Source organism: Hyperolius riggenbachi, chromosome 7, assembly GCF_040937935.1.
Source record: "Hyperolius riggenbachi isolate aHypRig1 chromosome 7, aHypRig1.pri, whole genome shotgun sequence".
In the NCBI taxonomy this organism is placed as follows: domain Eukaryota; kingdom Metazoa; phylum Chordata; class Amphibia; order Anura; family Hyperoliidae; genus Hyperolius; species Hyperolius riggenbachi.
In genome coordinates, this window is record NC_090652.1 from 192,678,848 (window position 1) to 192,750,936 (window position 72,089).

General features: G+C 46.5%; 1 protein-coding gene across 1 annotated transcript; it reads left to right on the forward strand.

Moving 5' to 3' along the window:
- The first annotated feature begins 24,165 nt into the window (after window positions 1-24,165).
- Window positions 24,166-56,138, forward strand: LOC137524743 (gamma-crystallin-3-like). Its single transcript, XM_068244957.1, has 3 exons — window positions 24,166-24,212; window positions 24,505-24,747; window positions 55,809-56,138. Exons 1-3 carry the CDS (start codon window positions 24,204-24,206, stop codon window positions 56,082-56,084), a joined length of 528 nt encoding a protein of 175 aa, XP_068101058.1. The 5' UTR covers window positions 24,166-24,203; the 3' UTR covers window positions 56,085-56,138.
- The last annotated feature ends 15,951 nt before the right edge of the window (window positions 56,139-72,089 follow it).

Here is a 72,089-nt window from a genome sequence, read left to right on the forward strand (position 1 = left end):
ACTATTGGGTATCGAAGCTAGACACCTGGCACAAACTGGCAATGTACGCAATAGAGGTGCTGGCTTGCCCGGCAGCCAGCGTTATGTCGGAACGCTGTTTCAGTGCTGCCGGAGGCATCGTCACAGATCAGCGTATCCGCCTCTCCACAGAAAATGCAGACCGTCTGACTCAAATTAAAATGAATCAATCCTGGATTGGAAATGACTACGCAACACTCCCGGACCCCAACCAAGTAACATGAACAATGAACATCTGTGATGGGTTAGCGTTTCCGGTCCCTGTTTATTGAACCTCTCATCTGTATTACATTTATGACTGCATGGCGACAAAATGCAAATTGCTATCCGCACGCTTCTTGTCCTCATGCAAGGCCTGGGTTGTTGTGTCTCAAGGCGTGGCCTTCTCCTCCTGTGCCACCCTCCTCCTGTTCCATCACGTGTGCTGCTGCTGGGTTAGCGTTACCGGTCCCTTTTCCTGGAACCTCTTATATGTATTACATTTATGACTGCATGCCGACAATAAGCATGTTACCTGTGCAAAGAAAACAGACATTTCCCGCATTTAAAAGACAGTTTTCCCTTTGAAACTTTAAAATCGATTTTCTCAAAAACTATAAGCTCTTTTTGCTAAAAAAATTTTCCTCTTGTACCCACTCCCAATGTGCACATACCCTGTAAATTTGGGGTATGTAGCATGTAAGGAGGCTTTACAAAGCACGAAAGTTCGGGTCCCCATTGACTTCCATTATGTTCGGAGTTCGGCTCGAACACCCGAACATCGCGGCCATGTTCTGCCCGAACCCGAACATCTAGATGTTCGCCCAACACTACACGTGACCCGTTCGGCCAATCACAGCGCTAGCCAAACGTTCGGGTAACGTTCGGCCATGCGCTCTTAGTTAGGCCATATGGTCGAACAGTTTGGCCGAACACCATCAGGTGTTCGGCCGAACTCGAACATCACCCGAACAGGGTGATGTTCTGCAGAACCCGAACAGTGGCGAACACTGTTCGCCCAACACTAGTGGTAGCCTGATGAAAATGAAAGATCCATGCCCATAGAATGACAAAATGCCCTCCAGAACTTAGATACGAATTGGACTCCCCTGTCTGACACTACATTTTCCGGAATGCCATGCAGCCGGAAAAAGTGCAGGATGAAGAGGTTAGCCAGCTCTTGAGCGGAGGGGAGTCCCTTTAGAGGGATAAAATGGGCCATCTTGCTGAATCTGTCTACCACCACCCAGATGACAGTCATGCCTTCAGATCTGGGGAGTTCACCCACAAAATCCATGGACAGATGAGTCCACAGTTCACTTGGAACCGGCAGAGGCTGCAAGGTTCCCACCGGAGCCTGTCGGGAAGGTTTGCTCCTAGCACACACAGCACACTCTCTCACAAACTCCTTACAGTCTGTGGCCAACGATGGCCACCACACACACCTGGCAAGGAGATCCTGTGTCCTAGTGGCCCCTGGATGACCAGCATTCTTATGGGAGTGAAACAGCTGTAAGAGCTGTAAGCGGAAGGGCAGGGGCACAAACAACACTCCCTGGGGCTTTCCTTCTGGGATATCCTGCTGATATGGGGCCAGGGTGGCAGCCCAATCCCTCCAGGTTTCTGTGGCTGCCAAAACCACCTTCTGAGGCAGAATAGTCTCGGGTGCCGAAGGCTGTGCCGTCTCTGGTTCAAAACACCTGGACAAGGCATCAGCCTTAACGTTTTCACTTCCCGGAGTATACGTAATTACAAAAGTGAATCTGGAAAAGAACAGTGACCACTGGGCCTGTCGGGGACTGAGTCTCTTAGCGTTCTCAATGTACTCCAAGTTTTTATGATCTGTGTAAACCGTAATAACATGTTCTGCTCCCTCTAACCAATGTCGCCATTCCTCAAAGGCTAACTTGATGGCCAGGAGTTCTCGGTTGCCTATATCGTAGTTTCTCTCTGCTGGGGAGAACCTACGGGAGAAGTAGGCGCATGGATGAAGCTTACTCTGCAAACCAGAACACTGAGACAGCACAGCCCCCACCCCTACTTCAGAGGCATCAACCTCTACTATGAACGTGAAGGTGACATCGACATGTCTCAGAATAGGAGCAGAACAGAACAGTTTCTTTAGGGTATCAAAAGCCGTGAGAGCTTCCTCGGACCAGTGGTGAGTATCAGCCCCTTTCCTAGTAAGACTGGTGAGGGGCGCAACCACTGTAGAGTACCCTTTAATAAATATCCTGTAGTAATTTGCAAAACCTAGAAATCTCTGGAGGGCCTTCAGACCTACAGGCTGTGGCCAGTCCAGTACCGCAGAGACTTTCCCAGGGTCCATAGAGAGGCCCGAGGTAGATATTACATACCCCACAAACGCACCAGAGGTCACCTCAAGAATGCACTTTTCCAGTTTGGCATATAATTGATTCTGTCTTAGTCTTTCCAGCACATACTTGACATGTCTCCGATGTTCGGCAAGAGTGGCTGAAAAGACTAGTATATCATCAAGATATACTAATGCAAATTTACCCAAAATTGGTCTGAAAACCTCGTTAATCAGCTCCTGGAAGACGGCCGGGGCGTTGCACAACCCAAAGGGCATCACTAAGTACTCGTAATGCCCATCGGGTGTATTAAAGGCCGTCTTCCACTCGTCACCGTCCCTAATACGCACCAGGTTGTATGCACCCCTTAAGTCCAATTTCGAGAAAATTTTAGCATTGATGATCTGGGAGAATAAATCGTCAATCAGAGGTAGTGGGTAACGATTTTTCACAGTGATCTTATTTAGACCCCGATAGTCTATGCAGGGACGGAGGCCTCCATCTTTTTTTTTAACAAAAAAGAACCCAGCGCCCGCAGGTGACCAGGAGGGGCGGATAAAACCCTTAGCTAAATTTTCTTTGATGTACTCCTGCATTGCCAACTTCTCTGGCCCGGACAGGTTATAAAGGTGACCCCTAGGAGGCATACAACCAGATCTTAATTCAATCGGACAATCAAAGGGATGGTGAGGGGGTAGTCTGTCTGCTGATTTAGGACAAAAGACATCAGCAAAATCTTTATACTGCTCTGGCAATCCTTCCACCTGGATTCTGGTGTTACCCATGGTTACCTTCGCCAAACAGTGATGATAACAGCGGGTAGACCAGCTCGTTAGCTGACCAGAGGCCCAATCAATCTGAGGGGCGTGAAGTCGCAACCATGGCAAACCAAGGATGATGGTGGAAGTTGCCATTTGTAACACAAAAAACTGCAGACTCACTCTATGTAAAACCCCTATGGTGACCCCCAACTCCGGAGTCTGAGACAGAGGGTATTTACTCTGCAGAGGAGAGTCATCCACCGCAGTAACTAACACTTTATGACTCAATGGGACAATAGGAATTCCCAGTTTATTAGCAAAATCATAGTCAATAAAATTGGCGGCCGAGCCAGAGTCGAGAAAGGCCTCAGTAGAAACTGTCTGGTCCTCACATGAAATGGTGCATGGGAGGAGCAGTCGATCGTCTTTGAGAGGTAAACTCTGTGCGCTTAGGGTGTTACCTCTGACCACTCCTAAGTGACAGCGTTTCCCGACTTTTGGAACAGTTCTGCGCTTTATGACCCTCCTCTGCACAGTACAAGGAGAGTTGTTCAGTTTTTCTACGAGTCTGCTCGACCCGGGACAATTTTGAACGTCCAATCTGCATGGGTTCAGGGGGAGGTGACGTAGGTGGCGAGGAAGCGTAGGAAACATATCTCACACTACTCCTGCCCCGACTTTGTCTCTGATACCATAGGCGACGGTCCACTCTGATCGCTAGTGAAATGGCTTCATCAATGGTTTTAGGTTCAGGATATCCTAACATCAGATTAGAGACTGCATCTGATAATCCTGATAAGAAACAATCCAATAACGCAAATGAGAACCATCTAGCTGACACTGCCCACTTCCTGAACTTCGCTGCATAAGTCTCTACCGAATCCTTGCCTTGCCGCAACATTTTGAGCTTCCACTCAGCGGTCGAGGCAGAGTCCGGATCATCGTAAATTATAGCCATAGCTTTGAAAAATTCCTCCACAGAGGTCAGAGCCCCATCACCTGGCGAAAGGCCATATGCCCAGGTCTGGGAATCCCCAGTCAACAGTGTCTTAATGAAGATAATTCTCTGGGCCACAGTACCTGAAGCATTAGGTCTCAACTCAAAGTTAGATAAAACTCGATTTTTAAAGTTTCGAAAGTCAGATCTATGACCAGAAAACTTCTCTGGCACAGGGATACGTAAGTCTGTAACAAGAGGGGATCGCACTGAGTTAACAGTCGTCTGAAGGGCTTGTATAGACCCAGATAAGGCATTAATCTGGGTCTGATGACTATCCAGCACGCTGATGCAATTCTCCACCGAGGTGGTGAGTGCAAGCAGACGACTGTCAAGTGCGTCCATATTGTTATGGTCTGCCGTTCTGTAACGATGGGTGTCAACACAGAGAGAATCTGATTATTGGTGATCTGCAGATTCACCAGTAATGCAGATATACACCAGATTATGAATGATCTGCAGAATCACTAATAATCCAGGTATGTCTAACCTCTGGACACCTGAGATATGAGTGTACAGTGTAACAGTAGTACTTTGAGAGAGAACCGCCAGCGGAACTGGAGGTAGGAAGAAGAAGGGAGTTCACCCCAAACTGTGGGTGAATCCCTTAGGCTCAGAAGGAAAGTTCTTTAGCTCTTATGTAGATGTGTTATATTTTGCAGAAAACAAAGATGTACATCCAGGATAACAGTATTCTCTTTTCTTTATAGTCTTTCTGCTTGAATGTCGTCAGTAAAGTTAAAGATAATTTTTCAATTATCTTATTTTGAACCGATAAGAATGTATTTATAACCACTTCGATGCTTCTTTTTTTTCAGCAACAAAGAACTCATAACTGAGGTAAGGATCTTCTTAACCACTTCCCGACCGCCGTATTGACAAATGGCGGCCGGGAAGTGCACCCCGCAAGGACCGCCGTATAGACAAATGGCGGCGGTCCTTGTAGGGGCATGGGCAGAGCGATCGCATCATCAGTGACGCGATCCTCCGCCTCCGCCTGGCGCCGCTCACCCGCCGCAACATCCCGCCGGCGCTTCCGTATGGCCGTATGTTAACCCGACGATCGCTGCATACAAAGTGTATAATACACTTTGTAATGTTTACAAAGTGTATTATACAGGCTGCCTCCTGCCCTGGTGGTCCCAGTGTCCGAGGGACCACCAGGGCAGGCTGCAGCCACCCTAGTCTGCACCAAGCACACTGATTCCCCCCCCCTGCCCCAGATTGCCCACAGCACCCATCAGACCCCCCCTGCCCACCCCCAGACCCCTGTTTGCACCTAATCACCCCCCTAATCACCCATCAATCACTCCCTGTTACTATCTGTCAACGCTATTTTTTTTTATCCCCCCCCTGCCCCCTGCTCCCTCCTGATCACCCCCCCACCCCTCAGATTCTCCCCAGACCCCCCCCCCCCATGTACTGTATGCATCTATCCCCCCTGATCACCTGTCAATCACCTGTCAATCACCCATCAATCACCCATCAATCACCCCCTGCCACTGCCACCCATCAATCAGCCCCTAACCTGCCCCTTGCGGGCAAACTGATCACCCACCCACACCAATAGATCGCCCGCAGATCCGACATCAGATCACCACCCAAGCGCAGTGTTTACATCTATTCTCTCCTCTAAACACCCACTAATTACCCATCAATCACCCATCAATCACCCCCTATCACCACCTGTCACTGTTACCCATCAGATCAGACCCTAATCTGCCCCTTGCGGGCACCCAATCACCCGCCTAAACGCTCAGATTGCCCTCAGACCCCCCCTTATCAATTCGCCAGGGCATTATTTACATCTGTCCTTCCCTGTAATAACCCACTGATCACCTGTCAATCACCTGTCAATCACCCATCAATCACCCCCTGTCACTGCCACCCATCAATCAGCCCCTAACCTGCCCCTTGCGGGCAAACTGATCACCCACCCACACCAATAGATCGCCCGCAGATCCGACATCAGATCACCTCCCAAGCGCAGTGTTTACATCTATTCTCTACCCTAAACACCCACTAATTACCCATCAATCACCCCCTATCACCACCTGTCACTGTTACCCATCAGATCAGACCCTAATCTGCCCCTTGCGGGCACCCAATCACCCGCCTACACGCTCAGATTGCCCTCAGACCCCCCCTTATCAATTCAAAATAAGATCAAATGTTACCCTCACAGATGGTGGTCAGAATGTATATTATTTAACCTACCACTCTACTCCTGACAATCACATGATAATGCAACATATCACCCTTAAGAATATCACTAATATACAAGTAGAGGCCAGGGTTCACGATATATTGAGTCAGATAGTAGAAAATTTATTGTCAAAAACACAAATGACACAGACTAGCTTGACTGCATGCAAAAATCAGCTTCACTAAAACACCAGTAAAAACTCGCTGAAAATCCAAGAGTCATGAATTCAAGCTCATTGCCTAAGTCCTATAGCTATCTGACCTAAGCCGGCATCATTCGTCCACCCACGCATACACACAATGGCGCCCATGCATTCAAAAGCGCTGCCTTGTTCTTCTGTGTAGCGTGATAACTGAGGGTACACTCCCCATAGGGGGTAATGAGTCCACCTGCACAGCAGCGATGTAAGTGCTGGATTATCACCTCAGGAATAGATATATATTCTCAGCACAGGAGAGTCACTCTTACCACCTCCGCTGTGACATCTTGAGTGGGTACCCACTATAGAGCCTTGGCCCGATGGAATCCTGATATGGGGAGGAACAGTCCAGCTTCCGGAAATAAACTTGGGTTGCGCTCACCAGATCTTATCCAACTCACTATGGCGGCAGGGTAGACTGCACCACGCCGGATCAGCGTCTCAGCACTGCGCATAACACCCGCTTCCTGCTGGCCTCATAAGCAGACCACACAGCCGGTAATGGCGACACAACGCCGGAACAGCAGCGCTTGTACTGCAGGGCTAATTCATCGGTTGGCGCGGGTGTGACGTAACCATGACACTTGGACTCCGCCCATCCCCCTTATCAATTCGCCAGTGCAATATTTACATCTGTTCTCCCCTGTAATAACCCACTGATTACCTGTCAATCGCCTGTCAATCACCTATCAATCACCCATCAATCACCCCCTGTCACTGCCACCCATCAATCACCCGCTGTCACTGCCACCCATCAATCAGCCCCTAACCTGCCCCTTGCGGGCAATCTGATCACCCACCCACACCAATAGATCGCCCGCAGATCCAACGTCCGATCACCTCCCAAGTGCAGTGTTTACATCTGTTCTCTACCCTAAACACCCACTAATTTCCCATCAATCACCCCCTGTCACTGCTACCTATCAGATTAGACCCCTATCTGCCCTTAGGGCACTCAATCACCCGCCCACACCCTCAGAATGCCCTCAGACCCCAGCCCTGATCACCTCGCCAGTGCATTGCTTGCATCTATTCCCCCCTCTAATCACACCTTGAGAAACCCATCAATCACCTCCTGTCACCCCCTAGCACACCTACCCATCAGATCAGGCCCTAATTTGCCCCGTGTGGGCTCCTGATCACTCGGCCAAACCCTCAGATCCCCCTCAGACCCCCTTCCGATCACCTCCCCAGTGCATTGATTGCATCTTTTTTCCCCTCTAACCACCCCCTGAGACACCCATCAATCACCTCCTGTCACCCCCCTAGCACTCCTATCCATCAGATCAGGCCCAATACAACCTGTCATCTAAAAGGCCACCCTGCTTATGACCGGTTCCACAAAATTCGCCCCCTCATAGACCACCTGTCATCAAAATTTGCAGATGCTTATACCCCTGAACAGTCATTTTGAGACATTTGGTTTCCAGTCTACTCACGGTTTTGGGCCCGTAAAATGCCAGGGCGGTATAGGAACCCCACAAGTGACCCCATTTTAGAAAAAAAGACACCCCAAGGTATTCCGTTAGGTGTACGACAAGTTCATAGAAGATTTTATTTTTTGTCAAAAGTTAGCGGAAATTGATTTTTATTGTTTTTTTTTCACAAAGTGTCATTTTTCACTAACTTGTGACAAAAAATAAAATCTTCTATGAGCTCGCCATACACCTAACGGAATACCTTGGGGTGTCTTCTTTCTAAAATGGGGTCACTTGTGGGGTTCCTATACTGCCCTGGCATTTTAGGGGCCCTAAAACCGCGAGGAGTAGTCTAGAAAACAAATGCCTCAAAATGACCTGTGAATAGGACGTTGGGCCCCTTAGAGCACCTAGGCTGCAAAAAAGTGTCACACATGTGGTACCGCCGTACTCAGGAAAAGTAGTATAATGTGTTTTGGGGTGTATTTTTACACATACCCATGCTGGGTGGGAGAAATTTCTATGTAAATGGACAATTGTGTGTAAAAAAAAATCAAACAATTGTCATTTACAGAGATATTTCTCCCACTTAGCATGGGTATGTGTAAAAATACACCCCAAAATGCATTATACTACTTCTCCTGAGTACGGCGGTACCACATGTGTGGCACTTTTTTACACCCTAAGTACGCTAAGGGGCCCAAAGTCCAATGAGTACCTTTAGGATTTCACAGGTCATTTTGAGAAATTTTGTTTCAAGACTACTCCTCACGGTTTAGGGCCCCTAAAATGCCAGGACAGTATAGGAACCCCACAAATGACTCCATTTTAGAAAGAAGACACCCCAAGCTAATCTGTTAGTAGTATGGTGAGTTCATAGAAGATTTTATTTTTTGTCACAAGTTAGCGGAAATTGATTTTTATTTGTTTTTTTCACAAAGTGTCATTTTCCGCTAACTTGTGACAAAAAATAAAATCTTCTATGAACTCACCGTACTACTAACTGAATACCTTGGGGTGTCTTCTTTCTAAAATGGGGTCATTTGTGGGGTTCCTATACTGTTCTGGCATTTTAGGGGCCCTAAACCGTGAGGAGTAGTCTTGAAACGAAATTTCTCAAAATGACCTGTGAAATCTTAAAGGTACTCATTGGACTTTGGGCCCCTTAGCGCAGTTAGGGTGCAAAAAAGTGCCACACATGTGGTATCGCCGTACTCAGGAGAAGTAGTATAATGTGTTTTGGGGTGTATTTGTACACATACCCATGCTGAGTGGGAGAAAGATCTCTGTAAATGTACAATTGTGTGTAAAAAATTTTTAAAAATTGTCATTTACAGAGATATTTCTCCCACCCAGCATCGGTATGTGTAAAAGTACACCCCAAAACACATTATACTACTTCTCCTGAGTACGGCAATACCACATGTGTGGCACTTTTTTGCAGCCTAACCGCACTAAGGGGCCCAAAGTCCAATAAGCACCTTTAAGGTGGCCACACACGATACAATAAAATGATCCGATTTTACGGCAATTCGATAAAAACGATCGGATCTCCCGAAAAAATTGAAAGCTTTTTTTTCATTCGACTGAAAAATCTGATCGGATTTCCCGTTTTCTTCGATTTTTATCGATCCGGAATGCCAGATATTTTTCTTCAATCTTTCTAAAGATTGTATGGTGTGTGTTAGATTTTCAGTTTATTGATATACACCCCCTAGCAATTTTGTCATAGTTTCCAATCATTTTTATCACAATTGGGGAAAAATTTAACATACATGTGTGGTACATTGGTCAGATTTTTTTAAATGTTACAATCAGTCAGAAAAATGTATTGCAATTCTTAAATTGAACAGATATTTAAAAAATTGTATGGTGTGTGGCCACCTTTAGGCTTTACAGGGGTGCTTACAAATTAGCACCCCCAAAATGCGAGGACAGTAAACACACCCCACAAATGACCCCATTTTGGAAAGTAGACACTTCAAGGTATTCAGAGAGGGGCATGGTGAGTCCGTGGCAGATTTCATTTTTTTTTGTCGCAAGTTAGAAGAAATGGAAACTTTTTTTTTTTTTGTCACAAAGTGTCATTTTCCGCTTACTTGTGACAAAAATTAATATCTTCTATGAACTCACTATGCCTTTCAGTGAATACTTTGGGATGTCTTCTTTCCAAAATGGGGTCATTTGGGGGGTATTTATACTATCCTGGAATTCTAGCCCCTCATGAAACATGACAGGGGGTCAGAAAAGTTATAGATGCTTGAAAATGGGAAAATTCACTTTTTGCACCATAGTTTGTAAACGCTATAACTTTTACCCAAACCAATAAATATACACTGAATGGTTTTTTTTATCCAAAACATGTTTGTCCACATTTTTCGCGCTGCATGTATACAGAAATTTTACTTTATTTGAAAAATGTCAGCACAGAAATAAAAAAAAAATCATTTTTTTGCCAAAATTCATGTCTTTTTTGATGAATATAATAAAAAGTAAAAATCGCAGGAGCAATCAAATAGCACCAAAAGAAAGCTTTATTAATGGCAAGAAAAGGAGCCAAAATTCATTTAGGTGGTAGGTTGTATGAGCGAGCAATAAACTGTGAAAGCTGCAGTGGTCTGAATGGAAAAAAAGTGGCCGGTCCTTAAAGAGACTCCGTAACAAAAATTGCATCCTGTTTTTTATCATCCTACAAGTTCCAAAAGCTATTCTAATGTGTTCTGGCTTACTGCAGCACGTTCTACTATCACCATCTCTGTAATAAATCAACTTATCTCTCTCTTGTCAGACTTGTCAGCCTGTGTCTGGAAGGCTGCCAAGTTCTTCAGTGTTGTGGTTCTGTGATGCATCTCCCCCCTCCAGGCCCCTCTCTGCACACTGCTGTGTGTTATTTAGTTTAGTGCAGCTTCTCTCTGCTCTATTATCTTTTACAAGCTGGATAAATCCTCCTCTGAGCTGGCTGGGCTTTCACATACTGAGGAATTACATACAGGCACAGCTGTCTGCACTCTGCAGGAAGAAACAGCCTGACACTTCAGTGGAAGATAGCTGCAGGGGGAAAGAAACACACAAATGATCTCTTGAGATTCAAAAGGAAGGGTGTATACAGCCTGCTTGTGTATGGATGTATTTTCTATGTGTGGACATGCTGTACATCAACCTACTTCCTGTTTTGGTGGCCATTTTGTTTGTTTATAAACAAACTTTTTAAAACTGTTTTTAACCACTTTTAATGCGGCGAGGAGTGGCGAAATTGTGACAGAGGGTAATAGGAGATGTCCCCTAACGCACTGGTATGTTTACTTTTGTGCGATTTTAACAATACAGATTCTCTTTAAGGGGTAGAAAGCCCTAGGTCCTCAAGTGGTTAACTTTTCTATTTAATCAGTCCAGAACAACTACAAGAGAATACACACATATCTGCTAGGCACTATATGAATCTTTGAGGCACAGGGGACATAGGAAAAGGACACTTGATAGGAATAACACAGCTGACTTTACTTGTTGGAGGTATTTGCAGCTGACAATAGTCCAAAATTAATGGTATAGTTTTCAGTATTAAAGTTTTGGTTAGCAGATATAGTGATATTCTCTAGCATAGATATGTTTATACTTCACTTTACATCTTAGGCAGTAGAAAATAAACACCAATCATAGGGCAGAATCATGCATCACAGCGACTCCACATCTCAGATTTGACAGGAATTTTGTTCAGCAGCTTTCAAACAGTTTCAGTCTTATCTGGACACTATTCTTTAAATAACACATTTGCTGACTGTAGTTTCGCTTATGTTATGTTATCTCATCATCTCACTTTTTCCTGTTTGCTTCTTTTCCATATACTGACTGTAACGATCGGCAGTGGTGCTCAGCAGAGCTCGAATATTCGAGTAGCTCGAATATTCGAGCTCTTTTTCAGCTATTCGAGCTCGAATACCGAGCTCGTATAGCTACAGCTATTCGAATGGGCTATTCGAGTGAACTCGAATAGCCCACTCACTATTCGAGCTATTCGAGCAAACAGCGCTATTCAAGCTCGAATACCGAGCTCGAATAGCGTCATAGCCCAGATTGACGTCCTTAGAGCCAATCAGAGGGCTCCCAGGCCCTCTGACGGCAGCCAATCACAGAGGGGGACCCTGGCCAGCCCCTACCCTATAAATAGCGGCCGCCATGTTCGGTTTTTCCGTCCTTGCCTGACTTTGTATAGAGAGAGATCTGCTCCTTTGTGCTTTGGCTTAGCAAGTGCTCTATAGTGGTCAACTACCTAGCGTTTTTGCTCACATACACCTGCTCTATACACCTATATTGTTGTTAGCTAGATAGAGATTGTATTTTAGTTAGTAGCTTGTGTGTTACATAGAGACACAGCTGCTGCTGCAGGCAAGCTTACACAGCTTTAGGCCTCAGGGCCTTGCCTGTGTGGGCAGCTGTCCTCCTGTCCTCTGTTACTTTATTTCTCATCTATACCAGTGTTTCTGCTGTTTATTCTACCCTGTCTTGTCCTTTACTTACTGATTGATTATTGTATTTTGTATACTGTACTAGGGACACTCACTGTTACTGTTCATAGCTCCTGCGTTTGTGTGTGCGTGCACTGTCTGTACAGTACACAGTATTCCCTTCTACTGAATCATCTGATTACTACTGAATCTGATTATTGTATTTTCTAGTTCTTACTGTACTAGGGAGGGACACTCAGTCACTGTTCATAGGCTAGCTCCTGCGTGTGTGTGTGTGCGTGCACTGTCTAGTGTACACACACTCTATTTCCTTCTACTGAATCTGATTACTACTGATTATTGTATTTTCTAGTTAGTGTACTAGGGGACACACTCACTGTTCACTGTTCACACTTACTGATTCCTAATTATTGTATTTTGTATTTGTACTGTACTAGTAATCACTTAGCGATCTAATCACTTAGTGATTAGTGTCACCTCACCCACCAACCCACTCCATTAAAGTACCCCACTTTTTCACCCGCCCTTTTAAAAAACTTTTTTGTTTACGCCCAAAACATCTAAGATGTCTGGAAGTGGCAGCCAGCGAGGTTTGGGCAAGGGGAAGGGCAGCAAGGGAATCAGGAGGAGAGGGAGCAGCATTGTGGCAAGCCGCAACCGCGCCATCATGCACAGTTCCGCAGCAGCAGCAGCTGCGTCAGTGGCTAACATTCCGCCTATAGCCACTGGCCGTGGACGCCTTGGGCGCCGCCCAGCAGGAGCAACTCACGCTGCAGAGACACAGCAGCAGCAGCGTGTAGTACCTGCTCCTATTTTCCTCCAGCCGGGTCGGAAACGTCCCATTGAGGAAAAGGATGCAGCCACTGTGGTGCAACTGATGACGGAGGATGAGCAGCCCGCCATCAGCTCTGCATCCGAGGCCTCCACCCTCACCACCACCACCACCCCTGTTCATAGCAGCCGCCCAGCAGGCCAGTTCACCGTCAGTTGGCGATCTGTCATTCAGCAGTCTTTTGACCCCAGGCATCATGAGTCAATTGTCTGCTGTTGTTGGCGATTTGGAGGAGGAGATGCTGATGGGCACTTTGGGGGATGAGGGATTGGACAGCAAGACTGTGGCGACAGTCAAGCAGCCCATCCATGCATCAGGAGAGGAGTTTGGGGGGTCATCATCCCAGCAGGACATGTTTCAGGAGGGGGAGGATGATGATGATGATGATGATGACGTGGTGACAGACAAAGACTGGGTGCCGCCACCACCAGCACCTGGGGATGTCATCATCAGCAGCTCTGAGGAGGAGGAGGAGGATGCGCTTGTGGGCCTTGCAAGGAGGCGCATCATTGCAAGCATTGGCAGCAGTAGGCAGGTCCCACAGCCTGCTGGTTTCTCAGGCTCAGCAGCAGCAGCAGCATCTGCCAGTACCACCACCAGCCGCACCCAAGCCCCCCCCCCCCCCCCCCAACCACCACAGGGAGACAGGCAGCAGCGGCTCCAGGCCGTAGGGGGGTTTTCTTGTCACCAATCTGGCAATTTTTCACCATGCCCACAGTTGACAGCAAGTACGCCACTTGCAACCACTGTCAGCGGAAGTTGAGCAGAGGTGCAGACCCCTTAAAGTTCAGCACCAGCTCTCTGATCAACCATCTTGCTGCTAAACATTACCACCAGCATGAGGAGTTCCAGAGGCTGAAGGCATCTGGTGCTGGCAGTGGCACCACACCCATCACTGCACAGCCTTCAGCAGCAGCAGCAGCAACAGCAGCCACCCGCCCTCCTGCTCCTCCAGCAGCACCAGCAGGAGTGAGGAAACGCACTGCTCCTCCCCCCTCTGCAACTCCTGCCGCCGACACTGAGGCCTGTTCTGGCAGCCAGTCCTTAGTGGCCTCCTCTGCTGTCTCCGCTGGTTCCCGTGCTAGCAAAAGGCAACGCCAGAGCCTTTTGAGCGAGTCCTTCCAGGGGGTGGTTAGGGCTCTGCCTCCCAGCAGCCGTCAGCTGAACGGCTTGCTGGCACGGGCCATGTGCTCCCAACTCCTGCTCGTGCAGCGCTTGTGCAGGAGGGGAGCGACTTGCGTGCGCTGCTTGCTTGTGCAGCCCCAGACTGGCAGCTCCCCAGCAGACACTTCTTCGCCCGCCAGGTCATGCCTGCACTGCACCGCTTTGTCATGGCCAATGTGGAGCGAGGGCTGGAGCACGCGGTTGGTGAAAGGGTCCACGTCACCATGGACTCCTGGAGCAGCCGCTTCGGGACAGGCCGCTACCTGTCCTTCACTGTCCACTGGGTCAGCTTAGTGGAAGGGGGTGAGGATGGGAGAGCAGCAGCGGGCACAGCAGCAGCAGCAACACAGTGGGTGGTGCCACCCCGCAGGGTCAGGGGAACTGCAGCAGGTTCCTCCGATCCTCTGCCATCCTCCGGCACACCTGGCCAAACCCCCCGCCTCAGCAGCAGTGTGAAGCCACGCCACTGCCAAGCGCTGCTGCAGTTGGTCAGCCTTGGGAAGACCAAACTGACGGCAACCCATGTGTTGGCCAAACTCCAGGAGCAGGAGAGGATTTGGCTGACCCCCAGAGGCCTCAGAGTCGGAGAAGTGGTGGCCGACAATGGGGCCAATCTGGTTGCCGCGATCGACAGGGGAAACCTGACCCACATCCCCTGTCTTGCCCACGTGCTGAACCTGGTGGTGCAGAAGTTCTTGCGCACCTACCAGGGGATGGGCGAACTGCTGGAAACGGCAAGGAATGTTGTGCGTCACTTCCGGCGCTCGCCTGCAGCCTCTGCGAGCCTGGAAGACGTGCAAAAGGAGCTGGAGCTGCCACGCCATCGGCTGATCCTTGACGTTCCAACTCGCTGGAACTCCACCCTGGCGATGTTGGAGCGTCTGGTTGAACAGAAGCACGCTGTCAACCAGTACCTTGCCCTGGCCACTGTGTCCGCCGCTCAGAAAAGGGACAACACCAGCAACATCCCGTCCATCATCCCCGATGACGACTGGGGGCACATGCAGCAGGTGTGCTTAGTGCTGGCTCCCTTTCTGCAGGCCACCAACATGGTGAGCAGGGACCATGCTATGGTGTGCGAGTGGGTGCCCCTGGTTTGTTCTGCTGAACAGGGCCCTCGATGCTTTGCTGGAACAGGGAGTGGCAGCCTTGGCCCAGCAGGAGCGGCATGCAGCTGCACAGTCCACCTCTGAGGGGGAGGAGGACTTGGTGGAGGTCCCTGACCTTGCTGCTGATGAGGGGGATCATCACAGTGCAGCTGAGTTGGTGCGGGGGTGGAGAGAGGATGAGGCGGCAGAGGAGGAGGATGAGGACAGCACTGCCGTCGATGTGCCAGCACACGTGGCCCGCCTCTTCCCAATGGCAGCGCACATGCTGACGTGCCTGCGCAAGGACCCCAGGGTGATCCAGATGAAGCAGATGGAGTACATCTGGATCAGCATGATGTTGGACCAGCGCCTCAAGGGGAAGTTGAGCCAGTTCCTGCCTCCAGCAGGAGGAGACCCAGCGCAACAAATAAGGAGCTTGCAGCAGGCCCTTGTTGAGCGCTTGGAGGAAGCCTTCCCCCAGCCTTCCACCCCCACTGTCCAGCCAGCACAGAGGCAGCAGCAGGTGCCTGCATCCAGCAGCAAGCGCCCCACAGACCTGCTGTCTCTCAGCAACGAGCTCTACAGGACTGTAGAGGCTCCAGCAGTGACTAGAGAGGAGGTGCATGCAGCAGCATCCTCCTCCGGTCACAGCCAGCGCCTGACCCGCATGGTGGCTGACTACATGGGGTCCTACAGCGGGCTTGACAGCGATGCCCCTGTTGATCCCATGGAGTATTGGGTCAAGCGCCTGGAGATCTGGAGCGAGCTGGCGCAGTACGCCCTGGAAGTGCTGTCCTGTCCCCCTTCCAGCGTGCTGTCCGAGCTCTGCTTCAGTGCAGCTGGTGGCGTGGTCACCGAGAAACGCTCACGTCTGTCTCACAAGTCTGTGGACAGACTGACGTTTCTCAAGATGAACCAGGCGTGGGTGGAAGGCGAGTTCCTGGCCCCTGTTGTCGGCGAGAGGGGGACATGAACTGGCTGCCGGAACCATTGTTAATATGCCTTACCACCCTTTACCACCTCCTGGCTCCTGCTCACTACTAAGCCAGCCTGGTTCAGTTTGACTATTACGTCGCCTGTAGCCACACATTTTACACCTACAGTGGGCTGCTGTGTACTGCCATTCTGCTGTCTGTCTGTGTTTCCCACTGGCAGGGTACACAGATTTTACCTTCTGCTGCCACTCTGCCACCAGCTATTACGTCCAACAATAGCTATATGTGCCCGGGTTGAAAACTGTGTTGTCCCAGTTGTGTATTGGACACGATGTGGGCTGCACGACCGCTGTCTGGGACCTCCTGTTGTGTTTATTTACAGCCCTGGTATCACCGCTAGGTACCAGGGCTATTATGTCACGCTGCCTACCTACCTGCTGCCACACTCACACTACTCCTCCATTCCTCCTGCTGCTGCTGCTGTCTGTCTGTCTGTGTTTCCCACTGCCAGGGTACACAGATTTTACCTTCTGCTGCCACTCTGCCACCAGCTATTACGTCCAACAATAGCTATTTGTTAAATTTGCTGTAAAAAAAAAAAAAAAAAAGTAAACCATTAAAAAAAAAAAAAGGTTTAATTTTTCTGAGGTGCCCGGGTTGAAAACTGTGTTGTCCCAGTTGTGTATTGGACACGATGTGGGCTGCACGACCGCTGTCTGGGACCTCCTGTTGTGTTTATTTACAGCCCTGGTATCACCGCTGGGTACCAGGGCTATTATGTCACGCTGCCTACCTACCTGCTGCCACACTCACACTACTCCTTAATTCCTCCTGCTGCTGCTGCTGTCTGTCTGTCTGTGTTTCCCACTGCCAGGGTACACAGATGTTACCTTCTGCTGCCACTCTGCCACCAGCTATTACGTCCAACAATAGCTATATGTGTAATTTGCTGTAAAAAAAAAAAAGTAAACCATTAAAAAAAAAAAAAAAGGTTTACTTTTTCTGAGGTGCCCGGGTTGAAAACTGTGTTGTCCCAGTTGTGTATTGGACACGATGTGGGCTGCACGACCGCTGTCTGGGACCTCCTGTTGTGTTTATTTACAGCCCTGGTATCACCGGTAGGAAGCCAGGGCTATTATGTCACGCTGCCTACCTACCTGCTGCCACACTCACACTACTCCTCAATTCCTCCTGCTGCTGTCTGTCTGCGTTTCCCACTGCCAGGGTACACAGATTTTACCTTCTGCTGCCACTCTGCCACCAGCTATTACGTCCAACAATAGCTATATGTGTAATTTGCTGTAAAAAAAAAAAATAAACCATTAAAAAATAAAAAAGGTTTAATTTTTCTGAGGTGTCTGGGTTGAAAACTGTGTTGCCCCAGTTGTGTATTGGACACGATGTGGGCTTCACGACCGCTGTCTGGAACCTCATGCTGTGTATTTACGGCCTGGTACCACCGCTAGGTACCACAGCCTATTATGTCTCGCTGCCTGCCTCATTGACTGCCTGCTGACACACAATCATCCTCCCCCTGCTGCTGCTCTTGCTGAATTTACCTTCTGCTGTCTGTGTGTTTCCACTGCCAGGGAGCACATACAATGGCGCTTTCACCATGCGCCACCAGCTATTACGCTCAAAAATAGCTGCATTTCTTTAAAAAAAAAAAAATGTACTTTTTAATACTTTGTGATATTATTTTTAGAGGTGTCCGGGTTGAAAACTGTGATGTCCCAGTTGTGTATTGGACACGATGTGGGCTTCACGACCGCTGTCTGGAACCTCATGCTGTGTATTTACGGCCTGGTACCACCGCTAGTTACCACAGCCTATTATGTCTCGCTGCCTGCCTCATTGACTGCCTGCTGCCACACAATCATCCTCCCCCTGCTGCTGCTCTTGCTGAATTTACCTTCTGCTGTCTGTGTGTTTTCACTGCCAGGGAGCACATACAATGGCGCTTTCACCATGCGCCACCAGCTATTACGCTCAAAAATAGCTGCATTTCTTTAAAAAAAATATATGTACTTCTTAATACTTTGTGATATTATTTTTAGAGGTGTCCGGGTTGAAAACTGTGATGTCCCAGTTGTGTATTGGACACGGTGTGGGCTTCACGACCGCTGTCTGGAACCTCATGCTGTGTATTTACGGCCTGGTAGATGAAGAAGAAGATGAAGAAGAAGAAGAAGAAGATGAAGAAGAAGAAGATGAAGAAGAAGAAGAAGATGATGATGAAGAAGAAGAAGAAGATGAAGAAGAAGAAGAAGATGAAGAAGAAGAAGTAGATGAAGAAGAAGAAGAAGAAGAAGATATAGAAGAAGAAGAAGAAGAAGAAGAAGAAGAAGAAGAAGAAGAAGAAGAAGATATAGAAGAAGAAGATATAGAAGAAGAAGAAGAAGAAGAAGAAGATATAGAAGAAGAAGACATAGAAGAAGAAGAAGAAGATATAGAAGAAGAAGATATAGAAGAAGAAGAAGACGATATAGAAGAAGAAGAAGAAGAAGAAGAAGAAGAAGAAGAAGAAGAAGAAGAAGAAGAAGAAGAAGAAGAAGAAGAAGAAGAAGAAGAAGAAGAAGAAGAAGAAGAAGATATAGAAGAAGAAGAAGACGATATAGAAGAAGAAGAAGAAGAAGAAGAAGAAGAAGAAGATATAGAAGAAGAAGAAGACGATATAGAAGAAGAAGAAGAAGAAGAAGAAGAAGAAGAAGAAGAAGAAGAAGAAGAAGAAGAAGAAGAAGAAGAAGAAGAAGAAGAAGAAGAAGAAGAAGAAGAAGAAGAAGATATTGAAGAAGAAGAAGAAGAAGAAGAAGAAGAAGATATAGAAGAAGAAGATATAGAAGAAGAAGAAGAAGAAGATATAGAAGAAGAAGAAGAAGAAGATATAGAAGAAGATATAGAAAAAGAAGATATAGAAGAAGAAGAGGAAGAGGAAGAAGATATAGAAGAAGAAGAAGACGATATAGAAGAAAAAGAAGAAGAAGAAGATATAGAAGAAGAAGAAGAAGAAGAAGAAGAAGAAAAAGAAGAAGAAAAAGAAGGAGAAGAAGAAGAAGCTATAAAAGATACAGAAGAAGAAGAAGAAGTATATACACTACTGAACAGAATTTTGGACACAACTTCTCTTTCCACCTTTTTTTTTTTTTTAAAGGAACATCCCCACATAATCACTTGCTGTTGTTACTTGGAAAAAAAGATGTTTCTTGCATCATTCACCCCCAAAACAAGTGTTGGAAGCTATTTAAGGCCAATTCGAATAGTCAGCTCGAATAATGAGCTCGAATACCGACTCGAATAGTGAGCTCGAATTTCGAGGTCGAATCGAATAGTAAAAAATATTCGACTCGAATATTCGACCGACCTCAAATAATTTACTATTCGAATTCGACCAAACTCGAATAATAAAAAGGTGTGTCCGAGCATCCCTCGGTGTAACACAGAGAGAATCTGATTATTGGCGATCTGCAGTATCACCAAAAATGCAGATATATACCCGATTATTGATGATCTGCAGTATCACCGATAATCAGATATATCACTAACCTCTGGATACCTGAGTAATATGAGTGTTTGGTGCAACAGTAATACTTTGAGGAGAATACCTGGGGAACAGTTATCAGGGCAGTAGGCAATACTATCCTGGAGAGCAAGTACCTTCCAGTAACCTGGGACTCTCCCGCAGGGAGGAGCCAGGCTAGGAAGGACCAGAGCAGGAGTGACACCAAAGGCAGGATGTCACTGACTGATCTGTGAACTATCTCTTAAAGGGGAACGTCAGCCTAAACAAACATACTGTCATTAAGTTACATTAGTTATGTTAATTAGAATAGATAGGTAATATAATCTCTTACCCACCCCGTTTTAAAAGAACAGGCAAATGTTTGTGATTCATAGGGGCTGCCATCTTTGTCATGGGGGCAGCCATCTTTTTGGTGGAAAGGAAGTGACAAGGAGCAGGAGACACAGTTCCAAAATTCCTGTGTCCTGATTACCCCTCCCAGCTGCACACGCTAGGCTTCAAATGTCAAATTCAAAATGTAAAAAAAAAAAAATTGCACCAAAACAGCCGAACGAGAACAAAATCAGAAATCCCATCATGCTTTGCACAGCATCAGGGGAAAAAAGCCCGGGCAGTTTTCTTCTGTGCAGCTAAAAATGAGACTTGTATAAGACAAACAAAGTTCTGATGCTGTGAAACTGTTAAAGAAACACCAAGCCTCTTCAGTGCTGCTGAGTCGATTTTTAGTCCGGAGGTTCACTTTAACTGAGAAGATAGTTCTCGAGGTCGGGCAAGCCAGGTCGGTAACACACGGACAGACAAAGTACAAAGACAGGAGACTGATTTGGTAATCCTAAGGCACACAGGGTTTGGCAACAGAGTATCAGATATAGTGAGGTGCCGAATCAGTGATCAGAAGAGTGGTCAGGAAAGCAGAAAGTCATAACAGATAATAAACAATGCCTAGTCTTGAGTGTGAGCTCCGTGATCATCAACACCCTGGAACTAGTCTGATATATAACAGAATGGTAACACAAGTCCCTAGTCTTGGGTGTGAGGTCCTTGATCATCAACACCCTGGAACTAGTCTGAAGTATAACAGAATGGTAATACAGATCCCTAGTCTTGGGTGTGAGGTCCTTGATCATCAACACCCTGGAACTAGTCTGAAGTATAACAGAATGGTAATACAGATTCCTAGTCTTGGGTGTGAGGTCCTTGATCATCAACACCCTGGAACTAGTCTGAAGTATAACAGAATGGTAATACAAGTCCCTAGGCTTGGGTGTGAGGTCCGTGATCATCAACACCCTGGAACTAGTCTAAAGTATAACAGAATAACAACACAGATTCTGACAAAAGGTCTGAGTGCTTCCACGTAGTGATCGCAACGGCAGACAACCAGTGAATGACCAGCACCCAGTATATATAGTACAGCGCTATCCAGCGCCTCCCCTAAGTGCTGGACCAATGGGAACTGGTTGCAACGTCAGCTGACCGGCTTGGTCAGCTGACTCCCTTCTGGCTGTCATAAAAGTTCTGCCTCTCAGCGCGCGCGCGCGTCCTTCTGAACCTGTGTGGACTATCAGTCCAAGCCACACCAGACATGTGTTGTGAACCACCCGCCGCGCTGGACGCGGAACCAGCCGCACCGCTATTAAAGCATGCGGCGGTTTCTCCGCGTTTAGCCATACTATCAGATGTAGGCCCACGCTTGCAAACTGCTGCGTTGGACGCGGAATCAGCCGCCTTGTACTGAGCACACGCGGCGGCTTTTCCGCGTTTTCTCACACTGACTTAAATGTTTCTCTTTCTCTCTTTGTGTGCTCTGATTTCTCCTTTTAAATGTGTATCTGAGCTACCTTTTACCACATCACTCACTGGATTACTCAGTCTGTACAAGCTCTGACTGAATGCTCTCTGGTTTCCCCGGCAATGAAGTCACTTATCTTCACAGTCTCTCTCACACCTCTCATTTGTGTCTCTCTCTGTTATATTGCCCTTCTTGCCTCTATTCGGTCCTGTCAGCTCTCCATGTCCCCCAAAGTATATCACGATTGCCTCCGGGCAAAAATCTCTACCCCATCTTTCCTCTCCACTCTCCGGGCTCACTGACAGGAAACCAGTAATTACTGGTTTATATCTAACCACTCCCCCACCTGCACACAAGAGAAATTTCTAGAAAAGCTTTGTGGCTCACTGTCGGTTGAGAGGGGCGTGCACATTTCACACGTGCAGCACCTACCTGTCTAGAGAGCAGAGTGGCCATATTAACTACTGGCCATTCACTCTATTTGCTAGCAGTCTAAAGCCAGCACTGCCCTTAGCAGCAGCACTGGCCTGGCCAATATAAATAAAATGAAAAAAAACGTTTTATTTTTGTAGCTGGCTACACACCCACCTACCTACGTGAGCGCACGAAAGACCAAGACCCGTGTAGGGACAGCTACCTTACGAAGGCACATGATTACAAAGCACAAACTGCAATGGGATGACCACCTGAGGAAAAGCAGCACACAAAAGCAAAGCCACACACCACAGTGGAAGATACCAGGCCGCAATTATTTCTCAAAAAAGGTGATACCTAAACTGTACCGTGATGTTGAAAGGCAAGTGGTGACATCTCTGGCACACAGCATTGGGTCAAGGGTCCATCTGACCATGGATGCCTGGTCTGCAAAGCACGCTCAGGCCTGCCAGAAGACTAAGTCAGTACCCACACACAGTATCTCTGCCTGAACGTCACGTGACTGCCTGCCCCAAGACTAAGTCGGTCCCTACACAGCATCTCTGCCTGCAGGCCACTTGACTGCCTTCTCCACCACCACCGACAGGGTCCAGAACTCCAGGCGCATTCTTGAATTTTTAAGGCCGCTGCTAGCAGCGGCCACTACATTAAGTTTTCTGGTGCGTGTACATGCCTGCCTAATTCTTTGGGCTGCACTGCAGCTGCAACAACAAAACAAAAGGCATGTACATGTGCCAATTCCCCTTCGTGATCGTTACTTTGCTGCAGTAAACGGGCTTGCGTATCACAATGAAACAATGACCACCGGCTATATGAGTGTCTCGGGGAGGGGGGGGGGGGGGGCAGTCACTGTTGTTTCATCATTGAGCTACCACAGCCCGGCGACCATATGGGCTTGAAAACTGCCACGGCCTGCACTCTCGCCATGGTGCGCACCAGTGCAGCACGGCCGTCACTACACAAACAGCTGTTTGCGGTGCGTTACACAATGAGTTTGGTGTGTCAGTGTGAAGCAGTACTCTAATTACACTCCCTGATTGATGTATACACATGCAAGATGTTTTAAAGCACTTTAGGCCTCCAATTTAGCATGCAATGTGATTTCTGCCCTTAAAACGCCGCTTTGCGTCAAATCCAGATTTTTCCCCGGGACTTTTGGTGTCTATCCCACTCATCCATTCAAAAACTCAGATGTTAGACCCCTTGAAACATCTTTTCCATCACTTTTGTGGCCAGCATAAATGTTTCTAGTTTTCAAAGTTCACTTCCCAATTGAAGTCTATTGCGGTTCCCAAAAGTTCGCAAACATTTGCGGAGGTTCGCGAACCCGGTTTGCGAACCTAAAATCGGAGGTTCGGGCCATCTCTAAGCACCAGGTGTCAAATTCCCTAAGTATGCCACTGAGGAACCTGAAAGTACTAAGTGACTTAGCACACATTTTAATGGAGGAACAATTCAGCAGACTTTATACAGGGCTTCCAAAGGAATCACACACTGGCAGAATCTGTGCTTGTCCCTATTATAGCCTCCTTAAACTTGTAAATAGGGGAGGGGTACTCCTACAACACAGCAGGATTATTTTCTGCTAACATTTGGAAGATTATTATATATATATCATACAAATATATATATATATATATATATATATATATATATATATATATATATATATATATATATATATATATATATATATATATATATATATATATATATTTATTTATATATATATCATACAAATATATATTATAACATATCATTATATAAAGGAAAAAAAAGTTAGCTTGCAATACAATAAGGGGTCTTATAACTACAAAAAAAAAGTTTTGTTTCTTTGAAAGAATTCTTTTCACCTATGACTTTTGGATTAGTTGCACATATACAACAGAATCAGGAGTGAATGAAAGTGAGTTGTTTGCATAAAAGCAACAAATGACCCATACATATCCTATAGTTAACAAAAAAGGACTGGATCACCAGCTCTCTGCAGCCATCAGCACAAACACATATATAAAAGGACTTTTATTCCAGTCCTGAAACAGTTTACAGGCCACAGCTTCTCAATCACATCTCTAGTGAAAATGGTTAAGGTATGTTACATATGTATTTGCAACATAAATATTGTGGATATGTTTTGATACCTAACATCAGTAGAAATAAATACCATACTATATTTATGTGAATTTATAAAGTACATTTTTATACATCAAAAAGACATCCTGTTGTGCATTTTAGATAAAAAAAAAAGCAGTTAGTAATGATAATGCATGTGCTAAGTTTTGTGCTGTATTTAGAAAACAAACATTTGAAACATGAGGCACATCAAGTCTAGTATATTGTTCCAAATCGTTTAAAAAAAAAAATGTTATTGTATGTCCACAGATTGTCTTCTACGAAGATAAGAATTTCCAGGGGCGCTCCTATGAGTGTAATTCTGATTCCTCTGATTTATCTTCATACTTCAGTCGTTGTAACTCCATTAGAGTGGAGAATGGAAATTGGGTTCTGTACGAGCTCCCCAATTACAGAGGACATCAGTACTTCTTGAGAAAAGGAGAATATCCCGATTTTCAGCAATGGATGGGATATAATGATTCTATCAGATCCTGTCGCTTGACTCCTCAGGTACATCTTAATAAACAAAATTAGCTTTCATACTAAAACATTAGCCAAACCTTGCCAAATTAATTGTTATGCATGGGCTTTTTTATTCCAGTTATCAAGGCTGCACAATTTAAAGCAGAGATCTATGAGTTTCACATTAAGGGCTCTTTCACACCAAGACGTTGCGTTAGATGCGACGTTAAGGTCGCATAACATGCCCCCAACGCAACGCATGTTAGCTTTGAAGTTGGACGTTACATTGATTTGCGTTATGCGTCTCTTGTGGCGTACGTGATACGTACTTTTTGACGCACGCAGATCGAACGAAAACGGCGCATGCGGCACATTTAAAAAAAAAACAACAACAAACATTACTGAGCATGTGCAAACATCCGAATGCAGCTACATACGCATATAACGCACAGCACGCTGCACTTTCGTTTACCATGCTGCGTTATACTCCAACGCAATGTGGGCACTGTGAACAGCCCATTGATTTATTATTGCAGTGAGTTGGGCTGCGTTACAGGCTGCTGTAACGTGGGACTTTAACATCCCACTGTGAAAGCAGCTTAAATAAGAATAATAGAACCTGAGGCCTTGAGGATGAGGCAATCCAGATGAGAGTCAGATGACTGCAAGCAGGAGTAATGGTATGCAGATCAGGCACTTTAGAGATAGTGTGGTCAGTACTGGCCAGATGTCAGTCCAGGCAGCATTCTTGCAAGTCCTTATCCAGGCGGAGGTCGATCCAGGTGGCAAACATACCCAGCAACAAGCCAAAAGCTAATGCTATCACAGGCGATGTCTGGGGGCGCTCACCATGCTTAACCATTTCAGCCTGCGGGGATTTTTCACCTTATGCATTAGAGCAATTTTCACCTCCCATTCATTCGCTAATAACTTTATCACTACTTATCACAATTTATTGATCTATATCTAGTTTTTTTCCGACACTAATTAGGCTTTCTTTGGATGGTACATTTTGCTAAGAATTATTTTTTTATAAATGCATTTTCACAGGATTAATAAGAAAAAATGGAAAATAATCATTTCTCAGTTTTCAGCCATTATAGCTTTAAAATAATCTACGCTACCAAAATTAAAACCTATATATTTTATTTGCCCATTTGTCTCGGTTATGACACCATTTCAATTTTGTCCCCATCACAATGTATGGCACCAATATTTTATTTGGAACTAAAGGTGCATTTTTTCTGTTTTGCGTCCATCACTATTTACAAGCTTATAATTTAAAAACCTGTTCGTAGTATACCCCCTTCAAACGCATATTTAAAAAGTTCAGACCCTTAGGTAACTATTTATGTCATTTTTTTTTTTTAATCGTAATTTTTTTTTTCATAAAAATTTTTATTTGGATATTTTGGTGTGGGACATAAACAGTTAATTTTTAATGTTATTATATGTGTAAATTGTAATATAAAAAATATGTAGATGTAGTTTTACTATTTGGCCACAAGATGGCAACCTTGAATTTTTTTTTCTCCTTGTGCTTCTCGCTAACCGGAAGCACAAGGATGACACAGAAAATTTTACGTGCAGAAAGACTGAAGCCTCTTGTAAGAGCGCTTCGGTTTTTCTGCTGGGGACATGGATCAGTGATTGGGAACCATGTTCCCGTTCACGGATCCCAGGGCTACCGGGGTACAGCACGGGGGTGCGCGCAGGAGCTTGCCAAAAGCGCGGCACCGCAGCAGAGCAGCCACCCGGACGTGAACGTCCGGGTGGCAGAAATGGTTAAATACAAGGACTAACCAAACAGAAACAAACAGAATTGAAAACAGCCAATAGAAGCTCAGCGTGTCAGCTGATTAGGTGACATGCAACACACATGTGGTTAATGTTCACAACGGCGGAACGCGTACTGGGAGTGCGTCTGCCACCTATCCAATGGGAGCTGAGCACCAGGCTGCGTTCCAGTGACGTCAGCGGTCTGCCGAGACCCGGAAGCTTGCGCCTCAGCCTGGGTCTCGACATTCCGCTGCCATGAGTGCCCTGATGATATTACAACACTTTTAATTTACACATTTTAACCAGTTCACCCCCAAGGGTTTTTACTCTAACGGACCAGAGCAATTTTCACTTGTCAGTGCTCCTCCCTTTTATTCCCTAATAATTTTATTACTACTTATCACAAGAAAATGATCTATACCTCGTTTTTCTGTGGGTAGTACATTTTGCTAAGAATTTTTTTTATCCTAAATGCGTTTTAATGGGAAAAAAACAAAAAAAATGAAAAAAATAATTATTTTTCCTTTTTCAGCCATTATAGTTTTAAAATTAAACATTCTCGTGTGGTTAAAACAAACACCGTTTATTTGCCCAGTTGTCCCGATTATTAAACCGTTTAAATTATGTCCCTATCACAATGTATGGCGACAATATATTATTTTGAAATATAGGTGTTATTTTTCTGTTTTGTTTTTTTTGTTCTGGCCATAATTACAAGCCCCTATATAAAAAATTAAAATTAATTTTCCCCCATAAAATATAGATTAAAAAAAGCTGAGTCCCTAAGGCAACTATTTATTTATTTATTTTAAGCTGATTTTTATTTACAAGTGTTTTTTTTTGGGGGGGGAGGGAGGGTTGGAAGTGTTATTTTATTAATTTTATTAATAGTGTGTATGTACTATGTTCTTGTGTATATATGTGTGCAATATACTTTTGGCCACAAGATGGCGGTAGTGAACACTCTCCCGTATAGGAAGTGATCACTTTTTTTTTTATTACTCTTTATTAAACTGTAACATTTCCTGTTTTAATGAATGGACGCGGCCGCTGTTTGCGGTCGCGTCCATTCACTCCAGGCAGTGCGATTGGGTAGAGGGCCGCTCGGTCCTCTTCCCCAATCACTCAGCACGGGATCCCGACGGTAATGGCGGCGGTAGCGGCGCGCACACGTGCGGAGCGGCGGCGGGAACGCGCGACGTATTAAAACGTCATGTTGCCATTAACAGGCAAAAGCATGACGTTTTAATACGATACATTGCCATTAAATGGTTAAACTGTATATAGATATTGTATTTCAAAATCTAACAGTTGCAAAAAATATCAGCTTGAACTTTGTTTTGTTAACCTCCTGGGCGATAATCCCGAGCTGAGCTCGGGGTATGTCGCGCAGGAGAAGTTCTCAGGCCCTGGTGGGCCGATTTGCATAATTTTTTTTTTGTTACACGCAGCTAGCACTTTGCTAGCTGCGTGTAACTTCCGATCGCCGCCGCTCGCCGCCGATCGGCCGCTCGCCGCCCTCCCCCTCCCAGACCCCTTGCGCAGCCTGGCCAATCAGTGCTGGGCAGCGCTGAGGGGTGGATCGGGACTCCCTCTGACGTCACGACCGGGGAAGCCCAGTTCTGAACGGGATTTCCTGCTTACTCTGATCGCTGAAGGCGATCGGAGTGGGTGGGGGGATGCCACTGCCCAGCGGCTATCATGTAGCGAGCCCAGGGCTCGCTACATGATTTAAAAGATATTTTTTTTTTTTTAAAGTGCTGCGCCCCCTCCTGGGCGATCTAATTGTATCGCCCAGAGGGTTAATTCAGAGACTCATGCTCTGATTGAGTTTGAGAGAAAACTACAGAGGCAGAATGCTGTACAGAATGCTGTACTGACAGCTCCAAAGACAATAAAGGCATGTCTGTATATAATAGACTCGTACGTTCTGTTTATTGTTAAAGTAAACCCATAAGTAAAAAAAAAAAAAGCTGCTTACTTACTTCAGGAAGGGGATCCTAATGAGGCTTTACCCGTCTTTCTCTGCCAGCTCGATGGAGCGCTGGGGCTCCCTCACACAGCAAAACAATAACAATACCAGTGGCCTGCCTGTACAGGCTCACTAGCAGCTTTCTGCTTAGGCTCTGGCAGAAATAGCCGAGATGGATCAGGTCAGCTCTACTGCGGAGGCGCAAATGGCTCTTGACTGCGGAGTAGATTGAACCTGATCTGGCTCGTATATTTCCATCAGAGGGAAAACCATTAATGTGCCTGCGCAGGAGTGCCAACAAGCAGGGCTGTATTTAGGGTTTGGGCCGCCCTAGGCACCCCAGACCTACAACGCCCCCCCCCCCCCCCAGGACATTGGTCGAAAAATGGGCGTGGCCAAAAAATGCAATGTTCTATGTAACATGACTATGTTCTCTGCAAAGTGCTGCAGAAGATGCCAGTTCTATATAAATACATAATAATATGGTAGGACATTAGACTATGGCAGGATTAGATTGTGAGCTCCTCAGAGGACAGTCAGTGACATGACTACCTACTCTGTGAAGTACTGCTGAAGATGGTGGTACAATATAGTACAGTAGTATAAGTGCAGTATAAGTATCCAGGTCTATAGGTGTCCCCAGTATAGATAGTCAAGTCTATAGGTATCTCCAGTTTAGGTAGTAGTTCTATAGGTGTACACAGTTTAGGTAGTAGGTCTATAGATGTCACCAGTTTAGGTAATAGGTCTATAGGTGTTCCCAGTTTAGGTAACTAGGTCTATAGGTGTCCCCAGTTTAGGTAGTAGTTCTATAGATGTCCCCAGTTTAGGTGACTTGGTCTATAGGTGTCCCCAGTTTAGGTAGTAGCTCTATAGGTGTCCCCAGTTTAGGTAACCTGGAAGGGGGAGCGGACACACACACACACACAGCAGTGGGTAAGGGGGGACATCTCCACCCCCTCACCTGGGGCTCCCCCTTCTTCCCCACGGTTCCCCCCATGAAAATAATAGGAATGCTGCAATGTTTCACTATAAAATAATCGTAATACGACAATCTTTTACCATAAAATAATCGTAATGCGGCAATCGTTTACCATAAAATAATTATAATGCAGCAATGTTTCACCATAAAAAAATCGTACTGCAGCAATCTTTTACCATAAAATAATCATAATGCGGAAATCTTTTACCAGAAAATAATCGTAATGCAGCAATCTTTTACCAGAAAATAATCGTAATGCAGCAATGTTTCACTAGAAAATAATCATAAAGCATCAATATTTTACCATAAAATAATCGTAATGCGGCAATATTTCATTTCACCAGAAAATATTCTTATAACACCTGGCATGGCATGGCCTGGCAGTTGGCCTGAGAGCTGGCCTGGGCTGGACTCCCCCGAGTCTAAAATGGCGCTGCAGTGCTAGGAGGAGGGAAGACTATTTGCTTGCCGGCGGCCGGGCTCACTAGGGCTACAGTGGATTGGTGGTGGTGGGGGTGGTGGCTGGTGGGCAGACAGGCAGCAAAAAGCAGATGGATGCTGGCTGCATGTGGTTATTTATTTACAGTTTACAGACTCCTCAGACAGTCAGACAGCAGCACCGCGGGCCAACCCCACCCAACCCCCCCCCCCCCCCCCAAAAAAAACAGAAAACCTGGGAGGTAAGGAAATAAAATACAATTACACAAGACCCCCCCCCTCCCCCAAAAAAATCCTCTCACAGTGCTATTTTCAATTTCAAAGGCCTGGCTCTGGCTGGATGGGCGGCACGCCACGCACCCCAATCCCCCTTGCCCATGAAGTTAAGTGGTTTGCCTCTCAGCACGGTGGGAACCGACTGAGCCAGATTAAAAAAAAAAACATTTAAGGATAGGCGGCGGGGGAGCTGCTCACAGTCACACAGTATAATGTGACAATCACTGCTGCGGTGCCCCCCCCCCCCCACAAATAATAAAAAAAGTCCAGAGAGGCGAATGAAACAAAATTTTTTTTATTAATATACCTAATAGGTGGCTGCCCACCCGAGGACCCGCCCATAGCCTGCCAACAAATGGACTCTTGGGGGTTCAGCACTGGATCCCCTCTGTTGAGGAGGAAGGGGAAAGCCTCTTTAGGATCCAAAGGCTTCCCCTTCCCCAGGTAAGTACCCCCTAGGGTCACATTTTTCACTTCAGGTACACTTTAATGCATTTTTAGGTGATAGGCATACCTACAAAATGTTTATGCCTTGATATTGGATGGATTATCAAGATAAGTGCAACTAAAGCTGGAGAACAATAGAGTTGCAATGCTTAACCACTTCAGCCTTCAGTCGTTATCACTTTATGCATCCGAGCAATGTTCACCTCCCATTCATTAGCCTATAACTTTATCACTACTTATCGCAATGAAATGAACTATATCTTGTTTTTTCCGCCACCAATTAAGCTTTCTTTGGGCGGTACATTTTGCTAAGAGCCACTTAACTATAAATGCATTTTAACAGGAAGAATAAGAGAAAAACGGAAAAAAATCATTATTTCTCAGTTTTCAGCCATTATAGTTTTAAAATAATACATGCCTCCATAATTAAAACTCACGTATTGTATTTGCCCATATGTCCCGGTTATTACACCATTAAAATTGTGTCCCTATCACAATGTATGGCGACAATATTTTATTTGGAAATAAAGGTGCATTTTTTCCGTTTTGCATCGATCAATATTTACAAGTTTAAAATAAAAAAAGTATACAAATATTTCATCTTTACATTGATATTTAAAAAGTTTAGACCCTTAGGTAAACATGTACATGTTTTTTTTTTTATTATTGTAATTTTTTTTTTTTATATTAAACATTTTATTTGGGTATTTTTTAGGAGGGTGGGATGTAAACAGAACTTTTATAATGTAAATGTGTGTTAAGGTTTTTTTTTTTTACTTTTAGTTGTAGTTTTACTTTTTGGCCACAAGATGGCGGCCATGAGTTTGTTTACATGACGTCACTGTAAGCGTAACATATGCTTAGAGGGACGTATGGGGGACGCAACAGCCAGAAAAAGCGGAGCTTCTGAAAGAAGCTGTCGCTTTTTCTTCGGGGGAGAGGAATCAGTGATCGGGCACCATAGCCCGATTCACTGATTCGTGGGCTAACGATCCGCGGCCGGGAGCGCACGTGCACGTGCGCGATCGGCCACGGGAGCGCGCGGACGCGCACATGGCCTCCTGGGCGTAGCTAGTGCGTCCAGGAGGCCAAAGTAGTTAAACAAATTCTCATTGGTTCTTCAGAATAGATGCTTTTGATTCAGCTTTGCCTGTCTTTATAAATGACAAGTGTATGGCCAACAGTCTGCACTCCTTTCTTTCAAAGGCTTTTTTTTATTGGAAATCCAATTTGGAGACATATCCTTTATCAAGGATAGCAGCAATAAAAGTTATGCCATAATCCCCTCTAGGAGCTCTGGCACTTACTACAAATGATGCGCCTTGTGCGTGCAAAAATGTACGTTCTCTGCTAAAGTGGGAACAGAGCCAGACAACTGGCATTGCTTAAAAGGAAAGAAATATGGTAGCCTCGTATTAGGTTCCCTTTAACCATTTCAGCCCGTGGGTATTTTTTACCTTATGCATCAGAGCAATATCACCTCTCATTCATTCGCCAATAACTTTATCACTAATTATTACAATGAATTGATCTATATCTTGTTTTTTTCCGGAACAAATTAGGCTTTCTGTGGGTGGTACATTTTACTAATAATTATTATTTTTTTATAAATGCACTTTAACACGTTAACATGAACATTAAGAAAATAATAGAAAAAAATCATTATTTCTTATTTTTTGAGCCGTTATAGTTTACATATAATGTAAACTATAACATGCTACTATAATTAAAACCTATGTATTTTATTTGCCCATTTGTCCCGGTTATTACACCATTTAAATTATGTCCCTATCACAATTTATGGCGCCAATATTTTATTTGGAAATAAAGGTGCATTTTTTTCAGATTTGCGTCCATCACTATTTACAAGCTTATAATTCAAAATGTTTTCGTAATATACCCTCTTCACATACATATATAAAAAGTTCAGACCCTTAGGAAACTTTTTTTTTATTGTAATTTTTTTCATTTTTTCATTAAAAATGTTATTTGGGTAATTTTTGGTGTGGGGGGTGAACAGTTAATTTTAAATGTAATATTATGGGGTTATTTCATTAAAAAGTGTATGTAGATGTAGTATTACTATTTGACCACAAGATGGCCACGGTGAGCATTTTCTCTTTTTTAGTCCTGGAAGCGAGATCTTGCTTCCAGGATGTACTAGGGCGGGAAACTTTTTTTTTCCTCAGACGGCAGTTTCTGAAAATAAGCCGTCTGTCTTTCTTGCGGGGACTTAGATCAATGAATGGGAATTACATTCCCATTCATTGATCTCTGGGCTAACGGGTGGGGCACCATGTGCACGCGGGAGGGCGCATCCACTCAGCAGCAGCTGCCACATCCAGGCGGCATAAATGGTTAAAGGAGGGGATGAAGGTCCCTGTGCCGTTGGAGGAATTGGTATGCACATTCTGCTGCAGTAGCAATGTAATATAGGCACGGGGAGGAGAGAAAGGCAGACTTTTTTAGGAGACAAAGAGAATGAGTGAGGTCCTCCCCCCCCCCCAAAAAAAAAGAAAAAGACTAACATCTTGGCTTCGACTCGACTCAGAAATTTAGGTCTGACATGTAGATAAGGTGACCACAAATCTTTTCACTATTGAATAAGACCTACATTTCTTGACTTGTAGTCAAGTATGTATGAGCAGGACTGGTAACTATGCTGGGTGCCACTTCCATGACTGTGTGACTTATACATGCTGCATTTTTTGGCTGAACATGCTTATGCCTCTGCTTCCACTGCATGAACTACCTACTAGAGGCTTTTTTGTCCTGCTGTGCCTGTGCTTTACTAAGCTTATGCCTGGCTATACATATGCTGGAATACCGTTACATGTCTTCTTAATCAACAACAGGCCTTGAGTCTTTGCATATGCTACATGCTGCTCAGTGGCGTACCTAGGGCATTTGACACCCGGTGCTAGGTATTGAAAGACACCCCCCCCACGGTACACCACCTGCGTCGAAAAAATGGGCGTGGCTATGACCGGATGGGGCGGAGCTAATTTAAAAGTGCACCCAAGTTTTAGTCAACCTTTCTCCAGAAAATTCACATCATTGCGCAGCTTTTCTCCAGAAAATACACAAAATGTCAGAAGCTTTCAACATAAAATACACGTAATGCGAGAACATTTCACCAGACATTACACGTTATGTGAGCAGATTTCACAAGAAAATACATTCAATCATGTCGGCAGATTTGACCAGAAAAAAATCATTCAATCTTGCGGTAGATTTGACCAGAACATACACAATGTCAGCACCAGATTTCACCACAAAATACACAATATCAGTAGTTAAACTGACCACAAAATACACAATGACGGTAGTTAAACTGACCACAAAATACATGACGGTAGTTAAACTGACCACAAAATACATAATGACGGTAGTTAAACTGACCACAAAATACACAATGTCGGTAACAGATCTGACCACAAAATACACAATATCGGTAGCAGATTTGAGTGTTGGCAAGCTGATAGCCTGGTGGGTAGGTGGTGAAGGGTGAGCAGCCTGATTGCCTAGTGGGTAGGTGGGCAGCCTGCTGGGTAGCAGTGGTGGGTAGGGGGGCAGCAGTGGTGGGTAGCCTGCTGGGTAGCCTGGTGGGTAGGTGGGCAGCAGTGGTGGGTAGCATGGTGGGTAGGGGGGCAGCAGTGGTGGGTAGGTGGCCAGCCTGCTGGGTAGCCTGGTGGGTAGGTGGGCAGCCTGCTGGGTAGCAGTGGTGGGTAGGTGGGCAGCAGTGGTGGGTAGGTGGGCAGCCTGCTGGGTAGCCTGGTGGGTAGGTGGGCAGCCTGCTGGGTAGCAGTGGTGGGTAGGTGGGCAGCAGTGGTGGGTAGGTGGGCAGCAGTGGTGGGTAGCCTGGTGGGTAGGTGGGCAGCCTGCTGGGTAGCCTGGTGGGTAGGTGGGCAGCAGTGGTGGGTAGGTGGGCAGCAGTGGTGGGTAGCCTGGTGGGTAGGTGGGCAGCAGCGGTGGGTAGGTGGGCAGCAGCGGTGGGTAGGTGGGCAGCAGCGGTGGGTAGGTGGGCAGCAGCGGTGGGTAGGTGGGCAGCAGTGGTGGGTAGCCTGCTGGGTAGCCTGGTGGGTAGGTAGGCAGCAGTGGTGGGTAGGTGGGCAGCCTGCTGGGTAGCCTGGTGGGTAGGTGGGCAGCAGTGGTGGGTAGGTGGGCAGCAGTGGTGGGTAGGTGGGCAGCAGTGGTGGGTAGCCTGCTGGGTAGGTGGGCAGCAGTGGTGGGTAGGTGGGCAGCAGCGGTGGGTAGGTGGGCAGCAGCGGTGGGTAGATGGGCAGCAGCGGTGGGTAGGTGGGCAGCAGCGGTGGGTAGGTGGGCAGCAGTGGTGGGTAGCCTGCTAGCAGTGGTGGGTAGGTGGGCAGCAGCGGTGGGCAGGTGGGCAGCAGCGGTGGGTAGCCTGCTGGGTAGCCTGGTGGGTAGGTGGGCAGCAGCGGTGGGTAGGTGGGCAGCAGCGGTGGGTAGGTGGGCAGCAGTGGTGGGTAGCCTGGTGGGTAGGTGGGCAGCAGTGGTGGGTAGGTGGGCAGCAGTGGTGGGTAGGTGGGCAGCAGTGGTGGTAGGTGGGCAGCAGCGGTGGGTAGGTGGGCAGCAGCGGTGGGTAGGTGGGCAGCAGTGGTGGGTAGGTGGGCAGCAGCGGTGGGTAGGTGGGCAGCAGTGGTGGGTAGGTGGGCAGCAGTGGTGGGTAGCCTGGTGGGTAGGTGGGCAGCAGTGGTGGGTAGGTGGTGGGCAGCAGTGGTGGGTAGGTGGGCAGCAGCGGTGGGTGGCCGGGCCGGTGCACCTGTAAAAGAAAAAAACCTTACCTGCAGATGAAACCTCTCTTCCGAGTCCCAGGCAGCCTCCGCAGCTCCTCTTGAATGTCCCGCGCCGTCTCCTGCTGCGTCATCAGTGCAGGGCTACGGGAAGATGGCCGCCGAAGCCCACACTGGAGACAAAAATAGACGGCAAGATGGCGTCGGCGGCCATCTTGCCGTCTATTTTTGTCTCCAGTGCGGGCTTCGGCGGCCATCTTCCCGTAGCCCTGCTCGGGTAAACTGAGGGCGGCTATCAGCCGCCCTGTCAGTGCCCGTTGCCGGCGCCCGTGGAGGGGAAGCGCCGAAGGAGGGGACCCAGGTGAGGGAGATGTGGGGGGGTATTTCCCCCCTCCCCGCCGACGCTGCCACCCCTCCTTCAGCGCTGCTTCCCCTCCTGTGTCATCAAGGCTTCTGGGGAGGCCTTGATGACACCCCCCCTGGAGCTGACACCCGGAGCGGAGCGCTCCTGGCCGCCCCATGGTAGGGACGCCACTGATGCTGCTATGTTTGATAATATAATCTAACGGCTGGCCTGCTTCTGTCATTAAGGAATTATCCTCCTGTTTCAATTAAGAATCCATTTGTGGCCTCTTCTGGAAAACATTCTTTCCGGATTATATCCTTCACTAGTGACCCCTGCGAGTGGGGGGTCACTGTTTCAAGGCAACTGTGTGCGCTTGTGTCCTATCAACTATTCATCCAGTGGAATATGACATCTTTCAGTCAATTTTTATCAGCATCTTCTGATTTTTGATCTTGGTAGGATCAGCGGGGACTGCAGCCCCATTTAAGAAGGGTCAGGGAGCTGTGTGGAATGTTAGCCCTATTTTTTGTATTGTTTTTATTGAATTTTATGCATTTGTATTGAAATAGGGATAGTAAGGGGTTAATAGTATCTTCTTATGAATATATTATATGTGCTATATATTTTGTGTAATAAAGTATATTTTTCTATCTTCATGCACCAAAGAGCCAATCCTCTATCTTGTTTATCTCATTACATTACGTTGGCATAGTGCATGAGGATTCCTATTATTAGATAGAGTCATATGATTATATTGTTTCCTAATTGACCTCAGCCCCTTATCCTTGAGTTATTGTTTTAATATTAATATAATGTCCTAGTTACCATACATATGACACTGATTACATTGTGAGCTCCTCTGAGGGCAGTCAGTGACATGACTATGTACTCTGTAACGTGCTGCAGGAGATATCACCGCTATATAAATACACAATAATATGATAGGACATTAGACTATGGGATTGGCCTGTAATCTCCTCTGAGGACAGTCAATGACATGACTATGCACTCTATATAATAGCATTGACATGCGACCACAGCAGCACTGTACAAATACATAATAATAATAATATGGTAGGACATAACACTATGAATATGGAAGGATTAGATTGTTGACATGACTATGTACTCTGTAAAGTGCTGCAGAAGATGTAAATGCTATATAAATGCATCATGCAAATATAGCACAATAGGCTAGATATGGTAGTAAATTTTTGATTGTGAGCAATGACAAGTAATGTCAAGTGTCTCCAAGTAGTAAGAAATGCAGCAATCCTGAGGAGTTTAGTGGACCTCCTCCCTCCAATATACATTTCCCTGGCATCAAGTGGACCCTTCCCTCCCTTATCCGATTCTATGGAGTCTAGTGGTCCACCTTCCCCTATACAGTTCCCTGGAGTCTAGTGGTCCACCCTCCCCCAGTGTTCTCCCCAGAAATTTTTTCCAACTGGGTGGCATGAAATAGTAGCCGGGTGGGGCGCGATGAGAGTACAGGACCGGTACTTCTGTGCACAAATCTGCTTACAGCATAGGAGGAGGTGAGCCAATGACAGCCGGGTGCTCACCAAAACTAGCCGGGTGGAGCACCAGGCTAAAAAGCCTGGGGAGAACACTGCTCCCCTATACAGTTTCCTGAAGCCTAGTGGACCTTCCTTTCCTGTACAGTTCCCTAGTGTCTAGTGGACCTCCTCCTTGGACTATGAAAGTTCCCTGGTGTCTTGTGCTCCCTCCCCTATACAGTTCCCTGTAGTCTAGTGGTCCTTCTGCCTCTATACAGTTCCTTGGTGTGTAGTGGTCCTTAACTCCACAGCCTGTCATCAGGGGGAGAAGAGTTATACTTACCTGGGGCTTATTCCAGTCCCTGTGGTCCATCAACTCCTCAGTGTACATCTGGTCCCTTCTGTTCTGCCGCTGTCAGCCCTGGTAAAGTCCACAACTCAGCTCAGTTGGGACTATTGCGCATGCGTTGCCCCAGAGTCTCCTTAACCACTTTAGCGGTATGGACGAGCTCAGCTCGTTCATTACCGCCAGAGGGTGCCGCTCAGGCCCTGCTGGGCCGATTTTGATCAAATAAAAAGCAGCACACACAGCCGGCACTTTGCCAGCCGCGTGTGCTGCCTGATCGCCGCCGCTCTGCGGCGATCCGCCGCGAGCAGCGGCGAAAGAGGGTCCCCCCTGCCGCCCGAGCCCTGCGCAGCCGGAACAAATAGTTCCGGTCAGCGCTAAGGGCTGGATCGGAGGCGGCTGACGTCAGGACGTCGGCTGACGTCCATGACGTCACTCCGCTCGTCGCCATGGCGACGAGGTAAGCAAAACACGGAAGGCCGCTCATTGCGGCCTTCCGTGTTACTTCTGGCCGCCGGAGGCGATCAGAAGAACGCATCCGGAGCGCCCTCTAGTGGGCTTTCATGCAGCCAACTTTCAGTTGGCTGCATGAAATAGTTTTTTTTTAATTAAGAAAAAAACCCTCCCGCAGCCGCCCTGGCGATCTTAATAGAACGCCAGGGTGGTTAATCACGCTCCCATAGTCAAGAGTATTCTGCGCCTGTACAGCTACAAGCCTTAAAGCGGAACTGTAAAAAAAAAAAAGAAAAGAAAAGTGTTTTACTTACCTGGGGCTTCTGCCAGCCCCTTGCAGCCTTCAAGTCCCATGTCGGTCCTCCACGATCCTCCGTTCTCCCGCCACTAGCTACTTTTGGTACTGTCCACTTGTAAGTTGACGGCAAGTCACGCGTATGTTTCCCACCCTCAGTAGTGTCCTGTGCTAATAGCGCAAGACGCTACTGCAAAGAAAGATACGCGTAGCCCGGGGCATGCAGATACAGTTGCCAAGTCAATCAAGCTGAAAGTAGCTGGTGGCGGAAGAACGGAGCATCGTGGAGGACCGGCGCAGGACAGGAAGGCTGCAAGGGGATTGCAGAAGCCCCAGCTAAGTGAAACTTTTTTTTTCTCAGTTTTGCTTTAACTGCACAGGCACAGAACGTTCCAGGCAATGAAGCATGATTGAGGAGGCGTGTGGCCAGTGCTGTGCGTGCGCAGTAGTCCAAGACTACTGGGCTGATAATGGCAGAATGGAAGGTAAAGTAAAAACACTGAGGGAGCTGACAGAGTAAAGCCCAATCTACCCGATACGATCCTTTGTGCGATTCGATTACGATTCTATTTACGATCCGACCGGGATTCGATTGGATCAAATTGGATCAAATCCCGATTAGACATGTCAGATTTAACCGTATCGTAAATAGAATCGTAATCAAATCGCACAAAGAATCGTATCGTGTAGATGGGGCTTAAAGGGGGCGCAAGAAGTGTAAATCCTGTTACAATTCCCTTCCTCCCCCTCTTCTCATCACATGGATCTAACATACCAGCAGCGCGGTGGCGTAGTGGTTAGCACTCTTGCCTTGCAGCGCTGGGTCCCTGGATTGAATCCCAGCCAGGGCACTATCTGCATGGAGCCTGTATGTTATCATGTCTGCATGGGTTTCATCTGAGCATTATGGTTTCCTCCCACATCCCAAAAACATACAGATAAGTTAATTGGCTTAAATTAGTTCTCATTTTTGTGACCTTGTGGCAGGCTACAGTATGAGCCTTGCCTGGGTGAGTTACAGAGGAGGTATAAGTTAGTTCTGCAAAGTTTAGGAATGCAGATATGAAGGGTTACGTGTGGCTAAGCAGAGGCAGATATCATGCTGCTGGGTGCTGGGTGGGCTGCCAGTGTGGATGTAAATCAGGGTGATATGTCAGCTAAGCTAAGAGTTCAGCAAAGGTCACAGAGCAGATAAACGTGCAGCTTCAAGAAGCCTAGGTGAATGAAGACAGTGCAGACCATTCAGCCTGCATCAGGGATATAGCAGCTAGGCAATTTACAGCAGCCTAGTTTCTCACCTCCCTCTCTTCTCCTCCCTGCAGCCACACTCAGGGAACACTGTATAGTGTATGTTTGCTAAGGCCTTCTGACCATCAGCCCCAGCAGCTCCACAAGAAGACTCCTGTCACACAGGATAGAGCAGGGGGCGGAGTTAGAGCAGTTACAGCCAAGTCCACTGCTGCAGGGGGGAACCAAAAACCTCAGTAACTTATAACAGGGCAGCAGAGAGTGACAGTCAGGGTGGAAGGCAGGATCTCAGCCCCTGCTCAAATGGCTGCAATAGCTGATTGCAATGCAATATAGTTCTGATGGTCGGGGGTAGAAGGGTGCTGCAACTGCATCATTCTACCACCCCTGCTTTCAGTGGCACTGGCCCCTACCTCTTCCTGAGTGTCGCACTTCAGATGTGTATTCCTTCTTCACGCTGGGCTGGGGCCTTTGAACCTTGCCGCCCCAGCCCAGCATCACAGGGGGGGCGGAGCTACCCTGACACAGCCCAGCCTGCAGCAGCCTCTCAGCGTGACTGATTCAGACGCGGAGAGGAGAAGCTTTGTGCTGCAGGCAGTGATTTGTTCAGTTCACCCCAGGAGTAGAGGAGGGGCCCACTGGAGTTGTGGAGGCGGGGCCTACCGAGCAAATCCTCGGTACTTCGGTGGGTCAGTACAACCCTATATATATATATATATATATATATATATATATATATATATATATATATATATATACACACACGCACACACATATATACACACACACACACACACACACACACACACACACACACACACACACACACACACACACACACACACACACACACATCATATATATCATATATATATATATACATATACAGTGGGTTGCAAAAGTATTCGGCCCCCTTGAAGTTTTCCACATTTTGGCCTCGATTCATAAAAGTGCTGTCGGGAAGGTAACGTCGGGTGGGGAAACACCGCTGTCGGTATTTCCACCTTCAGGGTGGTAATTCATAAAAATTTTGCTAGTTGTGACAGGCGTGCGGAGATATTCCGCTGTAGGCAGGCGTTAGGCTGTCGGGAGACATGCGGAAACAGGAGAAGCAGGCGGAGTCCCTCCGTGCGGTGTTCTCTCTGCAGCTGCTTGGGAGGTCTGTCCCATTCACTGCAATGTATTCCGCACGCTTCTCGCCACATCAGAGGTAGCGGTAATACCCGTCCACATACCGCTACCTCTAATCTTTATGAATTGACATTTGTTACTTTTGCTATGATAATCACCGCGCAAGGCGGTGATTGATCACTCTGCTCGCGAATGTCGGCTTTTCATGCGGAAAAAGCCTTTATGAATACAGATTTTGCTGTGTGGTCGGTAAAGTGAGCAGTTTTCAGCATTTCCGAATGCGGGAATGCTTTATGAATCGAGGCCCAAGTCACATTACTGCCACAAACATGCATCAATTTTACTGGAATTCCACGTGAAAGACCAATACAAAGTGGTGTACATGTGAGAAGTGGAACGTAAATCATACATGATTCCAAACATTTTTTACAAATCAATAACTGCAAAGTGGGGTGTGCGTAATTATTCGGCCCCCTGAGTCAATACTTTGTAGAACCACCTTTTGCTGCAATTACAGCTGCCAGTCTTTTAGGGTATGTCTCTACCAGCTTTGCACATCTAGAGACTGAAATCCTTGCCCATTCTTCTTTGCAAAACAGCTCCAGCTCAGTCAGATTAGATGGACAGAGTTTGTAAACAGCAGTTTCCAGATCTTGCCCCAGATTCTCGATTGGATTTAGATCTGGACTTTGACTGGGCCATTCTAACACATAGATATGTTTTGTTTTAAACCATTCCATTGTTGGCCTGGCTTTATGTTTAGGCTACTTGCACACCAAAACGTTGCGTTAGGTGCTACGTTAAGGTCGCATAATGTGCACCTAACGCAACGTATGGTGGTGCGGGAGAGGACGGTAGAGTGAGCTGCGTTAGGTGCCTCTATCCGTATCACGTGGTCCCGCCGGCCAATCAGCGGCCGCCAGTGCAGTGAATATTAAGTAGCCATGTGCGCGGCTACTGTAGCTGCATCTCCCCGCCTCCTCTCCGCCCCCCACTGAGCATGTGCAAACAGTCTAACGCGGCTATAGCCACTCTAACGCCGTAGCATGCTGCACTTTCGGCAGAACGTGCAGCGTTACATGTAATGCAACGTGGGCTGTGTGAACAGCCCACTTGTGTTACATTGCTGTGCGTTGGGGGAGCGTTACAGGCACACTAACGTGCGCCTGTAACGCCTTAGTGTGTAAGCAGCCTTAGGGTCATTGTCCTGCTGGAAGGTGAACCTCCGCCCCAGTCTCATGTCTTTTGTAGTCTCCAAGAGGTTTTCTTCAAAGTTTGCCCTGTATTTGGCTCCATCCATCTTCCCATCAACTCTGACCAGCTTCCCTGTCCCTGCTGAAAAGATGCACCCCCCGAGCATGATGCTGCCACCACCATATTTGACAGTGGGGATGGTGTGTTCAGAGTGATGTGATGTGTTAGTTTTCCGCCACATATAGCGTTTTGCATTTTGGCCAAAAAGTTCCATTTTGGTCTCATCTGACCAGAGCACCTTCTTCCACATGGTTGTTGTGTCTCCCACATGGCTTGTGGCAAACTGCAAACGGGACTTCTTATGCTTTCTGTTAACAATGCCTTTCTTCTTGCCATTCTTCCATAAAGGCCAACTTTGTACAGGGCATGACTAATAGTTGTCCTATGGACATAATCTCCCACCTGAGCTGTAGATCTCTGCAGCTTGTCCAGAGTCACCATGAGCCTCTTGACTGCAGTTCTGATCAGCACTCTCCTTGTTCGGCCTGTGAGTTTAGGTGGATGGCCTTGTCTTGGTAGGTTTACAGTTGTGCCATACTCCTTCCATTTCTGAATGATCGCTTAAACAGTGCTCCTTTGGATGTTCAAGGGTTTGGAAATCTTTTTGTAACCTAAGCCTGCTTTAAATTTCTCAATAACTTGATCCCTGACCTGTCTTGTGTGTTCTTTGGACTTCACGGTGTTGTTGCTCCCAATATTCTCTTAGACAACCTCTGAGGCCCTCACAGAGCAGCTGTATTTGTACTGACATTAGATTACACACAGGTGCACTCTATTTAGTCATTAGCACTCACCAGGCGTTGTCTATAGGCAACTGACTGAACTCCGATCAAAGGGGGCCGAATAATTATGCACACACGACTTTGCAGTTATTTATTTGTAAAAAATGTTTGGAATCATGTATGATTTTCGTTCCACTTCTCATGTGTATAACCACTTTGTGTTGGTCTTTCATGTGGAATTCCAATAAAATTGATTCATGTTTGTGGCAGTAATATGACAAAATGTGAAAAACTTCAAGGGGGCCGAATACTTTTGCAACCCACTGTATATATATATATATATATATATATACTAGCCGACCCGCGGCGTAGCATACGCCGCATAAGAGGGTAGAGGGCAGGAAGGGGGTATTGGGCACAGCGGCGGGGAGGGGGGTTGGACCCCCCTCAACTGGGTCCCCCATGTGTGCTCTACCTCCAGCTTAAGCTCAGCAGGAACCCCCCCCCCCCCCCCTCACCTGGGTCCCCCATGTGCACTCCCCCTCCAGATTAAGCTCAGCAGAACCCCCCCCCCCTCTCACCTGGGTCCCCCATGTGCGCTCCCCATCCTGCTTAAGCACAGTAGCAGCCGCCACTATTAGTGAGAGGCAGCGGGCGGGGATGACTCACCTCTTCCGTGTTCCATCTTGCGTTCCACTGTCGTCACTTCCTGCAATGCCGCACAATGTATTGGTGTAATAAATTTGCCTCTTTAAAACAGAAGGAAATCTGCAATAATTCAGCTATTAGGCCTAGTGCACACCAGAGCGGTTCTGCTGCGGTTTGCGATCCGCTTGCGGTTGCGGATCCGCTAGGGTAATGTATTTCAATGGGCTGGTGCACACCAGAGCGGGAGGCGTTTTGCAGAAACGCATACTCCCAGGCTGCTGCAGATTTTGGATTGCGGATGCGTTTCTGCCTTAATGTTAAGTATAGGAAAAACGCAAACAGCTCTGAAAAACGGCACTTCAGAGCGGTTTGCCAGGCGTTTTTTGTTACAGTAGCAGTTCAGTAACAGCTTTACTGTAACAATACATGAAATCTACTACACCAAAAACGCTTCACAAAACCGCAAAATGCTAGCTGAAACGCTACAGAAAATGAAGAAAAAGCGTTTCAAAATCTGCTAGCATTTTGCGGATCTGCTAGGGGTTTTTGGTGTGCACCAGGCCTAAGTGAACATTTGTGGTTACACACAATGCACTGCTACTAAATATGTAAATTACCCCTTTTCCCCCTTGGTAAGCCAAGCAAGCATATAGCTTTACATTTTACACAGTCATATCAAACCCACATGTTGACAGCCTGTTTCAGACTTTTGATCCTCATCAGTACATGGCAGGAATTGATATGGCTGTATGAGATAGGGCCTGGACCAGTACAACAGAGTAACCAAGCAGCTCAGGGTGACCCAAACCACTCGGAATTTATAGGGGTATAAAAGGGACCAAAAAGACCTCCTACTAAAAAAAGCAAAGCTTGGTGTAATTTGCCTTCCTAAAACAGAAGGAAATATGCAATAATTCAGTTATAAGTGAACATTTGTGGTTACCCGCAATGCACTGCTACTAAATATGCAAATTATCCCTTTTCACCCTTAGTAAGCCAAGCAAGTATCCAGAACCACTGGTGTATCGCAAGCCTAAAACTTTAAATTTTACACAGTCATATCAAACCCACATGTGACAGCCTGTTTCAGACTTTTGGTCCTCATCTGTGCATGGCAAGGATTGATATGGCTGTATGAAATAGGGCTTGGACCAGTACAACAGAGTAACCAAGCAGCTCAGGGTGACCCAAACCACTTGGAATGTATAGGTGGATAAAAGGGACCAAAAAGACCTTCTACTAAAAAAAATCAAAGCTTGGTGTAATTTTCCTTCTTAAAACAGAAGAAAATCTGCAATAATTCAGCTATAAGTGAACATTTGTGATTACCCACAATGCACCACTACTAAATATGCAAATTATCCCTTTTCACCCTTGGTAAGTCAAGCAAGCCTATAGCTTTCAGTTTTACACAGTCATATCAAACCCACATGTGACAGCCTATTTCAGACATTTAGTCCTCATCAGTACATAGCAGAGATTGATAAGGCTGTATGAGATAGGGCTTGGACCAGTACAACAGAGTAACCAAGCAGCTCAGGGTGACCCAAACTACTAAAAATGTATAGGTGGATAAAAGAGACCAAAAAGCCCTCCTACTAAAAAAAGCAAAGCTTGGTGTAATTTGCCTTTTTAAAACAGAAGGAAATCTGCAATAATTCAGCTATAAGTGAACATTTGTGGTTACCCACAATGCACTGCTACTGAATATGCAAATTTGCCCTTGGTTTGATTTGACACTACTTCTTCTTCTTGCTTGGACCAGCCCCTTCTTCTTGCTTGGACCGGCCCTGGGGGCGGGGCGCTACTTCTTCTTCTTGCTTGAAGGTTGAGGCACTTACTCTATTATATATATAGATATATATATATTTATATTATATGTATACACACACACATACACACATCTTATATCACTATCTATCTATCTATCTATCTATCTATCTATCTATCTATCTGCGAGGAAACGCGGAAAAGCAGCCGTCTCTCAAAGTGAGGCGGCTGTTTCCGCGTCCAGCAGGGCGTCACAACGTGGAAAAACCGCCGCATGCCGCTTAGGCAGAGCGGCGGAATCCGCATTTGGAACAGCGGAATCCGCATTGGGAACGGCGGAATCCGCATTGGAGGCGGCCCCCGCAAGCGGTTCACAAGATACATTGCTAGACAGTACTGGTGTGGCTGGGAATGATAGACCTCCAAGATTCAGAGTGACACGCGCGCGCGCGCACAGAGGCTGAGTTTAAATAATAGCCAGAAGTGAGTCAGCTGACCAGGCTGGTCAGCTGACATTTTTTCACAACTCTCATTGGTCCAGCAATTAGGGAGGTCCTGGAAAGGTCCTTGAGTATATATACTGCTGGGTGTTCACTTGCTCTTTGTCTGGCGCTGCGATCACATATGTGGGAGCACCCAGATCCGTAGTCAGATCCGCAAGTGTGCCGGGACCAGCTGGAGCTGTAATCCTACACTTCTGTTGATAGCTAAAGTACTAGTTTGATTGTGATTATCTGTTATGACCTTTGCCTGCCTTGACTATCCCATTGAACTCTGATCTTGTACCTCGATACTTCTGATACTCTGTTGCCGAACCCCGGCTTGTACCTAGACTCCGCTTCTGCCTCCTGATTCTGTACCTCGTTATATCTGATTCCCCGTTGCCGAACCCTGCCTGTACTTAGACTCCGCCTTTGCTTTCTGATATTGTACTCTATCTGTCCGTGTGTGTACTACCTGGCTTGTCCGACCTTGAGAACCGACCTTACCGTTAGAGGCGGTTCCTCGCTCTGTTAGTGACCCTTCCTCCTGAGTGTCACTTTCAGACAATCCTTCCGTCAGTCTGACTCCTCCCATCTTGGAGAGCTCAGGTCTGCGGAAGGAATCTGTGCAGTACTCCTCGCTGCACTACACTCTACTCAGGTGAACAGAGGTTAGCTTGTATATCGGATTATCAGTGATACTGCAGATCACTTATAATCTGGTATACTTCTGTATTCCCAGTGATACTGCAGATCACCGGTAATTAGATCCTCTCTGTGCTTCACCGATCGTTACAGAACGCCAGACCAAAATACCGATGGACGCACGCGCTGACCCTCTGACTGTGCTTGCCACTTCGGTGGATACCATCCATCAAGCACTGGGTCAGCACAAAGCTTTGATTGATGCCCTAACAGGCTCTGTGCGAACCCTTCAGACGTCAGTCGATTCGGTGCGATCCCCTCCTAGTGATGACATACGGATGCCCGTACCAGACAAATTTTCCGGCCACAAGTCTGACTTCTGGAATTTTAAGAGTAGAGTGTTATCTTACTTCGAGTTGAGACCCCGATCCTCGGGGACTGAGACCCAACGGGTCATTTTTATTAAAACATTGTTAACTGGTGATTCCCAGACCTGGGCATACAATCTGCCTCCCACAGATACAGCTCTGACCTCGGTAGAGGAGTTTTTTAAGGCCATGGCAGTGATATACGACGACCCTGACCTTGCAGCAACCTCTGAGCGGAAGCTCAAACTTTTGCGACAAGGCAGAGGCTCAGTCGAGGATTACGCGGCAGAATTTCGTAGATGGTCAGTCACCGCCAGATTTGACAATTTTGCCCTGATGGATTACTTCTTGTCTGGGTTGTCGGAGGAGGTCTCTGATCTAATGTTAACCTTACCCGAGCCCAAGACAGTCGATGAGGCCATCACATCGGCCATTCGAGTCGACCGTCGATTACGCCATCAGAGGCAGATTCGGGGCAGTCACCGTGTCAGGGTGACATCTTATGCGGCTTCCTCCGCTGCACCCCTAGTAACGCCATCTCCGTCTGTCTCACCCTCTCCGGCCTTGCCTCCAACCGAACCAATGCAGATTGGTCGGTCAAAACTGACCCAGATGGAGCGCAGGCGGAGAATGACGGAACAACTGTGCCTATACTGTGCAGAAGCAGGGCATAGGGTGCGAAACTGCCCGAACAAGTCGGGAAACGAGTTTGCCTAGGAGTAGTGGGGTTGTGACACCCTAGGCACACCATTTTCACCCCTTAAAGAAAATAAATTACTGCTCCCTTGTACGATTACATGGGAGAATAAGTCTGTGGCCACTGAGGCGTTTATTGATTCTGGCTCAGCGGCCAATTTTATGAACTTTGAGTTTGCTCAGGAGTTGGGTATTCCCCTCACTCCTGTGAGACCCCCCATTCAGGTCACGGCAGTAGACGATTCCCCTCTGCAACGGAATCGTGCTCTGTCTCAGACTCCAGAGGTGAAGGTCCCCATAGGGGTACTGCATGGGGAACAATTATCATTTTTTGCATTGCACATGTCAACCCCCACTATTATCCTATGCATGCCGTGGTTGCAAGTCCATTCACCTCAAATAGACTGGGCCACGGGTCAGTTAACTACTTGGTCACCTCGTTGTTTTCAGCTGTGTTTGGGAAAGTTGATCCTGGGGCAAACCAGAATTCAGGTGGGAGGGGTACCCGACCAGTACTCTGAGTATTCCGACGTGTTCTGTCCCAAGGCAGCAGACAAGTTGCCCCCACATCGCCCTTTCGATTGTCCCATTGACCTCCATTCAGGTTGTGTACCTCCCCGGGGTCATTTGTACAATCTGTCGGGGCCTGAAAAATTAGCCATGCAGGATTACATCCGTGAAAATTTGGCCAAGGGTTTAATTCGCCCGCCCCGGTCACCTGCTGGAGCAGGTTTCTTTTTTGTTAAAAAGAAAGACGGAGGTCTGCGACCCTGCATCGACTATCGCGGCCTTAACAAAATTACAGTAAAAAATCGCTATCCGCTGCCACTGATAGACGATTTGTTCACACAGATTACAGACGCTAAGATCTTTTCTAAGCTAGATTTGCGGGGCGCGTACAACCTGATACGCATAAGAAAGGGCGATGAGTGGAAGACGGCCTTTAATACACCAGACGGGCATTATGAGTACCTGGTGATGCCCTTCGGGCTATGTAATGCTCCGGCCGTTTTCCAGGAACTCATTAACGAGGTATTCAGGGAGGTGTTGGGGAGATTTGTTCTAGTCTATCTAGATGATATCCTTATCTTCTCCAACAACCTCTCTGAACATAGAAACCATGTGAGGTTTGTTTTGAATCAGTTAAGGCAGAACTCTTTATACGCAAAGCTTGAAAAATGCATCTTTGAAGTAACATCTGTCGCTTTCTTGGGGTACATAATTTCCACCACGGGCCTGTCTAAGGTCTCCGCTGTGCTGGAGTGGCCGCAGCCGGTTGGGTTGAAGTCCCTTCAGCGCTTTCTTGGCTTTGCCAATTATTATAGAAGGTTTATAAAGGGGTACTCCACGGTCATTTCTCCCCTTACCAGTCTCACTAAAAAAGGGGCAGATACCACTCACTGGTCTCCTGAGGCTTTACATGCTTTTGCCACCCTGAAGGGCCTATTCTGTTCAGCACCCATCCTCAGACATGTGGATACATCTTTCCCGTTCATTGTGGAGGTGGATGCCTCGGAGGTTGGGGTGGGGGCTGTGCTGTCTCAGCGGTCAGGCTTGCAGGGTAGAATGCACCCGTGTGCTTACTTCTCTCGCAGGTTCTCCCCTGCAGAGAGGAATTACGATATTGGCAACAGGGAGCTCCTGGCCATTAAATTAGCTTTCGAGGAATGGCGACATTGGTTAGAGGGAGCTGAGCATACCATCACGGTTTACACGATTCACAAAAACTTAGAATACATCGAGGGGGCTAAGAGGTTGAGCCCTCGTCAGGCTCGATGGTCGTTATTCTTCTCCAGATTCACTTTCATTATTACGTACACCCCGGGGAGCAAGAATGTTAAGGCGGATGCTTTATCCAGATGCTTCGAGTCAGAGACAGCACAGCCCTCCATTCCAGAGACCATTATTCCCCAGAGGTTGATACTGGCAGCCACTGGAACTTGGGAGGATTGGAGGGAGACGTTGATTCCCTTTTTAGCAGGACATCCCGGAAGGGAAGCCCGCAGGGGTTCTGTTCGTTCCTCTGCCGTTTCGTCTCCAGGTTCTAGAGATGTTCCATGCGCATAAGAATGCAGGGCATCCTGGGGCATCTAGAACACAGGATTTGGTAGCCAGATGTGCCTGGTGGCCTTCCTTGGCAGCGGATTGCAAGGAATACGTGAAGGAGTGTGTGATATGTGCCAAGAGTAAACCCTCCCGGCTGGCACCTGTCGGTACCTTGCAGCCTTTGCCCACCCGAGTGAGCCGTGGACAGACCTGTCCATGGATTTTGTGGGTGAGCTTCCCAGGTCTGAGGGTATGGCGGTCATTTGGGTGGTGGTCGACCGTTTTAGCAAAATGGCCCATTTTGTGCCTTTGAAAGGACTCCCCTCGGCTCAGGAACTGGCCGAGTTGTTCATCACTCATGTCTTTCGATTGCACGGCATTCCCGAAGACATAGTCTCAGACAGGGGAGTCCAATTTGTCTCACGATTTTGGAAAGCTTTTTGCCAGCTCATGGGCATAAAGCTGTCTTTCTCGTCTGGCTATCACCCACAGACCAATGGCCAGACGGAGAGGATAAATCAGCCTTTAGAGCAGTTTTTAAGGTGTTATGTGGCAGAGGCGAAAGACGATTGGGTCAGATTTCTGCCCTTCGCGGAATTTGCCCAAAATAATTTAAAAAACTCGTCCTCCGGATTTTCCCCTTTTCAGGTAGTGACGGGGAGATCACCCAAATTTTCCCCATTACCTATAGCCTCCACTCCGTTCCCAGCCCTGAAGGCCTGGTAAAGGTCATTTAAGGACCTTTGGGGGACAGTAAGAAGTAACCTGGAGAAGGCTTTTCTGAGTCAGAAGGGTCAAGCCGACAAGAGACGGTCGTTGGAGTGGAGGTTCCGACCAGGAGACTTGGTCTGGGTGTCCACACGTCACTTGACCCTAAGACAACCTTCTAATAAGCTTGGTCCCAGGTTTGTGGGTCCATTCCCGGTAACCAAGAAAATCAACGATGTTACTTATACTGTCGATCTTCCCACTAGCATGCGGGGGGTAAGGTCCTTCCACGTATCCCTTCTTAAACCAGCAGTCCAGGTGGGTCCCACTCCTCCTCCTCCTGTGTTGGTAGATGCTCAACCCGAATATGAGGTGGAAAAGATTCTAGATTCACGCACTGTACAAAACTCGGTACAATATCTGGTACTCTGGAAAGGGTACGGCATTGAGGAGAGGCAATGGGTACCGGGGACGCGCATGCATGCAGACGAATTAAGGAGGGAATTTCATGCCTTACATCCCGAGAAACCTGGTGGGAGTTGTCCGGAGTCCACTCCTCGGGGGGGGTACTGTGAGGAAACGCGGAAAAGCCGCCGTCTCTCAAAGTGAGGCGGCTGTTTCCGCGTCCAGCAGGGCGTCACAACGCGGAAAAACTGCCGCATGCCGCTTAGGCAGAGCGGCGGAATCCGCATTGGGAACGGCGGAATCCGCATTGGGAACGGCGGAATCCGCATTGGAGGCGGCCCCCGCAAGCGGTTCACAAGATACATTGCAAGACAGTACTGGTGTGGCTGGGACTGATAGTCCACCAAGATTCAGAGTGACACGCGCGCGCGCACAGAGGCTGAGTTTAAATAACAGCCAGAAGTGAGTCAGCTGACCAGGCTGGTCAGCTGACATTTTCCACAACTCTCATTGGTCCAGCAATTAGGGAGGTCCTGGAAAGGTCCTTGAGTATATATACTGCTGGCTGTTCACTTGCTCTTTGGTGTTGCGATCACATATGTGGGAGCACCCAGATCCGTAGTCAGATCCGCAAGTGTGCCGGGACCAGCTGGAGCTGTAATCCTACACTTAGCTAGATTCTGTTGATAGCTAAAGTACTAGTTTGATTGTGATTATCTGTTATGACCTTTGCCTGCCTTGACTATCCCCTTGAACTCTGATCTTGTACCTTGATACTTCTGATACTCTGTTGCCGAACCCCGGCTTGTACCTAGACTCCGCTTCTGCCTCCTGATTCTGTACCTCGTTATATCTGATTCCCCGTTGCCGAACCCTGCATGTACTTAGACTCCGCCTTTGCTTTCTGATATTGTACTCTATCTGTCCGTGTGTGTACTACCTGGCTTGTTCGACCTCGAGAACCGACCTTACCGTTAGAGGCGGTTCCTCGCTCTGTTAGTGACCCTTCCTCCTGAGTGTCACTTTCAGACAATCCTTCCTACTGTCAGTCTGACTCCTCCCATCTTGGAGAGCTCAGGTCTGCGGAAGGAATCTGTGCAGTACTCCTCGCTGCACTGAGGCCAGGGGCGTAGGAATAGACCCTGCAGCCCCTGCAGTTGCAGGGGGGCCCCTAGCAAGTCAGGGGCCCAGAGGAGGAAAGGCTGTCACCACCGGCGTACCTACCGGGGATGCGACTCTCTCAGCCGCAGGGGGGCCCTGCCGCCCGGGGCTGCTCTGGGGCCCGCTCACTGTGCGTGGGGGGAGCGCTGCTCTGGACCCCCCAGCAAGGTGCTCAACTGGCCGCAGCGTCTAATAGACGCTGCGCCAGTTCAGTCCCCGCAGCCCCGCTCCAGCAGCCTGCATAGTCTCCGGCAGGCAGAGCAGGGCTACGGCAAGATGGCCGCCGAAGAAGCCCTACACTGGAGACTATGTGTCTCTAGTACAGGGCTTCGGCAGCCATCTTGCCGTAGCCCTGCACTCTGCCTGTCAGCGCGGGAGATGTGCTGCAGGAGGACTCGGGGAGCTGCGAGCCAGATGCCGGGAGAGGAGAAGACTTCTGTCAGGTAAGTGAATTGGTTTTTTTTCACAGGTGCATTTTTTTTTCTAGTGTCTGCTGCCCACATTGTGATTTTCAGGTGTCTGCTGCCCACATTGTGATTTTCAGGTGTCTGCTGCCCACATTACGATTTTCTGGTGTCTGCTGCCCACATTGCGATTTTCAGGTGCCTGCTGCCCACATTGCGATTTTCTGGTGACTGCTGCCCACATTGCGATTTTCAGGTGTCTGCTGCCCACATTACGATTTTCAGGTGTCTGCTGCCCACATTACGATTTTCTGGTGACTGCTGCCCACATTGCGATTTTCAGGTGTCTGCTGCCCACATTACGATTTTCTGGTGACTGCTGCCCACATTGCGATTTTCAGGTGTCTGCTGCCCACATTAGGATTTTCTGGTGACTGCTGCCCACATTACGATTTTCAGGTGTCTGCTGCCCACATTACGATTTTCTGGTGACTGCTGCCCACATTACGATTTTCAGGTGTCTGCTGCCCACATTACGATTTTCTGGTGACTGCTGCCCACATTGCGATTTTCTGGTGTCTGCTGCCCACATTACGATTTTCTGGTGACTGCTGCCCACATTACGATTTTCTGGTGTCTGCTGCCCACATTACGATTTTCTGGTGACTGCTGCCCACATTACGATTTTCTGGTGTCTGCTGCCCACATTACGATTTTCTGGTGACTGCTGCCCACATTGCGATTTTCTGGTGTCTGCTGCCCACATTACGATTTTCTGGTGACTGCTGCCCACATTACGATTTTCTGGTGTCTGCTGCCCACATTACGATTTTCAGGTGTCTGCTGCCCACATTGCGATTTTCTGGTGTCTGCTGCCCACATTGCGATTTTCTGGTGTCTGCTGCCCACATTACGATTTTCTGGTCACTGCTGCCCACGTTGCGATTTTCTGGTCACTGCTGCCCACATTGCGATTTTCTGGTGTCTGCTGCCCTCATTACGATTTTCAGGTGTGTGCTGCCCACATTACGATTTTCAGGTGTCTGCTGCCCACATTACGATTTTCAGGTGTCTGCTGCCCACATAAGGATTTTCTGGTGACTGCTGCCCACATTACGATTTTCAGGTGTCTACTGCCCACATTGCGATTTTCTGGTGTCTGCTGCTCACATTATGATTTTCTGGTGACTGCTGCCCACATTATGATTTTCTGGTGTCTGCTGCCCACATTACGATTTTCAGGTGTCTGCTGCCCACATTACGATTTTCTGGTCACTGCTGCCCACATTACGATTTTCAGGTGTCTGCTGCCCACATAAGGATTTTCTGGTGACTGCTGCCCACATTACGATTTTCAGGTGTCTACTGCCCACATTGCGATTTTCTGGTGTCTGCTGCTCACATTATGATTTTCTGGTGTCTGCTGCCCACATTGCGATTTTCTGGTGTCTGCTGCCCACATTACGATTTTCTGGTCACTGCTGCCCGCCCACATTGCGATTTTCTGGTCACTGCTGCCCACATTGCGATTTTCAGGTGTCTGCTGCCCTCATTACGATTTTCAGGTGTCTGCTGCCCACATTACGATTTTCAGGTGTCTGCTGCCCACATTACGATTTTCAGGTGTCTGCTGCCCACATTGCGATTTTCAGGTGTCTGCTGCCCACATTGCGATTTTCTGGTGTATGCTGCCCACATTAGGATTTTCTGGTGACTGCTGCCCACATTGCGATTTTCTGGTGACTGCTGCCCACATTGCGATTTTCTGGTGACTGCTGCCCACATAAGGATTTTCTGGTGACTGCTGCCCACATTAGGATTTTCTGGTGTCTGCTGCCCACATTACGACATTCTGGTGACTGACTGCTACCCACATTAGGATTTTCTGGTGACTGCTGCCCACATTACGATATTCTGGTGACTGCTGCCCACATTAGGATTTTCTGGTGACTGATGCCCACATTGCAATTTTCTGGTGACTGCTGCCCACATGGCGATTTTCTGGTGACTGCTGCCCACATTGCGATTTTCTGGCCCACATTACGATTTTCTGGTGAACACTGCCCACGTTACGATTGTCTGGTGAATGCTGTCCACGTTACGATTTTCTGGTGAACGCTGCCCACATTACGATTTTCTGGCCCACATTACGATTTTCTGGTGAACACTGCCCAAGTTACGATTGTCTGGTGAATGCTGTCCATGTTACAATTTTCTGGTGAACTCTGCCCACATTACGATTTTCTGTCCCACATTACGATATTCTGGTGAACGCTGCCCACATTACGATTGTCTGGTGAATGCTGCCCACGTTACAATTTTCTGGTGACTGCTGCTCACGTTACTATTTTCTGGTGACTGGTGCCCACATTACGATTTTCTGGTGAACTCTGCCCACATTATGATTTTCTAAAGGCCCACATTACGATTTTCTGGTGAACTCTGCCCACATTACGATTTTCTGGCCCACATTACGATTGTCTGGTAAAATGCTGCCCACTTTACAATTAATTTACAGTGAAACGCTGCCCCATTACGATTATTTGGCACCTATGGGGGGGGGCCCCATCCAAATATTCGCAGGGGGACCCAGTGATTTCTAGTTACGCCCCTGACTGAGGCCTTGCCCTCTAAGTATTACACCAAACACTACACTCTACTCAGGTGAACAGAGGTTACCTTGTATATCGGATTATCAGTGATACTGCAGATCACTTATAATCTGGTATACTTCTGTATTCCCAGTGATACTGCAGATCACCGGTAATCAGATCCTCTCTGTGCTTCACCCATCGTTACACTATCTATCTATCTATCTATCTATCTATCTATCTATCTATCTATCTATCTATACACATCTATCCATCTATCTATCCATCTCTATCCATCTATCTATCCATCTATCTATCTATCTATTTATCTATCTATTTATATTACAGTATATATATATAGTGCACATGAACTAAGAGTGATATGGAGCCTACCAACCATATTTGTTTCCTTTTAAACAATTTCATTTGGCTGGCTGGCCTGCTTATCCTCTGCCTCTTTTAGCCATAGACCCTGAACATGCATGAAGATCAGATGTTTGACTAAAATCTAATTGGATTAGCTGCCTGCTTGTTTCAGGTGTGTAGCCCAGATACTATTGCAGCCAAAGATCAGCAGGAATGCCGGGCAACTGGCATTGTTTAAAAGGAAATAAATATTGCCACCTTAGTATCCCTCTCAGTTCAGGTCTCATTTTAGGGAGAGAAGTGCAGAATTATGTCCAGATACTTGTCATTGATTGGTGATGGTTCTTTGTTCATCATGCAGTTACCCATGCAGTCACCCACCAAGATCTAAACAACCGTGATGAGTGAAAATTCTGATATTCTTTTTGCATTCATTTTCACGAAAATAATGTTACATTCAAATGCCATTGAAAGTAATTCTATATAATACGTTTTGTGTTTTTCAAATTTTTGTGAATTTTTGAGCTAAAATAAATGAATGTTTGCGTTTTTGTGGTAAAAATGTGGATTTATTGCATTTTATTCATGGTAAAAATAATGTTTTTTTTACCTTTTTGATGCAAAAATGACTTTACCTTTTTGAATGCCTAAAATTTGCAAACACTGCTAAACAAAGTGCAGTCTAAAATACTGATATGTTGTCTTAAGCACTTATTTTTTTTCCAGTATCAGAAAGGTCAGTTTTTGTTGTAAAATAAGCTATAGGTGAAAAAATTGTTTCCTAATTAACCGCAGTAGTTAATATAACTTGGAAGAATATTTTATTACATTCATCAAAGAGTTACCCTTTAATGCATTAAATTTTGCTTTATTATAGCACCGTGGACCCTTCAGGCTAAGTGTATATGAGAGAGAAGATTTTAAGGGACAGATGATGGAATTCACTGAAGACTGTCCTCATGTCTATGAGCAGTTCCGCTATAATGACATCCATTCTTGCAATGTCCATGATGGATATTGGATGTTCTATGAGGAGCCTAATTTTAGAGGACGTCAGTATTTTCTGAGGCCTGGAGAGTACAGAAGATACAGTGATTGGGGAGCTTCTAGTCCAAGAATTGGTTCCTTCAGACGTGTCCAGTATCAGTATTAGAAAAAAGTGTTTTCTCATTTAAAATGCAATAAACTTTACAAATATGTAACATAATCATTTGTCATTATATTGTGTATCAGTTTGCTGATTTGGACTCTTCTCCAAATATATTTTTTATGAAAATATATGGTTTGGAACTATAAAATATAATTCATAAATTCAAGTCAGAAACTAAAAAATATAAAACCTATATAACCTCAAAAATTATAATTAAATGGGCATTATGTTTTTTTCTTATTTTATTTTTATTAGGTTTAATACTATAACAGGTATTTTTAACCTCTTTACTACCAAGCGCCATTTATAAAAGGCGTGCAGCTGTCTCTTTAAAGCTACCAGCACCATTTATAAACCACGTTCGGTAAATGCAACCACCTGCCTCCTCCCCCACCATGGGACCCAGCAGTACACTGTAGCCCTGTCCCTTGGGTAGTAGCAGAGCGGCCAATCCCCACTCTACATGCCGATTGGCTGTCACATGACCGCAGTGATCATGTGATCACTGCAGTCATAGAAATGGAGGCGAGCTGCACGGACATTTGACCGTGTGCCTCTCCTCCTGATGATATACTACGGGACCCGACTCTGTACTGTAGCTGGGTCCAGGGGCGTAGCAATAGGGGTTGCAGAGGTTGCGATCGCATCGGGGCCCTTGGGTCAGAGGGGCCCCGAAGGGCCCTCCCTCAACTACAGTATTAGCTCTCTATTGGTCCTGTGCTCATAATAATCACTTCTATAGATACTTTGAATAGTGGTAATCATTAACAAACTGTTCCCGGGGGGCGTGGTTTGCCATGGAGGAGTGAGGACACACTGATGAGAGCTCCCGCTTACCCAAACCCCAAAACTACATAAAACGCAGTGAAGAAGGCCTTAAATCCTGCAAAAATCTGATGACTAGCCAGCGGAGGACGAGAAGGAACCACAAGGACAACAAATTAGACTTTAATACGCCTGATATCGGCTCTTTTTTCACCCCTAAGAACCGGGACGGTGAAGGGACACTGAACAAGATGGCGCCGGAAAAGAAAAAAGACAAGGGCGCCGCACCCGTACAAGAAGCCTCAACTGTTAAAGATAAGCAAACGGGCTCGGAGGGATCCAAAGGAGAGTCACCCACACAGATCTTTACGGGAGACGAGGGATCCCGGGACTCGACCGCGTCCGCCGGAGAGTCACCACGCGGACAGAACCGGTCTAAACAGAAGAAGAATCCGCAACACCAGCCGGCCCAAGGAATAGATATGGACCTCCGTGAGTACATTATGGGTCTCCCTACCAGACAGGACCTAGACTCTTTTGCCACTAGACTTGAGAGAACCTTTCAAAGGGAAATAGATGGGCTGCATCAAGACATAACAGGCATAGGACATAGGGTGGTGGCCTTAGAAGAGAAAGAGGAAGAAGCACGAACAACAATGTCCGCAGTACAGAAAAAAGTCTCACAACACGATAAAGACCTAGACACCCTACGCACCCAACTAGATGACTATGAAAACAGGTCTAGGAGGCAGAATATCCGAATAAGAGGCCTACCAGAGGAACTAGGTGCGGAGGACTTGAAAACGACTGTGACAGAGGTGTTCAATACTGTACTGGAAAGAATGCTCCAGACAGCACTGGACATAGAGAGAGTACACAGAGCCCTTCTGCCCAAAAACATAAATCCAGCGAAGCCCAAAGACATTATCTGTCGCTTGTTAAGATACACAGACGTGGAAATGATCTTTAACAAACTTAAGGGAAAAGAATATGTTAACTTCGAAGGGGCAAAGCTACTCTTCTACCCAGACATGTCCAGGCGCACTTTAGAACAAAGACGCGCGGTTAAGCCCCTGCTGGAAGAGATAAGGAAGGCTGAGGGCACATACAGATGGGGACATCCATTCGCCCTGAATGGGAAAGTTGGAGGCAAGTCGGCTACACTCCGCACAAAAGATGATCTGCCAGAATTCCTGTCCCGGCTAGACCTTCCGAAAACAGACTTCCCGGACTGGAGGGCGCCACCGGCTTTACCACCCTTATCACAGAGGGAGAAATGGCAAGGCCCTAAAACAGCAAAGAGAAGGGGAAACACATCGGCACCCCAAACACCGGAGCGAGATCAGGAACAGAGACAGGAGCTAAACCCTGAGGCAGAGGACACTTGAACAGCACTCCCCAAGACGGGGCAAAAGATGACCCGATAAGTCAGTAGCACCAATTGTGGTTCCTTGATTTCCCAGAGGGAAGTGGACCAGTATGTTCGTTTTCTGGCCACTCCTCTGGGAGATATATGATGCATACAGGTGAGAATGAAAAATGACTAAGACAAGTGAAAAGCACCTGTATTAAGCATATAATCACTTAAATATAAGGCTATTGTTTATAACGCATTTGGGTGAAGGGAGGTGGGAGGTCCTTTCTCCTTGATGTTCACCAGTACCCCCGTTAGGGCCTCCCTGGTTTTAGGGAGTGGAAGGAGCTTTGGGCTCAAAATTAATGTACTGTGTAATGTTAAAGTTTTACAGTTTTTATTAGTTTTGTTTTCCGCGGATCGAAAAGATAATGCTGTGGTACTCTTTAAAATGTTGAACCATGAGTTCTATTAAGGTATTGTCTTATAATGTAAGAGGGTTGTGTTCCCCACAAAAAAGGAGTAAGCTATGGATAGAACTAAAGAGATTACATCCTCAGATCGTAATGCTGCAGGAGACTTATTTTAAAGAAGGATACACACCATACTTACCCAGGAACCACTTTGATAGATGGTACTTGGGATCCTCCCCAATCCGAAGAGCAAGAGGTGTGGCTATCGCACTTAGCAAAGACTGTCCAATCTCCATAACAGATTCAATGATAGACCCATACGGGAAATATGTGTTTGTGAAAGGCAGCTGTGCAGGATACAAGTACACATTGGCTAATATCTACGCCCCTAACAAAAAGCAAGTACATTTCTTCAAAAAGGTATTTAATAAACTGCAGGAATTTAAAGAGGGCTGTCTTCTCATGGGAGGGGACCAAAACATACTGGGTAACCCAACTGCCGATTCTTCCACGGGACACTCGTCTATACCCTACTCTGCCATAAACGAATATAACAGAATCCTTAAAAGCAATCATCTAGTAGACTGCTGGAGATACCTACATCCTTTAGACAAAGATTTTACATATTACTCGACGATACATAATCTACACACCAGAATAGATAGATGCTATATTGACCAATACTACCTGGGCTTAGTGGAAAAAGCCGTCATAGAAAATAGAACTATTTCTGATCATGCAGCGGTGTGGCTTGAGATGAAACTGCCAGACACCAGCTTTAAACAATGGCACTGGCGTCTGAACGAGTCCCTCCTGGAAGATGAAGCAGAGGTTAAGCAACTTTCCAAAGTCCTAAGAAATTACTTTAAGGAAAATACAACGGAAGAGGTGAATCCTGGGATAATATGGGAATGTCATAAAGCTGTGATAAGGGGGGAGTTGATAGCCCTGGGGGCAAGGCAGAAACGGGGAAGAGAATACAAGATGACAAAAGCACTAGAAGCCTTAGAACTCTTAGAGCAAGCACACAAGAAATCCCCCAGCAGAGAACAGGAACAGGCAGTAAAAAAGGGAAGGGAGCACATCCTCGCTTTGTTAGATGATAAAGTCAAAAGGCAACAAAGACTATGGATAGCGCGTTCTTATGAGTACGGCAACAAAAGTGGGAAACAACTGGCCCGAGCTATAAATAAGAAAAGAGAGCAGGCTTTTATACACCAAATTAAAAATAAAAAAGGACAATTAGAATACCACTCACAGAAAACTGCATCTATTTTTAGAGAGTACTAGGAGTCCTTGTACAACCTGGAAGACTCAAACTCTACCACACTAAAGCACTCTCTTAGAGAAAATGTCCTAAGATATATTAATGACTCAGGAATGCCATCACTACCGGAAGAAGAAGGCAAACTTTTAGAGGCCCCGATATCTTTTGAAGAGCTGGCTGAGGCACTCAAAAATACTCCAAATGGGAAAAGCCCCGGGCCGGATGGGCTCTCCAAAAGCTACTATAAGACTTTCTCCCATATTCTACTAACACCACTGCTGTCATTCATAAATCAGCTATCAGATGGTGCTTCCTTCCCACCACAAAGCCTAGAAGCACATATAGCAGTACTTCCCAAAGAGGGGAAAGACCCTGCCTGGTGCAAGAGCTACAGGCCAATTTCACTTATCAATTTAGACGTATAGCTTTTCTCCAAAATCTTAGCAAACAGATTAAAAGAAAAAATATCAAGCGTGATTCATTTAGATCAAACGGGATTTGTTTGGGGGAGAGAGACAAGAGATAACGCCAATAAAGCTCTTAATATTGCACATTGGGCACAAAAGTCCAGCCTACCCTTAATGATACTATCTACAGATGCAGAAAAAGCATTCGATAGGGTAGGCTGGACTATGATAGAAGAAACACTTAAATATATAGGACTAGGCCCAATCATGCTAAAACGGATAATGGCACTGTACTCCACCCCTTCAGCTAAAGTTAGAGTCAACGGAGTGTTATCCAGTAGTTTTCAAATTAGAAATGGCACCAGGCAGGGTTGTCCCTTGTCCCCACTGCTGTTTGCTCTCTCTCTAGAACCTTTATTATGTACAATAAGAGCAAACACAGACATACGAGGAGTAGAAATAGGATATAAATGTTATAAGCTCTCCGCATACGCTGACGACATTCTATTCTATGTGACATATCCACATACTACCCTACCTTGTTTGCTAAATGAACTCCACAAATTTAATAGCCTATCAAACTTTAAAATTAACCAGACAAAATCAGAATTTATAGTTAATAATATTCCTACAGAAGAGGTTAATACAATAACCCAAAACTTCCCGTTCCCCTTCAGAGGAAAAGCCCTTAGATATCTAGGAATATACCTTCCTGCAGAGCTAAAAGACCTATACATACTAAACTTCCAACCACTCCTTGAAAAAATTGGGTTAGACTTTAAGAAATGGGACAGAGACTGCTTTACCTGGTTCGGCTGAATCAGTATACTAAAAATGACTGTTCTACCCAGGATTCTATTTTTGATGAACATGATCCCAATACCCTTAAATAAGACATTCTTCTCCAAAATAAGAAGCTTATTTATCAAATTTGTCTGGAGAAATAGATCCCCCAGACTATCTCACTCTATTATGACAAGGAAGAAAGGCAAGGGAGGTCTGGGCCTCCCGGATATTAAATTGTATTATAGAGCTATAGCACTGGGCCGACTAGTAGATTGGGCATTTAGCTCAGACACAAAAGATTGGGTCATATTAGAAAAGATGTTAGCAGGAAGGGAGCTGGCTAGAGCACAATGGGTCCCTCAAAAATGGAGAGAGCTCTCCAACAATTGCCCAGACTGGGTGAGCAATTCTCTACGCATAGGAGACGTATTAAACAAAAAACACAAGTGGTTCCCACATATTTCTCTACTATCCCCTCTAGAGGGGTTCCCTCTCTTCTCCCCGGGCCTAGAGAGAGGTTTTTCGGCTCTTGGAAAGGCAACACAGGCATATGCCTGGGACACATGTGGGAAGGAGACAGACTCAAAACCCTGGGTGAACTCAGGGAGCAACACTCACAATTCCCGTTTGATTTCTGGAGGCTAGGCCAGATAGAAAGTTGGGTAAAAACACAGAAACTTGTTCTGAACGATAGAGCTGAGATAACAGAATGGGTGGGGATATTTTTGAAAAAGAATAAGATGGAACATATGACCTCCTCCCTGTACAATCTCTTGCTGGGCCAGGAACAAGAAGAGGGACTACACTATATACGCTCTTGGGAAAAAGATCTTAGTATTGAATTTAACACAGAACAAAAAGAGGCAATTATTAAATATACGCATGCTACCTCGATCAGCACCAGAGCACAAGAAACTAACTACAAAATACTAACCCGGTGGTACAGGACCCCAGACAGGTTGGCCTCAATATATAACACAATAGATGGGAAATGTTGGCGGGGCTGTGAAGACAGAGGAACCCTAATACACTTGCTATGGTCATGTCCTAAACTAGAAAACTTTTGGGCAGAGGTTATAAGGATTAGCAAATCAGTCTCAGCTCTTAACCTAGAAGAATCACCCGGGTGTATTTTACTCCATATGAATACATATAAACATTACAAACGTACAGTAGTTCCCTATATGCTAAACGCAGCTAAGTGTACTATCCCTATGCTCTGGAGAACCACTCAAGTTCCCACTGTAGGCCAGTGGTTCAAAAAGCTGAACGAGATACAACAGGTGGAAGAAACAATTCTATCTAGCAAGGGGAAATATGATAAATATTACGCAAAATGGGCAGTTTGGATAGATTACCAAACCACATCCGAATACAAAGAACTAATGGAACAACCACAATAGAACTCTATATTTGTCTGTCTCCACCGATTTGCGGAAAAATATGTGTGTTATTATTTTCCTGTATATTTCTATGTTATTACTAGGTTATAATTTAAATTGGTCAACGCGGTGTTAAGAGAACTTACCCCTCCAATACCGCATCTGCAAATGAAAGGTGTCTTTTTCTTTATCCTTTTAAACTCAGAAACTGTTCCTAGATGTATAAGAAACCAAATATCTCTAAAAGTATTGTAACAAAGATGCGAATGTCACAACTACATAAGAATGTATGCACTTTCATCTGACCAATAAAAATTATGTTAAAAAAAAATAACAAACTGTTCCCCATCCCCCTCTTGTACCTCTGACACTGTAGTTGCCATTGGTAGGTTTTGGTGCGTCGTATCAATTGTTATGTATAGAGTGCTTGGGGGGCCCCATTGTAAATTTTGCATCGGGGCCCACAGCTCTTTAGCTACGCCACTGGCCGGGTCCCAAAGCTAGCAGCAGAGCAGCCAATTGGCGGCTCTGGGGGGGTCACATGATCACAGTGATCATGTGATCACTGTGATCCCAAGGGAGCTGCAGGCTGGAAACGATCTGCTTTCCAAAGATAGAACAAACATAGATAGAACAGATCGTTTCTAGTAAGTGTAAAAAAAAATTGTATTAAAAAACACATATTAATAATAAAAAAATAAAAAATTAAGTGGGCCAGAACGCTTTCATAGTGATGGCCCGGACGGTTCGCCAGCGGACACTGTCTGGTGGATATCAGCTGTTCGCGTCTGCGGCGGATAGTGAACACATAGGGCCTGATTCACTATTCGGTGCTAACCCAGTTAGTATGCCCAAAGGCTTTGGGCATGCTAACTAGGGTGGTAAGTAGTTAGCACCAAGAAAAGTGAATCAGCTCGTGCGCAAAGTCCTGCGCGCATAGTGCGACGATAAGGACGCACTCAATGCGCCCTTTAGACGCATCAGGTGCACCATTTTTGTTGCACTGCGATGTGACATTTTGCGCGCACCGGACTTTGCGCGTGGGACTTTGCGCGCGAGCGCTAGTTAGCATGCACAAAGTGTTTTAGGCATGAAAAGGGGCTTTTCACAAGCGTGCTAACAGTTAGCACCACTTTGTGAATCAAGCCCATAGTGCGTTGGGCTAAACTTTGACTCTCTACATCACAGTCAGCAGACACATGGCAGCCAATCAGGCTGCACTGCCCCACGGACCCCCACCCCCCCTATAAAAATGCAGCAGCGCCGGCCATGTTCTCAGTCATCATCTGCTGCTGTAGTGAGAGGAAGGGAGAGACATTGTTGGAGATAGGGAAAGCGTTAGTTAGGCTGTTAGATTGATCCTCACTAAAATTTGTTGCTGAAAGCACCCCAAAAAAAAAGCCCTTTTGAGGATTAATATTCTTCTGATGTGTTTTGTTTGTTTGTATGTGACAATGCATACAGCCCTGTCGCAGCTGGCCCTTGCCGTGTCAGCACACTGTATTACCAGTACATATCTTTCCACTATATTTGTGATTGAACTTACTATAGCGTAGCTCTCTGTGTGGGTTACACTGCATAGATACAGCTGGCCCTTGCTGTACTGCGCCACCACACTGTATTACCAGTGCATATATTTCCACTGTATCAGTGTTGCCAACCTTTAAAATAATTTTTTACTGACAAAGGTCTAAAACTCCAGGACCAGGCACGTGCAGTAGCACATTACAGCTCTAGTCACAGCAAAGGGGCAGCGACACAAGCGAGAGGACCAGGCAATGCTGAGGGACCTGGCAGACTACAGGGGGCTGGAAGAAACCCCAGGTAAGTAAAAGTCCAAAAGGGGGGGGGGGGGGGGGAGGTGGTCAATTCAGTGGTACTTTAATTAAAATTGTTTTTCTGTACACTATTGTAACGATTGGTGTCAGCAAGCACAGATTCTGATTATTGGTAATCTGCAGTATCACCAATAAGGCAGATACTATACCTGATTCTATGGTGATCTGCAGAATCACCAATAATGCAAGTATAACGCGACACAGTACAATCGCAAGCAAGAGGGTGCTTGGTACAATCGAGTATCTCTATAGGGCACAGAGATACAACCTCCAGGCAAGCTGGAACAGCAGACAATAATAATATACAGCGTAAATACAAGTCTGTGGAAAAATCCACCACACAGAAATTCCTCAGAGGTGTGGCTACCTCTGAATGGGAACCCAGCGTGTGAGATCCTCCAAAGGACGGAGTAGAGGAATCTCGGCCTCTAGCAGCAAGGGTTTGCTAGCGGCAGTTATCTCAAAGAGGCAGGCCTCTGATAGAACCCTACAGTGGGAGACGTTCCACTGAAGGGAGAAAGGTCAGACAAAATGAGGTTCGGCAACAGATCAGGCGGCAGCAGTACAGAAACGTGAGACAAGAGAATAGTCGGAAACCAAGCCAATAGTCGGTAACGGTACGGGCTGGCGAAGTACAGAATCAGGAAGCAAGATAGGCACAGAATCATACACGATAAATCAAGACAGTATAATATGTGTATATATTGGCGATAAACCAATATATAACACGATCTCAATACAAGGCAGACTAGGACTGAGTGCTGACACAGGGTATCGCAAACACAGACGAAGTGTGACTGAAAAGCACTTCCTTATATACTGCCTGGGAGAGAAGTCTCCACCCCAGGCAGCAACCAATCAGAGCAGGCTAAAATGTCAGCTGACTTCCAGGTCAGCTGACACGCTTTCTAAGAGTATAAAGGCGTGTCTGGCTCGCGCGCGCACTCCCTAGAGGCAAGATGGCAGAGCCCTGGTGAGCAGCATGCTGGTGAGTTTGAAGCAGAGTGCTCAGACGGGTTTGCGCAGCGGATGCGGACAAATTTCCGCATTCTGCGTTGGAAGGTCCGCTTGCCGGACTGGATGCGACCATTTTTCCGCAATCCATCCGGCGTTGCAGATTTTTCGTTACAGTACCCCTCCCTCTAGGCATGGACTCTGGACACGTCCCACCTGGCCTGTCAGGATGAAGCTCATGAAACCGTCTCCTAAGATTATCTGCATGTAAATCGCCTGTTTTGACCCAGGCTCTTTCCTCTGGACCATACCCTCTCCAATGCACCAAGTACTGTACTGAGCCCTGAACTCGTCTGGAGTCCAAAATCTCCTCAACTTCCCACTCAGGCTCACCATCAACCATGACCGGGTGAGGAGCGAGGGAATCCACCTGGACAGCCAGCTTCAAGAGCCACACATGAAAGGTTTTTACCACCTTTAGGGAATGCGGTAAACTGACTCTGTAAGACACGCGATTAACCCTTTCAGAAATTGGATATGGTCCAATATACCTGGGCCCCAGTTTCGCAGATGGCTGCCTCAGAGCTATATGCCGAGTTGACACCCAAACCTTGTCCCCTGGTTTAAACTCCCACTCCGGAGATCGTCTCTTATCTGCCTGCCTCTTCTGTATGCAAAAAGCCCTTTTTAGATTTTCCCCGACCTTAGCCCAAATCCTCTTCAAGGATTTCTGCCATTCCTCCAGAACAGGAAACGGAGATGCCGTCACTGGCATGGGAGAAAATTTGGGGAACTTCCCATTGACTATCTGAAAAGGTGCATAACCAGAGGACTCATTCCTGAGATTGTTATGTACGAATTCTGCAAATGGTAAAAAATCCGCCCACTGATGTTGGGCGTCCGCCACATAACATCTCAGGAGCTGTTCCAAGGACTGATTGATCCTTTCCGTCTGACCGTTGGTCTGCGGATGGTAATCTGATTAGAAAGACAACGACATACCCATCCCCTTACAGAAGGCCCGCCAGAACCTGGAGACAAAATGGACCCCTCTGTCCGAGACCACATTTTCCGGAATACCGTGTAATTTAAAGATATTTTGAATAAAAAGATCTGCTAATTTTTGAGCAGTAGGGATACCACTCAAAGCCACAAAGTGGGCCATCTTACTAAATCTGTCAGTGACTACCCATATGACAGTATTCCCTTTGGAAACCGGAGGTTCTCCTACAAAGTCCATGGAAATGTACGTCCATGGCTCCTGAGGGGAGGGCAGAGACTGTAAAGTTCCGACTGGAGCTAGTCGGGAGGGTTTGCTCCTGGCGCAGATGGTACAGGTTTTAACAAATTCCCTTCAATCTGGTTGTAACGATGGCCACCAGACAGATCTACACAATAATTCTTGGGTTCTGGAAATGCCAGGATGTCCAGCATTCTTGTGTCCGTGAAACAACTGCAATACTTTGGGACGCAAGAGACAAGGAACATATATAACCCCTTATGGTTTCTCCTCTGGGACTTCCAACTGGAAAGGGCTTAAGAGGCTAAGAAGATCCTCAACAATTTCAGTGGCTGTCAGGATGATCTCTTTAGACAGAATACTCTCTGGGGAAGGAGATGGAGCAGTCTCAGGTTCAAAACAACGAGAAAGGGCATCTGCTTTAACGTTCTTACTCCCTGGTGTAAACGTAATTATAAAATTAAAACGGGAGAAAAAGAGAGCCCATCTAGCCTGTCTGGGGGTGAGTCTTTTAGCCTTTTCACTGTACTGTAGGTTTTTATGATTTGTGTTTACAGTTATTACATGCTCCGCCCCTCTAACCAATGGTGCCATTCCTCAAAAGCAAGCTTAATGGCCAACAATTCCCTGTTCCCACCATCATAATTTCTCTGGGCAGGGGAGAGTTTTCTAGAAAAGAAAGCACAGGGATGAAGTTTGTCCTGAAGTCATGAACGTTGAGACAACACTGCTCCCACTCCAACCTCCGAGGCATCCACCTCCACTATGAATGGATAGGTAACATCTACATGACGTAATATGGGAGCAGAACAGAAAGCTTCTTTTAGAGAGGAATATGCTGCACATGCTTCTTTTGACCAATGAGAGGCATCAGCCCCCTTCTTAGTCAAGTTAGTAAGTGGAGATACCACAGAAGAGAACCCCTTGATAAACTTTCTGTAGTAGTTCGTAAATCCCAAGAATCTCCGAAGTGCTTTAAGCCCAGATGGTTGTGGCCATTCCCTTACAGCAGAGACCTTCTTGGAATCCATGGACAACCCTGTAGTGAAGATAACGTATCCCAGAAAGGCAATCTCCTTTACTTCAAAAACACATTTTTCTAACTTAGCGAATAATTGATTCTCTCTAAGTTTTTACAGGACATACTTAACATGTTGACGATGTTCAGTGAGATTTTTAGAAAATATTAGGATGTCATCCAACTATACGATTACAAAGTGACCCAGTACCTCCCTGAAGATTTCATTAACAAACTCCTGGAAGACTGCAGGAGCGTTACACAACCCAAAGGGCATCACCAAGTATTCGCAATGCCCCTTGGGAGTGTTGAATGCCGTCTTCCATTCATCTTCTTCCTTGATACGGATCAAATTGTAGGCTCCTCTTAAGTCTAACTTCGTGAAGACAGAAGCCTCGGAAACCTGTGTAAATAAATCATCGATTAATGGTAGTGGATACCGATTTTTAATCGTGATCTTATTTAGACCCCTGTAGTCTATACAGGGGCGCAAACCTCCATCCTTTTTCTGAACGAAAAAGAATCCCGCCCCTGCAGGAGATCTAGAAGGGCGGATGAACCCTTTCTGTAAATTTTCCTGGATATACTCATCCATGGCCAATTTTTCCGGGGATGAGAGGTTGTATAGGTGACCCCTGGGAGGCATGGTTCCTGGCTTCAAATCAATAGGACAGTCAAAAGGTCTATGGGGGGGGGGGTAATTGATCTGCTGCCTTGGGACAAAAAACCTCAGAATATTCCTGATATTGTGGAGGTACTCCTTCCACTTAAACCTTAGTAGAACACAAGACTATTCTCTGTAAACACTGCTGTGAACAATAAGGTGACCAAGTAGTCAACTGCCCATTCCCCCAATCAAACTGAGGAGAATGTAATTGTAACCAGGGTAACCCTAATATCACCGTAGAGGTAGACATTTAAAAAAAAAAAACCTAAGCTAAGGAGTTTCTCGACTTCCTACCACAGTTTTGTGCAATGTGGCCCTTTTCTCCGCAGTACATGCAGAGACCCTCTTTGCATCTTCTTGACCTCTCAGCCTCCGTAAGACGTCCGTGGCCTAGCTGCATAGACTCCTCAGTTTCCACTGCTGCTGAACTACAAGCACCTGAAGCCCTGGAGTACATAGGGTACCTGCCCTTCTTACTGTACCTCAAACGTCTATTTTAATAGATAGTGATATAGCCTTATCTAGGTCTTTGGGTTCGGGGTGACTAACCATCACGTCAGTGACTGCCTCTGACAACCCATCTAGGTATCTATCCAGGTGTGCATACCGCTCCCATCTAGAGGAGACTGCCCACTTCCTGAACTCTGACGCATACTCCTCTGCTGTACTGTGTCCCTGTCTAAGGCTTTTGAGTTTACGTTCAGCCGTGGCGGCACTATCCGGATCATCGTAGATGACCGGCATGGCCTTAAAAAACTCCTGGACAGAAGAAAGGGCAGGATGCTCATCAGGTAAGCCATATGCCCAAGTCTGGGAGTCTGCATGCAAGAGAGTCTTGATGAGAGTAACCTTCTGAGCCTCGGTCCCGAGGACACAGGTCTCATCTGAAAGTAAGATTACACTTGGTGGCGAAAGTTCTGGAAATCTGCCCTAGCGCCTGAAAATTTCTCAGGAATATTCATTTTAGGCTCACTAGGAGCCGAGGGAGGTAGAACGTTAAGTGGTGGTTGCAGCCTCCGGACAGTCTCAGTCAGCTGAGTAATCTGAGCCTGCTGTGCAGTCACAGTAATCTTCAGCTGTTCTACTTCTGCCCTTACGGTCTGAAGCTGATTTACCACCTCCTCCATCTTACTTCTTTCTGGTCTGTGTTTATGTAACGATTGGTGTCAGCAAGCACAGATTCGGATTATTGGTGATCTGCAGTATCACCAATAATGCAAGTATAGCGCGACACAGTACAATCGCAAGCAATAGGGTGCTTGGTACAATCGAGTATCACTATAGGGCACAGAAATACAACCTCCAGGCAAGCTGGAACAGCAGACAATAATAATAATAATATACAGCATAAATACAAGTCTGTGGAAAAATCCACCACACAGAAATTCCTCAGAAGTGTGGCTACCTCTGAATGGGAACCCAGCGTGTGAGATCCTCCAAAGGACGGAGTAGAGGAATCTCAGCCTCTAGCAGCAAGGGTTTGCTAGTGGCGGTCGTCTCAAAGAGGCAAGCCTCTGATAGAACCCTACAGTGGGAGACGTTCCACTGAAGGGAGAAAGGTCAGACAAAATGAGGTTCGGCAACAGATCAGGTGGCAGAAGTACAGAAACGTGAGACAAGAGAATAGTCGGAAACCAAGCCAATAGTCGGTAACGGTACGGGCTGGCGAAGTACAGAATCAGGAAGCAGAAGAGTAGTCAAGACAGGCACAGAATCATACACGATAAATCAAGACAGTATAATATGTGTATATATTGGCGATAAACCAATATATAACACAATCTCAATACAAGGCAGACTAGGTCTGAGTGCTGACACAGGGTATCGTAAACACAGACGAAGTGTGGCTGGAAAGCACTTCCTTATATTACTGCCTGGGAGAGAAGTCTCCACCCCAGGCAGCAACCAATCAGAGCAGGCTAAAATGTCAGCTGACTTCCAGGTCAGCTGACACGCTTTCTAAGAGTATAAAGGCGTGTCTGGCTCACGTGCGCACCCCCTAGAGGCAAGATGGCAGAGCCCTGGTGAGCAGCATGCTGGTGAGTTTGAAGCAGAGTGCTCGGACGGGTTTGCGCAGCGGATGCGGACAAATTTCCGCATTCCGCGTTGGAAGGTCCGCTTGCCGGACTGGATGCGAAAAATCCGGCGTTGCGGATTTTTCGTTACAACTATCTGCATTGCATACTTTAAATACCACTGAATTGGCTCCCATAAAAGTGGATTTTTACTTACCTGGGGCTTCCTCCTCCCCCTTGTAGTCCATGGGCCATCCATTCTCCCGCAGTTGACTCTGTTAAAGAACAACTGAAGCGAGAAGGATATGAAGGCTGCCATATTTCCTTTTAAGCAATACTAGTTGCCTGACTGTCCTGCTTATCCTCTGCCTCTAATACTTTTAGCCATAGACCCTGAAGCAGATGAGGTGTTGCTGACATTATTGTCAGATCTGACAAGATTAGCCACATGCTTGTTTCTGGTGTACTTCAGACACTACTGCAGCCAAATAGATCAGCAATACCAGGTAACTGGTATTGTTTAAAAGGAAATAAATATGGCTGCCTCCATTTTCTTAACACTTCAGTTGTCCTTTAAAGTCTCTGACTGAGCCAGTTGGGGACTTCTGCACATGTGCAGTGCTGCCCGTGAGCTTCATTGGTTTCACTCCTGTGACTAGAAATATTCTGTGCCTGACCAGTTACAAACTTTAAAGTGTACCAGAGACATTTTAATAATAAATATTTATACATACCAGCCCCATGGGCACAGATTGTTCCCACGCCGCTGTCCTGAGTTTTCTCCTGTACACAGTCCCTTAACACCAGCCAGTCGCCACCAGTCGGGGCATGCCTCCGTGGCTGGGTGCAATCTGGCACGAGATGAAGGAGCACACTGGGCAAGCATGAACCAGCCGGTCTTACGGGCCAGCTCAACCAAGGAGGCACACAGTCAAGGACGCACATGTACAGTGGTCCTCCACTACCGGGCTGACAGTAGGAGAATGGATATAGCATTACCCTCCCCTCCATTGTGGGATATGGTACACCACCAATCATTTCGTATTAAGACATGATACACTCTTGTCATATGATATGCTCTCTATTCCTCATGTGACACCATACAATACAGTTTCTTGGACCCACCTTTCTGCTGTGCACCTTTCTGCTGTGACATTAAAAACACACACACACTATATATAGCGATTGGAATGTGTTCCTGTATTGAGCAGCTGCAGCGGGATCTGTAATTCCACACTAGATCTCCAAATGCAGTAAATATTAAAATATGATCAGTCGCATTGCATCAGCGGCTAAAAGAGTAAATATCAATTCTGCGACACAAGCACTGTAATAAGGCCAGAATATAACAAGGTTAACAATGGCTGAAGATGCAGAGGAAGAGACACGGCCTGAGAGCAGATCAGAGTTGGTCGGAGGATTCCAAAAATATGTTTGTTTACACAGGCAGCAACGCTGCACACATACTGCACAAACCACTTATATACCGCTCACCACACCGCACAAACTGCTCATGATAAGTGCATAGATTAGCCTTGCTACCCCACCCAACTGAACAACCCCCACCCCCTTAGCACTAAAAAAATAAAGACAGGACTGCTTCTTAGAGAATGGATTTTTATTAAGGCCAAAGCAGCCCATAAATTCCTAATACAATAATCTGTATAACCATATAACTAGTAACCGGAAACTGTAAACCTGCTAGGGGCAGAGCTCCGGGGTATTATCAAACCTAAACCACAACCTTCTCTGCAATGCAGCCTGCAATCTGCCGGCCCCCGCCGCATGGACCGGCTCAGGGACAGCTGCATGCACAATCCTTAAATTTCTCTGAGTAGACACCCTTCGCAAACCTACAAACCCGAAGTGGGAGATTTTACTTACCCCCATCATTAATTGTGC

What these genes read in the sequence shown, in the direction of transcription:
- LOC137524743 (XM_068244957.1), top strand. An exon ending in CCTGTCGCTTGACTCCTCAG is followed by an intron (nt 24,748 to 55,808) that starts GTACATCTTAAT and finishes GCTTTATTATAG; the next exon opens with CACCGTGGACCCTTCAGGCT.